The sequence below is a fragment of the Physeter macrocephalus genome, chromosome 11 (assembly GCF_002837175.3).
Source record: "Physeter macrocephalus isolate SW-GA chromosome 11, ASM283717v5, whole genome shotgun sequence".
Classification (NCBI taxonomy): Eukaryota; Metazoa; Chordata; class Mammalia; order Artiodactyla; family Physeteridae; genus Physeter; species Physeter macrocephalus.
This window is the reverse complement of record NC_041224.1, coordinates 175,841,228-175,913,316: the sequence shown is the minus strand read 5'-3', so window position 1 is coordinate 175,913,316 and position 72,089 is coordinate 175,841,228.

The window sequence follows — 72,089 nt, the reverse complement described above, 5'->3', positions numbered from 1 at the left end:
TATTTTTCTGGTTTAAATAATGGTTAGGGTCTGCTTATCATGAAAACTGTTCAAATTTCTTTCGGTATATTACCTATCCACATTCTCTCTCCAATAGTTATCTGCTGTGAGCTATACAATTGTCATGTCTGACTTTGCCATAAAATTTAGGTTGGTACAGTGAAATGAGGCTAGGCTTTGGAGTCAAATGATCTAGAATCCCTTCCCAGCTGTGCTACTCACCTGCTCTGGAGAGACTCTGTGGTCCTAGGTCCTGATCTACTTAATTGAGCAAACCTTATGGACTGAATGAGTGCAATTTGGAAGATTGCTTTAAAGATGGGAAGGCAAGTCTTGGAAAGATATTGAAATGATAGAAAATCCCAATTCAGATCAAGGATGGGGGCATCAAAGAGATAAATCAGATAAGGGAGGAAAGAAAAAGTTCCTGGGTCTTTTACTATAGGCTGGAGAATTTATATGCATGATCTTATTTAATCCCACCAGCAATCCTGTGAGATCAATATCGGTATCTCCACTTTACACAGGACAGAAAGATCTATTTCCGAAGCCATGATTTTTGTTTGTTTTTCTTTCAAATCACACAGATAAATAATAGATATATTCTCACTGTAAAAGGTTTAACTAGTATAGAGCAAATTAAAAGAGTTTCCCCTCACCCCCAGGCAAATACAGCACCCTCAAACAACCCTCTAAAATTCCAGACCATCTTCTATTCATTGAGATATATTTGTGTACACTCCATTTTCCATTTGTGTGTTTATGTGAATGGGAGCATTCATCTATTTCTGTGACCTTTTCTTTTCACCTAGCAGTGAGATGATTTCAAATCAGTTCATATGGCTGCCATACCCATAACTTTCTTTTTTTTTTCTTTGCCATAACTTATTTTTAATGGGTCTTTGATATTCCAGAGTTTGGGGATTTAGGATACTTTTTTTTTTTCATGTATTGATAGATTTCAGCATTAGTTTTGGTGCTGTTTTTGCTATGACAAGTAACGATGCAATAAACACATACTGGTGCGTGCATAACATTGGATAAACAGTGTGCAACTTTAAAATGTTTGAAAGTTAAATGACAAATTTCAACCCAAAAAGACCGTACCAATTTTTTAAAAATTGCTCTCAGCAGCTTTTAGGGAAAGTGCAGGCTCTCCTCAGTTTAGGATTATTGTCAATTTTATTTTTAAGAAAAATGTTACAGTGATTGCAATACTGTCTTATTGCTTTGATTTGCATTTTCCTGAGTAATAGTGGCTGACGGTATTTCTCTTGTGAATTGATATCTCATTCTTCTATTAATTTGCTAATTTTTCTATTAAATTGCTTTTGGAAAATAATATTAATATTTTTGTGTATTTGTGGGAAATATGTTCTCTCAATCAGTTGTCTTTTAACTTTTTATATAGCATCTTCTGACAAATAAAAGATTTATACTTTTATATACTCAAATATACCAATCTTTTTTTTTTTTTTTTTTGGCTTCTATTTCTTTGTTTTCTTTGGAAGATTTGATACACCCAAAGATTTACTCTATCTATGTTCCTATGTATCTATGTCTATCTATCATTTATCTTCTATATACATATATATGCATGTATACACACACACACCCCTTTCCTATCTTCAGTAACTTTTGTAGCTATGACTAAAGACTTCAACATGCAAATTTAATATCTCCCTTCTAAATTTAAAATACATTATTGTCGTCTACCTTCTTCCTCCTGAGAATAAAGTTTAAATCCAGTGGACTATTAGGCCTTTCATGACCTCCATCACTTCATTTCTTCCTGCTCAGTCTGCACCTGCTCTCAAGAAGAAAGGGCTTCATTTTATATCTCAAAGAGCCAGACTCATGTGCCTCTGGGCTTTTTCACATGCTGCCTGCAACTCTGTAGGATGCTAGGCTGCTCATTTTCTCAGTGTTCCTCTCCAATAAACAACCAGGAAGAAGATCCTGGTCCTTTCTTAACAGGTGAGGGAAGGAATGAAAGGAGGAGGGGAGTGAAGGAAGAAGAACACATGCCAAGAGTTTATGGTTTAGCAGGAAATCTTGCTAAAATCCTTATGAGTTAATGGGGGGAAAACAGGAGCCAGAGGTACAGCAGGAGGGAGGACTGGGCTGAGCTTCTCTGTGCTGACCACCCATACCTTGAGAGTCCTTTATTTCCTGGGGAAGTGGTTTCTGAAATTCCCTAATTTTGTGCGGGCAGATCTTTCTAGGGGCATCTGAGGACCAAACCATAGGAAACGGAAAGAAAGAAAGTGAGTCCTTCATGGTTGGAAGTATGTGTTGGTTGCCACCCCCTGCCTAAAATCCTCCCACACTGTTCCTAATCTCCAGGATACATTGAACACTTTATTGCAGTTGCAAGTATTTTCTTCCTGACCCTCAGCATCCCGTCTCTCCTTACCTCCTAACACCCTCGGCCTGCACGGGGTCCCCTGGGAAGTTCCCTACGTGGATCTTTCTGCTTCAACTCCTCAATTAGACAATCATGCTGTTCCCTCTGCAGGGAGCAATTCTGAATCTACTTGTAGGTGGACAAACTTGTACTGACTGTTCAAGAGTCAGAATGCATAACAACTCTCATGGAGACGTCTAGGTCCTCCCTCAACCTAGCCTTCCTTCCCCCCATCAAGCCCTACTCTGGAGCCTCACTTTACTCATTCTGCGTCTCAAACCTAACCTTACTCCCCATCGTTAACCCTAAACTTAACCTTATCCAATCTATCCATAAGCCTAAACCTAGGCTCACCCTGCCCACCGGAACTTTAAGCCTCACCTCATTTTTCTACCTCTAACTATAAATCTCACCTTATTCTACTTATTTGTAACCCCAAATCTAACCCTCACCCTGCGACGTGAAAGGTGAGCAGATGTATGTGTGGATGTATGTATATATGTATGCATGTGGGTCTGGATGGTTATATAGATGGGTGCATGCATGGATAACTGAATGTGTGACTGCATGGATCGATGGGTGGATGGATGGATGAGTATTTGGATGGAGGAATGTGTGTGTGTGTGTGTCTGTGTGTGTGTGTGTGTGTGTGTGTGTGCGTGTATATGTATGTACTGATAGATATATAGATGCATGGATGGACGGATGGATGAACAGATGGATGGATAAGTAATGGAGTGTATGCGTGTTTGTGGGTGTGGGTATGGACGTATTGACGATTCATGATGACAATGATGATGAAATGACTTACTGGATTCAGGGAGACCCATAAGAAAAATGTCACGTAAGAGGCCTGTACCAGGGCATGTGTGTCTGTGTGTGTGTGTGTGTGTGTGTGTGTGCGTGTATATGTATGTACTGATAGATATATAGATGCATGGATGGACGGATGGATGAACAGATGGATGGATAAGTAATGGAGTGTATGCGTGTTTGTGGGTGTGGGTATGGACGTATTGACGATTCATGATGACAATGATGATGAAATGACTTACTGGATTCAGGGAGACCCATAAGAAAAATGTCACGTAAGAGGCCTGTACCAGGGCAGTGGCAGAAGAAAAGAGAATGCAAACATAAATCGAAAGGTATCTTTTTTTGGAATTAGTGGTATCATCAGTGAAAAGACGGAGCTGTTAATGAAAAGAAATGATGCAGGACCGTGGGTCTCAGGAGCCTACGTCTCTTTGAGATTCACAGAAGCTAAAGGTATTTCTTCAGCACCTGCTGCATATGCCTCACAAAGAGTGGGGTACTTGGAGGACTGTGAACGCAGTGGGTGACACATGGTTAATAGCTTCGGGAGGATAATGCTGCGGCGGGTCCAAAGAGAATAGAGGACAGACTCTAGAAGGATGTCGTTTTGCTACATAACTCACTTCAGTGATTCCTAGCCTTCCCTGTGCATCAGAATCACCTGGGGGGATTTTTTAAGAACACACATACAGAATTGACAGGTTCTGATCAAGTGGTTTGAAGTGAGCCCAGGCATTGCCCAAGTAAGTCTAAAGTGTAGTCAGGGTAGAGAACTAATTCATTAACATATTAATTAGTAAGATTCAACCAGAAGAACTCCGACTTATCCAATGGGTATCGCCCATTTGGTGACACTCTTTGCTGACAGAGCCAGCTAACCACGTGCATCCGGACCCCATCACACCTGGTTTGTACCTTATTGACCTCACGCAGCAGCGTGAGGTGTGAGTATCTCAGGATCTGTCTTTCCTCCCCTCACTGCTGCCATAGCCAGACCTCAGCTGGCTGCAGAGGGCAGAAAGAAACCTGAGGCATATCAGGGAATTATCTTTTCTTGGAGACATATAGGATCTCACCCCCTGGAACAGCTATATTGTCCTCTCTGCAAGTTTTTCTGGGCACATGATTAATAAGACCACTAAACAACAAACAAACAAGCAAACAGTGGCTTCACCCCCCAAGTCCTTGTGGCTCAGTCTCTGGGTCTCCAGAAGAAACAATCTGATTGGCTGATCTTGGGCCAAGTCTCCCTCCCTAATCCAAGCAGCAAAAGCCAGGGAGATAACATTCTGTGCTACTTGAATTCACTCTTCCCTAGAAGGCTGTGAAAGACATTTCTCCAAAGGAGGGCTTTTAACTGGGGAGAAAGTGACCTCTACCTCATCCCATGCATGGCTCTAGGACAAGTAGAACCTCCAAGACAACCCAGTGCCTAGCCCAGGGCCTGGTGCATCATAGGTGTTCAGGAGAAATTTCTGAATGAATAAGCAGAACAAGTGGGTGTTGAGGTTTATTCATTTTGAATGAATAAACAGAACAAGTGTAGTTAATGACGAGGAATCGTTTTCCCCCAAGTTCCAGGAGCCGCAGAACTCTCTCTCAAAAATGGATTGAGAAGATTTCACAAATCTGAGTCACCCTAATTGCATACTTGGGAAAGACTCAATGGAGTTTCCCCTTGCTAAATATCCTATCTGCTTCCTTCCTAGATGAGCCATTTATGCTGCCTGATAGCTTCTAACTGGGTATATGGTGGGTTGAGTTGTGGAACTCCCCCCATCGCCCCACCCCCAAAATATATCCACCTGGCACTTGTGAATGTAATCCTATTTAGAAATAGGGTCTTTGGAAATGTAATTAAGTTAAGAATATTGAGATTATCCTGGATTTAGGGGAGGTCCTAAATCCAATAATGGCTCTCCTTATAAGAGAAAGACAGAAGAATATTTAAGACACACAGACACAGGGACAAGTCCACATGAAAACTGAAGCAAAGATTGGAGTGATGTTGTCAGAAGCCAAGGAATGCCTCAGAACAGCAGGATCTGGAAGAGACAAGGAAGCATCTACCCTAGGGCCTTCAGAGGGAGTGTGGGCCTGCTTTAGTCTTGGTTTTGGTCTTCTGGTCTCCAAAACTTTTAGAGAACAAATGTATTATTTTAAGCCACCCAGTTTGTGGTCATTTGTTATGGCAGCCCTAGGAAACTAATACGGATACCCAGAAGAGAGAAGCCTCATTCCTCTAGGGACAAGAAAACTATACTTTCCATCTCATTTGAGTTTCAATTTACTGATAAGCGTTTGTCCTGAATAATGGCAGCATAGGGTAGGGTTTTTTCTTAAATGTGTAATTCATACCTCATTACTTTAGGAGACCAAAAAAGGGGCACCAATTTAGTGTTTTGCCGTGTCAGTGGCTGTGTCATGCACTGTCTCACTTATGTTTCAAAAGCATGTGTTCATCTGAGATGTAAAGAAGGGGAGATAGACTCACCGTGACCTGCCCTGACTTGGAGATAGTCTCACCGTGACCTGCCCTGACTTGGAACCCCTCTCCTCAACAATACCAGATTTTACTGTTTCGTTTCCCAAGGACTACAGATCTATTAATGAAGTTCCCAAGAGCAGGCTGATTTTATATATGGTTCTGCTTGCTCTGTGCCTTCCTAGATAATCAAAATCTAGAGGATTTTAGTAGAAAAACATATCAATACATAAGATACTATTATTCTTCTCAGGCAATCACCTTTTCTTCATTAAAGTATTCTGGCTGCCCCTCCTAGTAATGGATATGTATTTTTCTCTCTCTTTCATTAAGGCTATGAGGAAGCAGTGTAACCACTCCAGCCCTCCAGAGCCTCATCTTCAATCAAATGATAAATGAATCTCTTGACTCTCTGTCTTCACACTTCTGTTTTCCAGCCCTGACCGTCCTCACCTCGCCTCCTCTGGTTTTTCATTTACAGGAAAGAAGCTTCTCCCTCTTTCCAGACATTATCTTTGGGGGAGAAAGAAGCAAATACAATGCCACTTCAAACTTATCATCATTATTGTTGTTATTTATCGTGATACTAATCGCTCTGGTCGTTATAGGCGTTGGGTTAGAGATCAGGGGAGGAAGGCTCTCTTTTTCACACCTCGGTGCAGCAAGCTGTGATTAAAATATAACTGGGTCGATGGTGCTTCGGAACACATTTTACTTGAGTTATTTCTCATCACCTTCCTCAGCCCCTCTCCTGCTGCTGCCACAGTGTTTGTTACTAGTTGAGGATCAATGAGGCACAGGCTATGAGAAGAAAATCAGGGTGAAAGTTTGTCATAACTAGCTGTGATGAAAACCAGACTTGTGGTTAAGGAAGAGTGGTTTTGGTGCATGGTGGCAAGGTAGTCATTAGACCTTTTCTACAAATATCACATCCTTCCCTTCCAAGCTTTAAAAATAACTGTAATCAAAATATGTTAATGGATGCATAGAATAAATGGAAGTACCGCAATTTCTCTTGACCAATGAGTTTGGACAGAAGTTTCGGGCAACACTTCCAGGCTGGAGTGTATGATTATCCAGGCAGATGCTTCAGACCTTTTTCTTTCTATGATGCCTGGCAATGCCTCAGTTAGTTAAGGCTCCTTGGTCCATCCAGATTTGTAGTGACGGCAACATTACAACAGGAAGGAGTCCCAGTGGTGCAGGATGACATTTTGCTGCTTTAATTCACTGAGATATGGGGGCTGTGTGTTACTGCAGCATAACCCAGATTATGTAGTGTCCTGTCAGAACACAGCAAAAGGAGGGAAGAAGGGATAGTTGGGACTCCACCTCTTTGTGACTAATGAATCATGGGCAAACCAATTTGTGTAGCCTCAGCATCTTTATAGCTAAAACGGAGATAGTAAGCTCTGATCCCCTGCAAACTTAAGATAAAGTAATAAATGTTAAACGACTTTAAGCAACATGCAAACTTTAAACGATATTACAATTAAGTTGCTCTTGAACCTTCGCTATCTAATGACTTTCTAAATATTCTTTTACCATTTATATTAGATTGTCGTCTCTCTCCTACCTATTCTCTTTTCAATTATAAAATATTCAATTATTTGAATTGAATATTGAAAATATTCAATTCAATTATAAAATATTTCAATTATAAAATATTTCTGATGAAATAAAAAAGATAAGTAATAACTGATAAACACAGACTGCACTGAAGTATTAATGGAATAATTACTTTTCAGCTTTTCTTAGGAGTAATGGTTAGCAAAAGTCATTACCTTCTCCCCACTCCCAGACAGATAGAATCTAAAGATTCAGAAAATGTTATTTTTATTTTTCACTCTTATCAAAGTAATCTATGTACATAATATGAGTCAAATAGTGTATAATGCTTGTCCCCAGTCCTGTGCATTTCCAAATCCAACTCCTCAGAGCCAACCGCTTGCATCTCATTCACATGTTTATTTCTTCATATATTTTAAAGTAATATTCTTATGATGCTCCTTTTTATTTTCCCCTTTTAAGTATTATTTATTGTCTTCCTTCTATGGAAAAAAGTCATGCTGGAGGGTTCGGTACTTTTCTGTGGTGACTGGGAGCCCCCGGGAGCAGGTTAAGTCATGAGTTCAATAAAGCATCCCAAAGACAGGTCAGCTCTGTGCCAGGCAGAAGATCACCAAGTGTAACAGGCCACCGGACGGGATCCCCTTTCCAACTGGCAAGGGCCCAGCTCTGTTGGAGGATGGAGGGAAGGCATCACAGAGCAGAGATATGATAGATAAGGGGTTCTTTCTTCTGACAGCGAGTACAGCATGAACCTGAAGAAGAAAGAAGTGGTAAAGCCATCCTTGGGACATGCTTAAGCTTCTAGGCCCACCCTGCATTGTTCTTTTCTCCATCTTCTTAGTAAACCAATCAACATTGGCTCCCGAGTCCACAAGAGACAGACCACTGCCGTGCTAGGTAGAGTATACAGTTTGGCTATATGGCCAAGACTGGGTCCCATCCACGTGGTCATGATAAAGAGTTTCCTCTAAGATTTTGTATTTCCACCTCCTTAGTTGGCTTTGTCTTGATAACAAAGAGGTAAAATATCCACTATCTGTGTTTGAGGACTTGTTAAAGGGACCAAGGGTGCTGCTGACAGATCCGTTTTGTTGAAATCCACAATTTTGTTCTGAGCCCTCTCATGCACTAGTGGAGCAAAGCAGAATCATGCATGAACTGATGAGCGCTGCGGTCCAAGGTACCCTAGAAGATGGGGAGATATGAGAAACAGAAAGGAAGAAAGGAGAAAGTCAGAGAAGAGAAACTGCTCTACAGTTGACAGATGCTTTTATCTTATCCCGTTTCATATGTATAATCCACTAGTGAGGTAGACAGAGCAAGTATTATAACCGCCAGGGTGCAGGTGAAGAAGCAGTCTAAGGAACTTTCCAGAAGATATCTTGGAATAGTGGAAGGTGTCCCAACTGGTCCATCTGCTAGATAAGGCAACGGATGTCAAAAACATTAACAATGTGTAAGATTGAAATATTTTTGTGGTTAAGCTGATCTTAGAACTTAGTTACCTGGGATTCTGGGAAAACTACTTAACTTCTCAGTACCTCCATGTCCTCAAGTATGTATGAGAGGTGATAACAACTGCTTCAAGGTTTTTGATGAGTATTTGAGGCAATGTTATCTGATATGCATTGTTTACAGGAGCCTGCATTATCAAAATGTTTTGTGCATATTAACTCAAGTGCAGCACGTTTGTAAGGTAGGTTCTACAATGACCATCCTCTCCATCTTACAGGTGAGGAGAGTGGTCCTCTTGTGAGACTGAGTGATGTGCCAAAGCTCACACGTCTATTAGGTGGAAGATCTGAGATTCAGCCCTGGTCAGTGTGATACAGGATCCTGAGCTCATAACCACTATGCTGTACTGATTCGCATTTCTAAAACGTGTATGGGGCCTGCATAGATAATAGATTCTCAGTAAATGCTGGCGTCTTTGAGCAACATTCCCAGGATCACATGGAAAAGGATGCTAGAAATCTCCAATCAATTAATATCCTGGGTTTCTCCTAATGTATCAGCCTTCTCATGTCTTCACTTTCCTCCTTACACAGCCTAGATTATTTCAATAATATTTTTGCCAATACCCTGAAATCCCTTACCTTCCGTCTTTCACAACCATCTGAGTGAAACCCAAACCCCAGATGAACTCAGTGATCCATTATCTTCACTCAAGAAGCAAGTGATGATGGAGCTTGTTCAGCAAGGCAGAATGCATTGATGATCAACTTCAAAAGCAGACTCACCAGTGCCAGGCAGCCCTCCTGTGTTTCATGAGCCCATCAAGGTCCTGTTTTCACAGCAAGTATTTCAAACTCTTACTACTTCTCTCTGCAATACACAGAAGAGGATAAAACCTCTTACTTCTCAAAGAAAATTGGAAGAATAGTATGAGAACTCCCTCAGTTTCACATGAATACTGAACCTTCAACTTACCTACATCCCGTCCTTCTATTCTGGTAACTTCAAGGAGACACCCTCTTCCATGGGAGGTCATTTCCATCCCTTTGTTCTGAGACAGCCTTCCGTGTTCTCAGAAAACTTAAAACGTCAATTATTCCTTGTCTCTCTCCAGTACATTTCGCTAAATTCTTCACATCCATACTCAATCATTCAATCCTGATCTTCCCATTTTTAGAGAACAGAAATACTTTATTGCCCTCAACCTCCTTTTAATCAATGCCCATCTCACTCCTTTTCACAGACATCTTAATGAAAGAGACTCTCCCCCTGCAATCCCTAACAATCATGTTTCCCTCATAATCATCTGCCCTCTATTCACGTCTGTCCTTCACATCCTCAGGTCATGGGGTGTTCAGTCCTCTTCATGGTCTTTCCCAAGCTTCCAGAACACATGATTTACACTTTTCCTCCTTCATAGATGAGTTCCTTCTTCTCCGCTACTACTGTCATTGCATGTTGGAGTTCCTTCATCTGGAACCCCATATTTTTATTCTGTACTTCCCTCCTAGACCAAATCAACTAAATCTCTGCTCTGGCAGTCATTTCTAGGCTGGTGACTCCCAACCTGATAGGTAAAGCCAAGCTTCTTCCTCTGTGTTGTAGACACATATATCTAGCCACCTACACATTACCTCCACTCTGAATGCTAAAAGCTTTATTAAACTAAAAACGTTTGAGACCAAATTCTATTTTGTTTTTTGGCTGCACCGCGCAGCATGCGCAATCTCAGTTCCCTGACCAGGAGTCAAACCCATGCCCCCTGCAGTGGAAGCACAGAGTCTTAACCACTGGACCACCAGGGAAGTCCAAGATCAAATTCTTGATCTTTTCCCTGCCCCATCTTAATAAGTAGCATCACCATCAATAAGCAACATGACTTGGCCCGTTAGGCGTCAAAGGGACCCCTCCCAGAGACTCACCCTCCTGGTCAAGCCATGGCCGACACAAGGTAATTTTATCCTCTGAAGATGTTTCTACTCTTTTCACTTCAACTAATGTCCACCACCACCTTGCTTGTTCATGATGCCATCATCTCTCACCTAGACACTTCAGTCATCTCTGATTCCAAACCCAATCCTGTCCCTTTTCAAACCATCACTGAAGCTCCTATAATCTTACAAAAAACAAATCTGGTTTTGTTTCTCCCAGATTAAAACCTCCCAATAAATTCCCATAGCTCTAGGAATAGTGAACAAAGTCCTCCAAATGGTCCTAAGGTCAGGCACAGTCTGGAGCAGGTTATCTCTCCATCTCATTTCACAGCATCCTTGGCCTCATTGGCTGTACTCTACCCACACTACTTGTTCCTGTTGTCCATTGCTGTGAAATAAATGATTCCACACTTAGAAGAGCCAACTAGATAACAAATTCTACGGGTGGGGAATTCAGGAAGAGCCCAGTGAGGATGTCTGAGACCAGGGGTTGGGTCTCAGAAGAGCTGGGACTGGAGGATCCCCTTCCAACATGACATCTTCATTGTGAGCCTGGAGTCTGGGCCCGGGGTGACTGAGGATAGGCAGCCAGAAACTGCATGGCCTTGCATGGTTTAGCCTTGGAAGTCACAAAGCATCTCTTCTGTCACATTCTCTTCCCCTATGTAGTCACAAAAGCCTACCCATTTTCAAAGGACATAAACCCCATCCCTTGATGAAAGAATATCAGATGATTAAGGGACCACGTTTTAAAAGTGCTGCACTCTTTCCTTCTGTTCTCCAAGAGCAATCAGTGCTCCTTCCAGGCTTGTGATAGGCTCTGTCCTTTCCTTCCCCACGGCCGATTGACCCTCACCGTTCTACAGATGCTGGTACCTTCTTTGCTTTCTCCAGGAATCTCTCCCTAAGACTCCAAGCCTGATCCCCTTTCCACACCTGCTTCTCCTACTATGCCCTTCTTTGTAGCACTCGACACCACTGCCCTTCTAACTTCAAGTTATTGATGGATGTCCCCCATTAGATAATGAGCTCCCCAAAGACAGAGACCCTAGGGAGTGAGTGAACAAATGAAATGAGACAGGGAGAGAGCTGCAACATGGTCTCTCCACAATGTGTACCGAGCTATTTGCATGGCATTTTGCTTTCTTTCTACTGAAAGGAGGAACATTCTGGCTTATGAGGCAGGAAAGTTCTGTCTTTAGAAAACTGTTTTGGGAGGTCCTCCAGGGGAGATACAGGAGAAGAACTTTTATGCTCTATTTTCCTAATTAGCCTAAATGAATGAACAAAACACTTTATAGCCTTCCCTGGTGGCCTCTGGCCTCTGCACATGGCAGAACATGAAAGTATGATCATGGCACTTACCCGAGACTATTCAGGTGTAGGCAGGGGGACGCAGGTTGGGAAGCAACAACAAGAAACAGAAGTTTCAGTTACACCTGGAAACTGAAAAAGAGGTGAAACCTCTTTTGAGCCCTGGGGGTGGGCACCTGGATACTTTCCAGAAAGGGAGCACCTGGGTCTCCCACAGCCTGGATGGTTGCCACACACCTTTCCTTCCTGCTGAAATATTGGGCAGAACAGTCAATACTGCGAGAATCACGCAGATCCCACATCTGAGGAGGGGTACAGTGAGGGTGGGATGGGAGTGGGTTCTGAATGAGTCACGCCACCATCCTGAACCCGTGTATTACAGCTTTTCCTGCTTCTTGGTAAGATGATTTTCTTCTCTGAGGCTACAGTTATCACACAGGAGTGACCCAAACCCCCAATTCCAGTAGGTGGGATTGGATGATTTGCTTAGTGAAATGTTCAGACAGCAAAGGACACTGAACCATGATGTAAGAGAAAAAGGATTTTTTTTTTTCTGTACTCTGATTCAATTGTTTACCAAGTCTAAAAACACAATATTGGAAAAAGATAAGGAAAAATGCTCAGCTTTAATTTGATATATACAGTATCAACTCCCTAGCAACCCAGTCTTGTTTTGTATTCACTTTTTAATTTCCTTCCTTTTCATTTTCTTTAGATTAAGTTCCTTATAGGAAACCTAGTTATATTATACTCAGCTATTAAAATCAATGTCATAATCATCAGTTATGAAAGGTAATAATAATAATGGTTCCTTCAATTTCAGACTATTTTATAGACCACTTGGAGACATATGACGTAGGATTAGATATGACCCTCGTAAGCTCCACAGGACACAGAACTGAGGCTCTGAGTATAGAAAAGACTTAACTGTGGTCATATGCTTATAATCTATTTTGCTAGTAAATAACCTCAGACAATTTAATTAAAAACATTATTACGAACTTATAAATCTGGGCTGCCTTTCCTAAAAGAAGAGGTGACTTGTTAGTATTTTGAAATGAATTAAATTCATCTCCTTTCAAAATAAACTTTTTGTGGTGGAGGGCAACAGAAAACATCATACTTCCTGTATTTATATCCTGTTCCTATCCCGCCCCCACCCAGGGATTTGGAGCTGTACTTTTATTTTAGAAATATGATCACTGTCCCTTTAAATGATAATAAAAACTTTCTCTCCATTCTCCCAATCCAATATCCAGCTTCAGAGAGACTGTGGATCTTTGTCTCCAATCAGTGCATATTCCACTCCGTGTACGTCACAGATGTTGATAGAAATAGCCATGGGGTGTGCCAAGCACCCATACCATGTGTCAGAAGAGTCAGGTCTCTGCAAGATGAAATGCCAAAGGAAGGCAGAGATCTCTATGTGAAGTGACCTTAAGAAAACCCCGACCTCGCCAAAGATGACCTTTTTCCAGCAAGAAACATTAAAATCGCAACCATATTCATGTTTCAGTTTCAAAAACAATATGTATTTCTCCTCCACATTTCTCTGACCTGGCATCCTACATATCTTAAATAAAGATATACCCGGGTCTTATTTCTACGCAACAGCACGGAGTTGATTTATTTCTTTCTGAACACACCCGCAGAAGGAAGCTGCTCTTTTTAATTCCTCAAGAGGCCCATCGGAGGTCCAGTTTATTGCTATTTTAGCTGAATGTTTTACTACTGTATCTGTATTTAATATTTCCAGTATGGCCTCATTTTTGGAAGTTTTCCCCCAAATCCCATCAGGCATCCTTGTTTTAAGTAAAATATATGTCTTCTCAATGCGGTAATCAAACTGAAAATTCCAAAGTCCTTAAAATGCTGCTATGGTAAAGCATCCACATCTGATCACATTCGAATCTTCAAGTGCCAAAGTGCAAACTGACAGATCAGGGGCAGAAATTTCTTTTATAGCAATGACAGGAGGAACAATTCTGACTCAAAAGCTACATTGAGAAGCAGGCTTTCAATGCCTGCTTTTTCATCTACCTGCTTTTCAGTGCCTTGTCTTGAAAATTAAATCCATTTTTTGATCAGCACTAATTCCATGGAATAAGGAAAGACTTTTCCCTCAATACCTAACTGCCAATGTGAAACGTAAGATTTCAAAGCGCCTGTCATTATCAGAAAGGGAAAATGGCTTTAGAGCCCTCCATGCTCTGTGTGTGTGTATGTGTGTGTGCGCATGTGTGTGTGTGTACGTGTGTGTGTGTGTGTGTGTGTGTTTTCCAGCTAATGGTGTTTAAGATAATGTGACACAAATGCTCGCCATCCCCAACATGATTGGTAAATTGCTAGAATTAGAATTCTATCCAAACCAGGGCACTAACTAGAGATACAACCTGTTCTGGGTTTAAGGCCGGGGCAAATACTGATGCAAGCAGCATGCGATGGGGTGTGTTGGAAAAAGGGTATCGTTGCTTTTGAGCTGGATCACCTTGGTCCATGCACTCCTCACCTTTAAGTTACAGCAGCAATGTCAAAGTCAGACATCGGTTGTGAAGAACAAATGGGATGATGTGAGAGAAACAGCTGAAGTGATACCTAGAGGAGGTTTAGGGCTAAAGTTTAGGGTCAGAGTATCATGAAAGACACAACAGAAAGGCTAGGCTGTCATGTCACCTCCACTATTATAAAACAGAAGATGACAGGAAGGCAGTGCACTGACAAGACCGAGCATCCTGGCCCTTGAGTACTTGGGAATCACATTGCCATTTTGTTGTCACTAGAGAAGGATGTTAGTTCTTTGTTTCAGATTAAGTTAGAAAAAATTTCCAAGAAGAATACTGACTGGTTTAGCTTCTGTCACATGACCAGTTTGTAATAAAATAAACTATTTGGGGAACTTCAATAGAACACTGTGATTTGAAAGAGCATTTCTCAGAAGGAGAGTCTTATTCCGACTTGACAAAATAATAAATATCCACTTCAATTCATTCTCGATATCACAGATATTTAAGCATCCTGTTCCCTGCCCAAATACCTCCAACAAGGCCTCATGCTTCCTCAGGAATCAAACCTGGACTATTCTGACAATATTCAAAGCAGTTCTTTCTTGGCTGACATTTTTATCTGACAACCTTATTTTCTACTCTTTCCTTAGAGCATATTCCACAAATGAGTCAGGGTTGCCTGTGTGCTTGTCTTCCTTGATTACAAGGATGACAAATCTTTCCATTTGTATCCTGCTTTTGGGACATAGGTAAGCAAACTGGAGATGTAGGTAAGTATCATAACTCATGGTTTATTGCCTTGCTTAAGGCAAGAGTCTTCACAAAGTCTCTAAGGAGTAGAGTCAGAACTCAGGCCATTGGTCTCAAAATCAAATTTTCTTTTAAAGACCTTGCCATCCATGTATGAACCATTTTTTCCCCTAGTTTGAAAGCATGGCTTTGTTGTTGATTAAACATAGTCTCTGGGTTTTTTTTAATCTTTTTTTTTTAAACATCTCCATTGGAGTATAATTGCTTTACAATGGTGTGTTAGTTTCTGCTGTATAACAAAGTGAATCAGCTATATGTATACATATGTCCCCATATCTCCTCCCTCTTGCATCTCCTTCCCTCCCACCCTCCCTTGCCCACCCCTCTAGGTGGACACAAAGCACCGAGCTGATCTCCCTGTGCTATGTGGCTGCTTCCCACTAGCTATCTATTTTACGTTTGGTAGTGTATATATGTCCATGCCACTCTCTCACTTCGTCCCAGCTTACCCTTCCCCCTCCCCATATCCTCAAGTCCATTCTCTACGTGTCTGCATCTTTATTCCTGTCCTGTCCCTAAGTTCTTCAGAACCATTTTTTTTTTTAGATTCCATATATATGTGTTAGCATATGGTATTTATTTTTCTCTTTCTGACTTACTTCACTCTGTATGGCAGACTCTAGGTCCATCCACCTCACTGCAAATAACTCAATTTCGTTTCTTTTTATGGCTGAGTTAAATTCCATTGTATATATGTGCCACGGCTTCTCTATCCATTCATCTGTCGATGGACACTTAGGTTGCTTCCATGTCCTGGCTATTGTGTCTGCGTCTTTATTCCTGTCCTGTCCCTAAGTTCTTCAGAACCATTTTTTTTTTTAGATTCCATATATATGTGTTAGCATATGGTATTTATTTTTCTCTTTCTGACTTACTTCACTCTGTATGGCAGACTCTAGGTCCATCCACCTCACTGCAAATAACTCAATTTCGTTTCTTTTTATGGCTGAGTTAAATTCCATTGTATATATGTGCCACGGCTTCTCTATCCATTCATCTGTCGATGGACACTTAGGTTGCTTCCATGTCCTGGCTATTGTAAATAGTGCTGCAATGAACATTGTGGTACATGCATAGCCTATGATTTAAAGGGGCCCCTGGATTGCTGAGACCCACACCCCCTCTAGGGAGGGCATGAGGACCTTTCATCCACAAGGGTTCTGCTTAGGACCCCCAAATATGCCAACAAATGCAGGCCCATGGATGCTCAACAGGCTTTTATAACTGAACACTCTCATCTTAATTCAGAATCTGTTCACTTTCTAGGTATTCAGAGACGGTACCATCAGAGAGTCATGCTTCCATGTTCCTGTCAAAAGCCTAGAACTTTTGGAGGTTCCTTTAAGGAATGTGCTGTGTGTTCATAACCCTGCTACTTCTGACATGCCCCTTACAGCCAGCTTAGTTCTTGGAAGACTACATTGCTGACCTACATATCCTAGTCCTTCCCAGAGCTTCTTAACTTTGACAAGGTTTAAATTTTATGTCATCAGCTTCAGTCTAATGCTACAAAGAAATGAGCATAAGCATTTACGATCTGGATGTTCAATAAATATTCACCAAGAGATCGTGTATGCAACTGAATGCCGTAATAATTTTGAAATATCTCACTACAAAGGTGTACTTGTCAGTTCTTCCCAGTAATTCTATCAGTTTTGCTTTATATATTTTGAAAATATGTTAAATGTTGAAATCAAGTCATAATAGATGTATCTTGATGAATTGCCACCTATTATTATATAGAGACTGTCACTCTGCATAATAATCATTTTTGTCTTAAAGTCCATTTTTCTAATTTCTATATGGTCAGTATTTGCCTGTTATATATTTTGCTACCTTTCTATGTTGTCATGTGTTAGGTAGGTATACTTTTGTAAACACCATATACTTAATTTTTTAACAAGTCTTATATTTAATAACTTTTTACTAATGGAATTCAATCAATTTATATTTATTGTGATTATTCATAGCATTGGGCTTTTTCCTAGCATCCTACTTTATAACCTTTATTTGATGCCTTTAATAATAATGCTGTATCTATGACTCTTTACTCAGTTTTCTATAATTTTATTTTCTGCGTAGGATAGTGTAGGGGAATTAATTGTGGAATTTTGTTGTTAGTTGAATTGTTTGGTTTTTTTTCTCCATTGGTTTGAAATTTATATATGTAACTTCTTTATTTTCAATAGCTACACCTGAAATTTTTGTCATCTATACTTAACAAGGTTTAAAGCTAATAAGTATCTTAAACTTCTGCAAAAAAGAAAGGATAAGGATCCCAGATATTTTTCCTTCTAAAATGTGTTTCTATATGCCTGAAGAATATCTTTTAAATTTACCTTATAGTGGTATGATGGCCATAATTTTGAGCTATCATAGAATAACATTATTTTACTTTTATTTTTAATGATAGTTTTTGTGGCTACACAATTCTTGGTTGAATGTTACAATCTCTCAAAACTTGAAGGATGTTACTGCACTGTCTCCTTGTTTCCATTATTTCCATTGAGAAGTCTGTTGTCAGGTGGTTTATATTTTTCTCTCTGCTTTGAGAATCTTATTTGATGTTCTGCAGTTTTACAGTGTATCTAAGTGTGAAGTTATTTTGTTTAATCTTGCTTGATATACACTGAACTTTATTTTCTATATTCTTAATTTCTGTATTCTATAACTGCTTTCACTATTTATTTATTTTCTTGCCTCTCTTTCAAACATTCTGGATATTTCTTCTGATTTACCATTGTGGTTCCCAAATCGTCAGTTCATTTGTGTCTTATTCAATATTTAACCCATTCATGGGGTTTTGAAATTCAATAATTTTATTTATAAATGTACTATTGGTTATTTTTTAATCAATTCTGCATAGACATGTTTGATAGACTTTTATCCTTTTCTAATTTTATTTTCTTAAATATTTCACAGACACTTATTTTATATCATATGTATAATTCTGTATATGTGTGTGTATGAGACCTACTTATGATCTCCAGAGAGGATTTTCATTTGCTTTTTCTTAGCGTCAGAGGATGTTACAGACTGGTACTATTTTTGGCTTCTTATAAGCTTCCTGGTCCAAAGTATAGCTCTCAGGTTGGGCTCCTCCATTGTACTGGAGTCTAGACTTAGATTCTTCAATGGAGACTTACTTATTGTTCAAGTTTCATGTTCAAGTTCAGCTTAGTCATGTTTTTTGTATGTTTGTCTGTTTTTAGTTCTTAGAGATGTCCCTTATATTCTATCAAGTCCAGAAAAACATTATAATTATGTTTATTTATGTTTCTGTTATTAACTTCTAGTTAAGCTCAGATCTGGTAGTATTTCAGCCAAGACATTCTTCTGATCATCTAACCTGCTCTACTACCAGAAGCCCATTTGCTAGAATTATGTTTAGGGGATATCGTCTACCTCATCATTCCGTGTTTTGGCCTTCCAAATAATGATAATAAAAATAGTAATAATAACAATTGTATACTGAGAATTTACAAGGCACCAGAGACCTTGCTAACCATAAATTCCTCTAGTCCTCTGCACATGGTGAGGAAGCTGTATTTCTGAGAATAAAAGTGAATGGTATTTAACTCTCATAAACCTAGTTTATAGAGGATTGGAACTGAAAGGAGACTGGCATAATATTAGGCTCATTTAATACTATGCTGTGATATGTCTCATTTCAAAATATAAAATTACATAAAACACTTAATTAAAAAATTACTTTTAGAATTCACAGCTATAAAATATATTAATTTACCCCAAGAGATTGGTGTTAACCCTCTTCACCAACAATGAAAGTTGAATGACTGATTGTACCTCCACTTCACTTGGAACACAAAAAAGCTCTAGAACAAATTGGAAAGGCGACTTAGTCATTCTAGGTTGGAATCATTATTATATTTCCCCCTCTAGTCAAAACATTCTAACTGTATGTATATTTAATTGTATATTCACTATATTATTTTTTATTGCAACCATTTCAAAAATGAACAAATCATTAAAGAAATGAAAAGTGAACATAGTAGATACATGGTTGCTTTATAGAAAGGGCTTAAGTTGCTCAGATCTTGTTTTCAGAACACATGCAAAATTCTAGCAGATCAAATATCCACATCACATACCATTTTAGCTTTCTTTTTGGAGGGTGAATCCTCTTCTAGTATACTAGGTGACAACAACAAAAACTTAATGACAACAAACGCAATCTTGTTAACATTAGAAACCTTACAAAACATTTTTCTCCAGTTTGTTCTTCACTCAAAACAATCTTCTGGATCCATTGGGTTCTATACATTGCAGGATTCAGAAAGCAGAAGCACTGAAGCTCTGTGCCTTGCCAATACCACAAGACTGGTTGGTGCATTAGTCAGGGTTCTCCAGAGAAATAGAACCAATTCATTACATAGAATTGACTCATATGTGATTGGAAGCTAAGTCCCTATGAGACCCAGAAAAGCTGACGGTAGAGTTCTGAGAACAAGGGGCCAGAGGTGTTAAGTCCCAGTTGAGGGCGGAAGAAGACTGGCATCCCTCTCAAACTGTCAGGCAGAGAAACCAAATCCCCTCTTCCTCCACATTCTACCCCAGCCCTCGACTCATCGAGATCATGCCCACCCACATCGTGAAGAAAATCTGCTTTACTCGGTCTACCAATTCAAATGCTGATCTCTTCTGGAAGCACCCTCACAAACAGAGCCAGAAAGGATGTTTAATTGGAGCACCCCATGTTCCCACTGAGTTGACATATAAAATTAACCATCACAACCAGTAAGTGGGAGAGGCAGGAAGGGCAGCCTCACTGACCCAGAACTCCTCTCTCCTTTTTGCCTCATATATATATATATTTGTTGTTGTTGTTGTTGTTTTGCGGTACGCGGGCCTCTCACTGTTGTGGCCTCTCCCGTTGCGGAGCGCAGGCTCCGGACGCGCAGGCTCGGCGGCCACGGCTCACGGGCCCAGCCGCTCCGCGGCACGTGGGATCTTCCCGGACCGGGGCACGAACCCGCGTCCCCTGCATCGGCAGGCGGACTCTCAACCACTGCGCCATCAGGGAAGCCCCTGCCTCCTATATTTTTGAAAGGAATACTGGTCATTGCTCCTTTCCCAATGCTCCAGGAAAAAGGAAGGAAGGAAGGAAGGAAGGGGGAAGGGAGGAAGGGGAAAGAGAGAGGTTAAAAGAGAGAGAAAGAAAGAGGAAGGAAGGAAGGCCCTTTCTTCTGCTTTCTTCTTGATACTCCTTCTCTACACTTTTATTCCATTTAGAGAAATCGTCTATTGCCCATTCTCCTTGAAATTTAATATTTCCTAACAGTCATTCTACTTTTTCCTGGGGCTCCAAGTACTGCTGAGAGGGTCTAGGTACTGAACTGAGTGGCCTCATAATCCATAGAGTTTTGCCTCACCTTCAATGTCAAATAATCGTAACAAGGGTTTCTTAATTTGCCTCCCTAGAAAGCTTCCTATCTACCATTAAAACAGGTCCCTTACCCTTGGAAGAGCCCTCTATTTCTCTACAAGATTTGTCCCAGTCAAATCAATTAACACCTCTTCTCTGTGAAATACTGTACTACACATAATGTTTTTATCCCAACATGTGAAGTAAAGTCCTGCATTTTTAAAATTAAAATTGATTGGCCTTTTAGGATTTCTTGTCTTTCTCATACATAAATGTTGAAACTCTCTAAATTCAGAAGGAACATTGGATAATTCAGTCTGAAGAAGGTCAGCTATTCCTTGGGAAGCTGAAATCTCGAGCTGCAAGGATACATACACGATTAGGTGGTTCAACCCTTTCCTTTTACATTTGAGGAACCTCAGAACCAGAGGTATCAAGTCACTTTCTCAAGAACACATAGGTAATTTTGACAAGAGTATCCAAGGGTTAATTGTTTTGTGCTTAAGTTTTCCAACTAATTAACAAGTTGACATAGTCACAGTAGATTACAAACACTAGAAGCCCAGTCATAATGTTTTTATCATTCTCATTTTATTTTGACTATTTCAATGATATACCGGGACCCTCAAAATGTGACTTCAATCTATCCAAGGATCGTAGCATTTGAGGACACTCAGAAACCTTATAACAGAATAGAAAGTTGTATGTCAAAAATAATGAAAGCTTATTTATCTGCTGGGGACTAGGCTATGTGCTTTTCAGTGCCTTAACTCATTTAATCCCCAAAAGAACTTGGTGAGATAGGTACAGCTACTATTTTGCAAATAAAGAAACTGAGGCTTAGAAAGATTAAATAAACTGCTTTGAATTACCTAGGCTGTTAGGGGCAGAACAAAGCATCAGATCGTGGTTTCTCCATCTCTGGAGCCCCAGTTTCTAGTTGGGGTTAGTTCTGCCTCTCAGCGGATATAAGCTGCACTGGAGACCACACTGGTTCACATGAGACCAGCCACCCTGGCTCTCAAGAGGCCCCTGGGATGAAGCGGGCTAGTAGAGGCCGCCTCAGATGGGAGGAAGTCCAGGCTGGCAGGTGGCAAAGGAGAAGGAGAGGGATGAAGGTCCTGCAAGGGGACAGCTGATGCTGAAGGACCAGGACTCGGTAACAGGCACCATTTTGGTTCAGAGACTATTGAATGAGGCCAGTAGGTGGGGGGCATTGAGAACGTGGAAGCTACCTAGTATGGCAAAATGGCACCAGACTCAGAATTCTATTTCTTGAGCTGTAGGCTCAAAACTGTGGTAAGTAAAGCAGGAATCTGGGTGCTTGAGTGCTGGGAAGGAGGTGGCTGCCATGGCAGATGAGGACTGACAGCTGGGGAGTCATGACACTAAATTGGATAGACAATTGGGTAGACAGGCAACAAAGGGTGGTGGGAGATCAGTGGGTTAAGAGTGAATCACTCCAGAATTCCAACATTTCTCTTCATGCACCTGCTGTGTGACCTTTGCTAAGCACTTAACCTCTCTGAGCATCAGTATCTCATCTGTAAAATGGAAATGACTTCATGGAGGTGTTTTGAAAAATAAATAATGTAATATTAAAAAATGTCCAGCATAGTGCTTGTCATACAGTAGGTTCTTTTTTATTATTTAATTTTATTTTTCCAGCTTTATTGACATAATTGACATACAAATTGTGTAAATTTAAGATGCACAATGTGTTGATTTGATACACTTACATATTGAAAAATGATTACCACCATAACATTAGCTAACACCTCTATCACATCACATAATTACTCATTTTTGTGTGTGGTGAGAATATTTAAGATCCACTCTCTTAGCAGCTTTCAAGTACAAAATGCAGTATTATTAACTATAATCACCATGCTGTACATTATATCTCTCTCCAGACCTTATTTGTCTTATAACTGGAAGTTTGTACTCTTTGACCATCTCTTCATTTCCCTTACCCCCTGGTAACTACCATTCTACTCTTTTTCTATGAGTTTTAACAGTTTTAGATTCCACATATAAGTGATATTATACAGTATTTGTCTTTTTCTGTCTGACTTATTTCACTTAGCATAATGAAAAAGCTTCTGCACAGAAGAAGAAGCAATCAGTACAATGAAAAGGCAACCTATGGAATGGGGGAAATATTTGCAAATGAAGTACCTCATACAGAGTTAATATTCAAAATATATAAATAACTCATACAACTCAATAGCAGAAAAACAAGCAATCTGGTTAAAAATGGGCAGAAAGCTGAATAGACATTTTGCAAAGAAGACATACAGCTGGCCAAGAAGTACATGAAACGGTGCTCAAAGTCACTAATCATCAGGGAAATGCAAATTAAAACCATAATGTATATCCCCTCACACTTGTTAGAATGGTTGTATTCAAAAAGACAAGAGATCAGTGCTGGTGAGCATGTGGAGAAAGGAAAGCCTTGTGCACTGTTGGAGCGGGTGTAAATTGGTGCAGACACTGTAGAAAACTGTATGGAGGTGCCTCAGAAGACTATAAATAGAACTACCATGTGATCCAGCAATTCCACTCCTGGGTTTATATCCAGAGGAAATTAAATCAGCATCGCAAAGGGATCTCTGCATTCCCATGTTCATTGCATCATTATTGACAATAGCCAAGATAGAAAAACAACCTGGCTGTCCTTCCATGGTTGAATGGATAAAGAAGAAGGGGTGCATACGTGCCTATGCAATGGAGGATTATTCAGCTTATGAGAAAGAGGGCAAGCCTGCCATTTGCAACAATACGGATGGATCTTGAGGGCAGTAGGTTCTGATTCTATGAACATATACGACTTCTTCTGAAACGTTCTCTACATTATTTTCCTATGGCTTCTGTAAAAAATTGCCTCACACTTATTGACTTAAAAACAACGCAAACTTATTATCTTAAAATTGTGGAGGTCAAAATTTCAATATGTGTCTTACTGACCAAAACGTAGATGTCAGCAGGGCTGTATTTGTTCTGGAGACTCTAGGGGACAATCTATTTCCTTGCCTTTCCAGTTTCTAGAGGCTGCCCACATTCTTTGGCTCATGGCCTCTTCCTCCTTCTCCAAAGCCAGCATCATAACGTCTTCAAATCTCTGGTTCTGCTCTCTTCTTCACATCTCCTCTGATTCTGACCCTCCTAGCCTTCCTTTTATAAGGTACGTGTGATGACATTGAACTCATCTGGCTAATGCAGGATAATCTCCCTATCTCAACATCCTTAATTTCATCACATCTGCAAAGTTCTTTATTCCATGTAAGGTAACATATCTACAGTTCAAGACGGTTATGACATAAACATTTTGGGGGTCATTTCTCTGTTGACTCCACCCTGTAAGAACCAAATGATCCCAGAGATTCATGTGGAGTCAAGTCTCCAGACAGAACTGGACCGGAATCCACTGCAGAGAGAGGTGACGGGGTGAAGGGTGATTCTGGCATCACGCTTTGTATGCAATAGAGAGCAGCTGTTACGTTCTACACCTGAGAAAACAGAGACCAGTAAGGCATAGAGTTTCCTCTAAGGGTACAGGGAATGAGTTTGGGGTGACTTTCTTCATATTTAACACAAACATGATAAAGCAGCAAATGTCCTTACTCCTTATTCATAAGCAAAGGTCACCTATGGCTCCTGCATAAAATTCTCCTGATCTCTTTTTTTCAGGGCCTCAAGGCTCAATTGCACATTATCTGTGTCTGTATTTATTTGTGTTTAATCTTAGCACTTGTCATTTTCTGAAATGATCTGGTTTTTATTTGTTTGCTTTCTAAATTGCCTGCATCCTTTCAAACATTGCCTAGTTCAACAAATATGTATTGGAAGGTTGATGGATGGACGGATGGATGGATGGATGGATGGATGGATGGATGGATGGATGGGTGGAAGGGCGGGTGGATGGATAGATGAGTGGATGTCTAGGTACTGTGTTTAACAGGATGCTAACTGAACATTTTACACACCATAACACGTGCAATCCCCACATCTCTGCAAGGTAAGTACTAGTATATCCCCACATTACAAATGAGGAAGGAGACTTTGAGAGACTCTGTGATGTGACCAAGGTCACAAACAAGTGCAGAAGTGGGATTAGAACCCAGGAAGTCTACTCTAGAGTCATGAAGAACTTCACCCATGGCAAAGTGCTGGGCAGATCCTGGATTCACAGCTGGTGTTTCCACAGGGCAATTAGTGTATGTGGTTACTTTCTGAGAGGGAGTATTCTTGAAATTTCCACTCTCCTGTCTGCTCTGCTTTCTTCACAGGCTTTTGATTTCAGTCGAATCCAATTTAGCAGTACAGGGAAGCTCTTGGGAAACCAGTTTATATGTGTAGATAGGCTCCATAGCCCAGAGCTTACCCACCTGCTGTTCATGACCACCTAGGAGATGATATGAAACCGAGGTTTGTGTGGATGGATGCTGGAGGAGGTAACAGGGCATGGTCCATGCATAGCTGAAACTGAGTCTAAGATTGACATACAGGAATAAAAAGGAAGTAAAAACACTCTGGATGTGAATTCACTATCAATGCTAACACACATTAAACATCTCCCTTTACACTGAGCTCTAGATTTACACATAAAAGTAGCTCTTAAACTCATCATCTCATTGAATTACTCTGAAATAATTTATGCATTAGAAGTTACTAACCCCACTTAACAGAAAATAAAACTGAGGCTCAGGAAACCAGAGTAACATGTCTGTGCCACAAAGCTAGTAATTGCCGTTCGGATTTGAACCCTGTTGTATCTTGGCACCAAGTACCTACTTACCCCATGTCATGGGCTGAGTGGTGGCCCCCATAAAATTATGCCCATGACCTAAAACCCAGAGCCCATATGTATTACCTTATAAGGCAAAACATATGATAAAGTTGGGCTATAGAGAGAAGAAGTTTATCCTGGATTATCAGGTGAACCCTAAGTGCCATCACATATATCCTTAGAAGAGAAAACGCAGAGGGAGTTTTAAGACAAAAAGGGGAGACTGTGTGACCTCAGAGGCAGAGATTGGAGAGATGCAGCCATAAGCCAAGGAATGCCAGGAGCCACCAAAAGCTGGAGGAGGCCAGGAATGCATCCCTTGGAGCCTACCAACACCTTGATTTCAGACTTCTGGCCTCCAGAACTGAGAGAAAATTAATTTCTATTGTTTTAAGCCTCCCAATTTGTAATAGCTTGTTACAGCAGCCAGAAGAAACTAATACACCCCAAGATTCCTCTGGCTTTAACTAACCTGGTTAATTTAGAATAGGTCTGGGCTTTTATAATTAGAAATGATATATTTTAACAAAGAAGTTTTCAAAGAGGCAATGCTTTTAAACATTTTTTAAAATCTTCATATAAAATACATATATAAGTACATATTTCCAAGGTCCATGCTTTTCATTCAAGTGAATTGCCAGTAAAGAGATTTCTGATGTGTTAGCCAAGTGTGTTCTTCAAGATGAGATCAATGACTTCTGTAAACGTCATCCTCAAGACTGACTTATCCCTGTCTCAGCCACATGTCCCACAAATTATTTAGGTTCAGAGTTACTTTGCAGTGAGGGAGGGGTGTTGCTATTTATTGAGAGGACCACATTACATCCCAGGGAACTTCAAGGTCTTTTATGGAGAAACACTTCCCAAAGGACCCCAGATAAAGACTCATCTCCCAAAACTGAAACACAAGTACGGGCTTAATCTCCAGGTAGGGAGCACGTGACTGCTCAGAATTTAATGCACCATCAAACTTAATATGATGAGGAGTCACAGGGTAGGTGGTAGATTCTGCAAGGAAATTAGGCAGCTACAGACATGGGAGTTAGAGCTCCCTTGAAGTTCTGCTCAGGGGAAATACCAAAACACATAAAACTCAAAGCCAACATCCAGCTTCTTTTATTCTACTAATTTGAAACAGTGGAGGGATAATTCAATTCACCCACAGAACTGAAGCCCTGCCTCCTAGCGGACTGGATAAAATTAATGATCCCCCCTGAATAAATAAAACTTAAACTGCTTTGGAAAGCCTGGTCAAAAAGGAATTTTGAAGAGCTCCTCAAATATTTGCCAAGTGCTAGAAGTCACAAGGAACTTAAAGAATGATGGCGACAGTGATGTAAAGGTAATGGTGGTGGTGGCGATGGAATGAAGATGTTGGAGACTATGGTGGTGCTGATGATGTAAAACGATGAAGATGATGGTGGTAGTAATGTAAAGATGATCGAGGTGACTATGGTTGTGATGTGAAGGTGCCGAAGACGAATTCTGAAAGTCTGTTGTTTGTGATGACAGGGTTTTATTAGGGTTTTGGTTCAACTGAGACAAACCTATCTTGAATTATGTCCAGCTTTTGAATTGATGATTTTACCCAATAAGTACTTACCAAGTGCCAGCAAAATTCTAGGTATTATCCTAAGACTCGAAGAGCAAATTTTAATAATCTATTGTGTCCAGGGATTCAGAGTCTGGGAGAAAAGACTCAAGAGTAGCATGGAATTATACCAGAGTTTAGGAAGGGCCCCGGTGCCCTGAGAGAGGGGTAGGACTTAGCAGAGAAGGGTGAAGCACACTTAAGTGAGCCTGGGTGTTGAAGGGAGTCTATAGGGAGGAGGTGCCATATGCCCTCTGCCATATGCCATATGCCCTCTGCACCATAGGGAGAGCTGCTCTTGCCATAGGGAAAAGCAGGTGAGACATGGAATGGAGAAAGATTATGCCCTGGTCTATCCGTGTGGGCAGTAGAATAGAGAAATAAGAATGAGAGGTGTGTGCATGTGTGTGTGTGTGTACACGTGTATGCCGGGCATGGGATAGAGGATGCTGAAAACCTAAAATAATTTAAATGGTTTATATATGGTTAAGTGGGATTCACAAGTCTGAGTTTTCTTAAACTTGGTTAATTGTTAGAATTATTAGAATGTTTAAGTGAACAATAAATGGAACAGTGAACGAGTTAGGAAATAGCAAGGGTTCATGACTTTTTACAGCTTGCCGGGCCTGGTGCTGAGCCTGATACATAGATAATCTCATTGGTCCCTCTCAGAACATCCTTATGAAGTTGACACTATTATTATCCCCATTTTAGAGATGAGGAAACTGAGGCACAGAGAATCACAGTGGCCCAGCCAGATTCAGTTCCAGGCATTAAGTCTTAAGCTGCAAGCCTCTTAACCACTAAGCCCTACAGTTCAAGGATGCCTTTGTGGATGCATGCATGTACAAATAAAGGCATCTGGGCCTGGGGGGTGCCCTGGACACACAAAAGCGTCTGAGTTAAATGTCTGGGTTTGTCTCTGCGCCAGAAGCAAAATTCATTTTGGTTGTTTGTTAGCTTTTTCTCAGCCATTGTGTGTTCATATTCCGCTGTCCTCTGGTGTTTAGTAGCACTCTTTTTGTACATATTGCCTGGGCTCAGGGGTGCAAGGTAACATGCTGGGGCTGGAAGTGGGGCTGTTTCTGGAGTCAGCAGGTGGAGACTGGAAGATGGCAGTACATTTCTTGCTTGCAAACTTGGGCTCCTCCCTGCATCTCTGACGTGGCTTCCTCCTTTACAATGTGCCTACTTCACAAGGATTAACGTACGTGAAATTCCTGGTGTCTTCCCCAGAGTATAGTAGGTGTTTAATAAGTAATGGTTGTTATTATTCCTATACAAAACGTCTACCTGATGGGGATTTAATTATTCTCTTTCTCTCAAATGGACTTTCTCTCTTCTTGGAGCTTCTAACACCCTTAGGGCTTTAAAGCATACTTTGCTGCTGGTCCATCCTTCTCCTGATAAATGGGCCACTTCTGTGAAGCCTGGCGTGCATCTCCATCTTGTGCTGCAATTCCAGAAAGTTCTCCTGCTTTCTTGCTGCCTATTGAGCTTATTTTGGACAATGGGGACCTGGACATATGGGCACATGTTCCCTGGACTCTGGCCACTTGGGTCTTCCTGCTGGAGAAGCAGCTCTCTGACCCACCCCACTGGCCTTCTAGCCCCTCTGCCATAGGGACAGCTATGACCTCTTTCCAGATAGTTCTGGCTGGTGTCCTTTCCTCCTCTGGTCTTTGCACAAATGTAGCCTCTCAATGAAGCATCCCCCCAGCCCCCACCTCACCCCATCCCATATCTGGCGCTTCCTACCGATAACACGCTTTATTTTTCTCCAAGGGGCTATCACCATCTAAAATGTGATGCATTATACTTTTGTAGTTTATTGCTGCTAGCTTACTTAGTTTACTATCTTATTTATGTATAAGAGGGCATTCAACACCACATTTCCAGCACCTACTACTGCAGCCATCACCTAGCAGGTACTAAAATAATATTCCTCGACTGAAGCCTCTCACCCAGGAGGCCAACCATGCAGGTGATTTCCATAATTAACAACCTGACTCCGACTGATAGAATATTGACCTGAGTTATTCCTGGGGCAGCTGCCCTCGACAGCCTGACATTTACCTACAAGGACATATTCTTGAGTATCTCTTTTCATCACCACAAAAGCACTATTCGCTGAGTACCAGTCCCTTCAGAGGGAGTGAACACTTTGCCTAGCATCGTCATGTGAGAACACAGTGGAGTCTGGGTTATCTCCTAAACCAAAATGCCTCCAAAGTCTGTGTTTAGCCCGCTGCTAGAGCAAGTTTCAAATTTATGCAACATCAACGTCTGATGCGATCCTTGTAATGAACAGAGACTCCCAGGACCCAGCTGCGGGAACGGGGGGTTCTGATGCCAGAGGTCTGAGGAGAGGCACGGAAGTCCTATCTTTCACAAGCATCCCCCAGCGGTTCCGAGGCATTTGGCCCAGAGGCGTGGCTTTGAGAAACGCAGGCTCCACCCTGCTGCCCATCTATTCAAGCAGCAGAAAAGAGGACAACTGGGGTCTCCATCCAATGCAGGTTGCCATTGGTGGTTTTCTATGTGTGTGAGAGAGAGGAGGGGAGGGCCCGAGGGAACAGGGAAGGCAGAATTGACCGGGGGGATTTTATTGTTTTATTCCTCCCCACCCCCCAGGTATTTATAGCTCCTATGATGCCCCAAAGAGACCTCTTGACTCGAAACTCATAAAATGCCTCCTTGGGAGTCAGGCTGTAATTTACTTTTCTAAAGAGGCCTCAATTACATCCAAGGAAAAGCCTGGTTACATTTTTAAAGCTTAGGAGCAGCAGCTGTTAAATTTATTCAAACTAATGAGCACGTATAAATTTGGCGAATGCTAATTCACGGGAGCTGGTGGTGGCAGAGCGGGAGAAACACAACACGAGCGTCACTGCCCGAGAACAAGGTGAGTGGGTGATGTGAGTGGCAGTAAAGGTTTCTTTTAACACCACTAAAAGGCGGCTGAAGTGACAGGTAAGAGGACGGATGCGGAATTCTGCAGCCCTCAGAGAATTTGTGTGCTATCAAGAAGGGACACGTTGACTTGATACCAACTTAATAAGTTCAGCAGAGGATAAGAGCAAGGGGTGGGGGGCTGCTCTGACGGCGAAAGGGCAGCCACTCCCGCTTCCTCGGGAGGCAGGGCACACGGATCACAGAGCCCGGGGGATGCGACTCACCCTTGACCTACAGGCCTCCGTCCTCCCCGCACCCCCGCTCTTGTAAATTTCACAGGCCGCAGGCACACGGTCTTCATCTGCTTCCATAGATCTCCAAAATGGACTTGGCATCCTCTGGAGAAGTTTCTACTTCGGATCATCTCGAAGGGAATGAAATCTTAAATCGAACCCCATCGGCGTACACCTGGAGTTCAAGAGAGTCATTCCCCAATCAAATCTGCAGGTTTCTGAAGTTGGAAGCCTCCAGCTCAGGGAGAAATCAGTGGGAGGCCAAGCTTTGAAACCTTAATAAGCATGGCTTTGTGACCTGCCATTGTGCTTTCCGGGGGCCGGGGGTGTCTGAATGGAGCACAAACGCTAAAGCAGCTCAAGCCTCCTCACTGATTTCTTTCTGCCAGAGGTGGGGCCCTTCTCTGACTTGTGTGCTGTTCATGGTTATGTGGACGCAGGGACCACCCTGCGCTGAGTGCATCCCTGCTTACCTCTCCAGCGTTTGACCCACCCTCTTTTGCCCGCATGCCTCCTGAGTGTCCGCTATGTGAACCTAGTCACCGTATGTTACGGGCTGAATTGCGTTCCTTTTAATTCATAGGTTGAAGCCCTAACCTCCAATATGACTGTATTTGGTGACAAGACCTTAAAAAAAAATGTAGGTGAGATGTTGTCGTAATGGTGGATCCCTGAACTGATGGGACCCGTGTCCTTATAAGAAGAGGAAGAGACACCAGAGTTCTCTCTCTCTGTGCAAAGACAGAGGAAGAAACTTGTGAAGACACAGGGAGAAGGAGGGCTGTCTGCAAGCCAGGAAGAGAGTTCTCACCGGAAACCAACCCCGCGGACCTCTTGATTGTGAACTTCCAGCTTCAAAAACGTGAGGAAATAAATGTTTGTTGTTTAAGGTACTCAGATTATGGTACTTTATTACAATAGCTCCAGCTGACTAATACACTATTCCCTGAAAGATCTGTGCTTTGAGCCCGATGTCTGTTCTCTCTCTCTGGAATGCCTTTCGCATATCACCCACTTGATGATTAAATGCTCCTCACCCCAAGTACCTGGCAGGTCCTCCTGGATTTTCCTAGATTGGAAAGGCTGTCCCTGTTCTATGCTTACTTAACATCCCATGCCCTTTCTCTTGTAACGTTGAGCACACAGCCTTGAAAATATGACTTTGCCTGATTTTCCTCACAACTGATCTCTAAATACCTGGAGACCATCGGCTTGGACTTACATCTTGGTGTTTGCAGAGCTTATCTCAGTATCTGTCTAGGATCTCTTCACTGCTTGCAGAGTAGATTGACGGACAGAAAGAGGAAATAGAGAGATAAACAGCTAGAGGGACAGATGGGCGGATCAATGGATGGATGGATGCATGGATGGAAGGATGGGTGACTGAGTGGCTGGCTCTCTGATTGGCTACATAGATGACAGTTTATTACCTTTCCTAATCAGGAGCTCCCCGCAGTGCAGAGGACAAGGTAAAGGTTGAGGTTGGGACACCAGAATGTAGCTTCTCAATGCACACCACTCTTTTCACCAAACCTTTGTATCTAAAATTCCCTTACTTGTTCCCTCACTCTTCATTCCACTGGCCGCTGAATCTCTGCAGTATTGGATGGATTTTCCTAAATCCTTGCCTACAAGTTGACTGGACTCTTTCTTTATATCGTACTTTGTCACATCCCACTGGGGAGCTGATTTCATTTCAAAGCAGAGTCTGCAGAATAATGTGGTGTAATAATAATTATGTACCAGACATTTTGACAGACTACCATCTCATTTAATCCTCACAAATAAATTCCTGAAAGTTGATATCATTAACATCATGTTATGGCTGAAAACTGAGAGGTTCAGCCAAATGAGGGCAAAGACAAGATTCAAAGTACATCTCTGTAGCATCAGTCCAAAACCACAAGATGAATGAGCAGCCCTGCTGCCTAGTGTCTTCTTGAAAGATGGACACCCAATGCTATCTGGAATTGCACCTGCGTTTTCTGCAAGAAGAATTGGGCTGGGAGACATATTTCTCTTTGAAATAATTTTACTGGGGGAAATTTCCTACTGTGCTGAAAGCTGACCTCTTGGACAAACACACTGTCATAAAAACGTGCTATTTGCTACGAGTGCATTGAGAGTTTTAAATCATCAAACTAAAGTACCCCAGGCTCCGATAGTAAAATTTTCATTCAAAGAAGGTCTCAGTTTCACAACATGATAAATTATATATGACGGGGATCTATAAAACATTTAAAGATATACAGAATTTCTCTGCATTTGTGTCCAGTGGAAGAGTTCAGCTCTTGAAGTACTTCTTTCTTTTTAATGTTTATTCATAAGAAGAAAAGACACTCATCTTTCCTCCCCCTTAAAATAAGCAGCAACAAAACAAGTGGCCTATCTCCTACATCTTAAAGTTGAGACTTTATGTTTTATTTTTGTTCTCTTTTTTTTTTTTTTTTTTTTTCAAGTGTGTGTTGGGATGAAGCCATGCCACGGTGGACACCAAGTCGTTAGAGAGACTGTAAGAAGAGTGTTGGGTGACCTCTGATGCCAGAATTATTAAAAATAAACAGCACAGGCACATACCAGGCAGACTGGAGGGAGCTATCCAAGACAGGTCAAGATGAAGTTTGAGAGATATTGGTAAAGAGTGGAGCTTATACAAATAAAAGCTGCAACTACTGGAACCACTTTTTTAAGGTACTGAGTTTAGAGAGATACCTAGTGAAATGATTGAAACAAGAAATTCCTAGATACAGTTTTACAAGCACAGTCCTGGCTCACGGTAGCTGCTTAATACGTGGTACATTTCTTTGCCTTTCTGAACTGAAAGATGATCTTCATGTAATGCTAAGACACAAGTGTGTATTAGTCAGCAATTGCTGCATTCATGCTGTATAACAAACTACCCCCAAATTCAGTAGCTTACAACTACACTCTCTCACTTATGGGTCCACAGGTCATCTGCAGTTTGGCTGAACTAGGCTGGCCTCAGGTGAGCAGCTCTGATTCCAGCTGCTGGTCAGCTGAACTTGCACCCAGACTGACCGTCAGAGTCAAGTCTGCACCGTGTGTTTCCTTCTTCTCTTTGGACTGGAGCTGTTTGAGGCATGCTCTGCTCACGGCGAATGGCAGGAATCCCAGAGTGTCAACAAAAACAGGCACTGTCTCTTGAGGCCTTGCTTTGGAACAGACTCACTCTCCTCCTGCCATATTCCATTGGCCCAAACAAGTCACATGGTTGAGTGGGATATCAGTGGGGCAGGGAAATACCACTTTGGTAGGTGGTTTTGAAAAGTCACGTGACCAAAGGCATGACTATATAATTTAAATACAGGAAGATCATGAAGAACTGCAAATAATCGTTTTCTCCACTTCTCCTGGGTTTGATCTCTGCCCTTGGTCTTAACCTGCTGTGACTCTTTGAGGAAATCATTTCTCTCTCCCAGTCCAGGGGCGACCAGAGCTCAGTCCCAGATCGACAGCAGCACCCTCACCTTGGAATCTGTTAGACATACAGACTCTCATGCCCCACCCAGACCTACTGAATCAGAAACCAAACCTCAGGTAGTGAAAGTAAGTCACCTAAGCACACAGAGCATTAAGGGATGGTCTTACTCCAAGGCCTCTTTACTTTCACCATATTTCCCTGTCAACCAGGAAGAACAGAGGGAGGAGAAACAGGTAAGTGGAATTGATTAGAAATGTTTTTTAAGTGAAAATGAGAGTTAAAAACACTTCCCAAGTATGCAGACAGATTCATTCATGTCCCTCTCACCTCCTGCCAAGCCCACCCACATTCCAGCAAAGGCATTTGGTTAATCACCCTTTGTGCAGAAACCTGATCCAAACCCTCAGGTTGCTTCACTGTGATTGAATCTACTTTTATTTTTTGAAATCCCATCAGTTTTACAGGTGACTTCCAGGCCTGCCCAGCCTTAGGAAGGGGATTGGGAGGTCTCCCCGCAGGTAAAAGCCCCTTGTCTTCACATAGAGCTTGAGCCTGAGGGACCACCCACAGCCAGAACACTCAAGGGTGACAGCCCCTGGGAACACTGGTGAGTGCCGAAAACATGTGGGGCACAGGCAGCCTTGTGAACTGGACAGAGATCCTCACGTAATTACATGGGAGCCCAGTGGATGGGGAGGGGCAGCGCTCACAGAGCTAGAGCCAGGTGGAGGGGCTCAAACTGAGGGCCAAGAGTCTGGTTCCGGTACAAACTCTGACCCTCGTGAGCTCTGTGATGCTAGACGATGTACCTGGCCTCCAGGGGGCTCATTTACCAATGTTGGTAATTTGTATATTATGTGGTATTGTATTATGTTATATTCTTTATTATATCACATTACATTATATGTTATCATGTTAATATAGAAATATAGTATATCATTAGTACAATTTGACGCAACATATATCACATGTATGCCATAGGTACACATCTTATCTGTTAATATAATAATATGTAATACTTTTATATAAGAAACAGAACTATATCATCTTATACCATAATATCTCAAATGACTATAATATACATATATATTTTATGTTATGGTAAATTATAAATATATTAATATAATATAACTATACTATATCATATACATTATGTATTTTAAATATGAATACCTACATTGTACATGATACGTGATAATGATGTATTAGAATATAGTATTGAGTAATTATATAGTTAATGTAATCTATATAATGACATATGTGATCTATAGTCTATGTTATTGTATTATATTATTATTGTTATCATCCTTATTAACACTATGATTGCCATATACTCAGTTTGTCTTAGAGCTGGCTTTCCCATTCGTGTTTCTCCAGCTGCAGAATATGTGAGCACTGATCCCGGGCAATCTCAGCTTCTGTGAATAAAGGGGCTTAAAACAAGATGTACGTCCATATCGGCAGCTGTATGAGGTAGGAGCAAAACGTCCAAGATACTGTAAGCTCTGGGGTCATGCAAATCCAAACTGGAATCTCAGCTCTGTCACTTAGCTCTGGGCCGGGCCCCTCCTAAAGCCTCAGTTTCCTCATCTATACATGGTGATCCTTCAGATAGCTCAGTAGATGCAGCGATGACTCACGTTCCCGCAGCCGGCATACACCTGGGACATAAACAAGCATCAAAACAGATGTGAGCATGTCTTAGGGGTGTGCAGGAGTGTCTGGGGTCAGACGCTGTTGCGTGTGGTGAGTTTCAGGTTCCAATTCAGCAGTTGGGAACCCTCAGGCAAGTCTCATAAACTGTTTGAGACTTTCCTAATCTGTATAAAGAGGATATTCACCCCCTGCCTCTTGGTGTTATTGGGAGGCTGACTGTGACAAAATTGAGAAGCACTTGACTCTTGGTGGGACTCCAGTACACGGGGATTTGTTTACGAGAGTGGCCCTGCTCTCCTTCTGGAACTAGGACAATTTACACTGGGGATGGCAGGGGAATGACCACACAGCCTTGATTTGACACTCAAAAATCAAGACTCATCCTCTTGTCCATTTCCTGGATTGTCCAGGCTAAATGTGCAGATCCTGGGAAGGTAGGGTGGGTGTCTGCTGAAGGTATTTTCTGCTGCAAGGTTCCAGGAAGGGCAAGCAGCTGCAGCATGTAAGCCTGTGGGCAGCTCTCCACACACCCTCACCGCTCTCACACCTCGGCATCCTCGGTCACCCAATGCCCCCCAACTGAAAGCCCAACCAGCAGGCTCCACCCATTGAAACCCTATGGATCCAGCAAGGCTTGTCTCCAGTGACTCTTCCCCTCTGCTCATTCATTTGACAAACATTTCTTGTTCACTGTCTCCTCACTGGCAGTCTCTCGATTTCCCAAACAGGACGGTGGTTTGCCTTTCGACCTTCTCATAGACTTGTCACACAACCTCACAAGGACGTTTTCTTTCTTCTTCTTTTTTTTTGCGGTACGCGGGCCTCTCACTGTTGTGGCTTCTCCCGTTGCGGAGCACAGGCTCCGGACGCGCAGGCTCAGCGGCCGTGGCTCACGGGCCCAGCCGCTCCGCGGCACGCGGGATCCTCCCGGACCGGGGCACGAACCCGTGTCCCCTGCATCGGCAGGCGGATTCTCAACCGCTGCGCCACCAGGGAAGCCCAAGGACGTTTTCTTGAGGCATTCAATTCTGCATGGCTAGTATATAGTGGGGGCCTGGCTAAAGAAACATTGCCAGACAGAAAAGATTTCTGCTGTCAACGGGCTTGAAATTTATTCTATACATGTGTAATTAGAAGCAAAATATAATAGTCACTAGCCACCTGTGGCTACTTAAATTCAAATTAGTTAAAATGAAATAAGATTAAAAATACAGATGCTCCGTCTCACTGGTCACATTTTAAGTTCTCAATGGCCACATATGGCTATTGGTTATTGTATCACAAGGTACGGACAACACATGTCTATCTTTGCAGAATATCGGAATATTCCATCGGGCAACAGTTCTCAAGATCCTCTGTCCCCCTTGAACCTCTGCTATTCCCTTTCCCTCTGTCCATTCCCTTTAAAAAACCTAACCAATTATTTGTACACTTATTTGTTTAATGGTGGTTCCCCGCAAATAGACTGGTAGCTCCTTAGGAGTAAGGATTATGTTTACTTCTTTCACCACTTCAACCCCGACCCTTAGAACAGGACTGGCACACGGGAGGCACTGAAAACATATTATCGAAATGAATGCCTAGAAGGTTGAGTGACTATATCCCATTGACTTGACTTTCAAGTCTTTGTATACATTGATCTTCTATTTGGTGGTACAAATCTGTTAGACTGTCATAGCTCTTCAAGGGCACCACCTACCATCTCTTCAGCTGTATCCTTCTCCACTGATACTCTGTTGACACCCCTGCTCTGGCCACATGGATCTAGCCAGGTCTTGCTTCTCTCTTCTTTGTCTTTGCACGTTTAGGGTCTCAGCCCCGCTGGGACTTCCTCCTAAATCCATGCCTGCATGGTTAAATCTGACCCAGACTTCAAGTCTTCTCCAGGAAGACTTCTGAATCTAATGCCTCCCTCATGTCTCCTCACCTTCTTCCTCCCAAAAGAAACTAGAAATGACCTCCTTCAGCTTTGAATTTTCTTGTTTTATAAACTCTGCGACTCTCAGGAAACTTCTCACCTGTTGCTTTGTCCATGCCTGCTTGTGTACTTTTTTGTTCACATTTCTTGCCCACTATTTGAGAACAGGATTTATGTCTAGTTTAAAACCATGTTCCGAGGCGCTGAGAAAAGTACTTAACACACAGTAGATGCTTAAAAGTATTATTTGAATGAACATGAGTAAATAAATGATTACTTTTTAAAGCTATGATTCTACAATTTTTCTATTTATAAATGATGGTTGCCACTAAAGAGTTTAATTCTCCTGTGGTTTACTTCATGACTTTTTTATTTTTCAAAAAATTCATGTTAACCTGTAAAGCATAAAGCTCTATAGCACATGTAATTTGTAAAATCAAATTCTAAAATTAAGACTTTATTACAGACAATGGTTCAAGGACCTAGGGCTCGATGAAGCAAATTTCCTAAACTGAAATATTTCTTGGGAATGAAGTCACATTCATTTTGATTTTGCAACAAAGCTACAAATAGAGGACTACCCCTCCACCCCCCATTACCCTTTTTAGACTATGACAAGATTTTTCTGTGCTTGAGGATGGAAAAGTCTGTGTATCCACCGTCACATGCAATGCTCACATCAGTCCTACAGTTGGGGACATTTATCCTGTTGCATGTTGGCTCCACAACCTGTTACACAACCTTTACAAGAAAATTCTAAAAGTCTACTGCTTACTGAAGTAATGGAGAACCTGGAAAGAGCTTAGACAGTGCTGGCAAGGTGGAAAGGCAAGGTTGGAATTGATTTAGGGTTACAAATCCTGGTTAAGCGGGTCTTCCAGTGCAGAGGCTTGGATGGTATTTGGTAAGGATCTGATACAACTGTCCAGAATAGATGGAAAAAGCAAAGTAAGGATTTTTGAAGCAAGAGATTAAAATGATATTAGAGGGTAAATTATCTGCTGCTGTTTTACCTTGAAGAAGAGTTGGTGGTTCTTCCAAGAAGCCACTGCAGGGAACAATCAAAGAATCAAGCCATTTTCCTGGAGAAGACTCTGCTGGAATAGCAAAATCATGCTAACCAAGCCTATGGAGGAGTAAAAGCATGCTAGTGTGGACTGTAAATTTGGTCAAGAGAGAGAGCTTCAGACCTCAGCGGTCTGATCCACCTGTGTGTGGATACATGTTTTCCAAAATCAAGCCTCAGGGGACAGAGGAGCAACGCGGCTTCTTGAAATAGGATACTGTTTCCTTTTTCCATATGGCTACATACTTTTAAAAGGAGTGCCTGCCTTGTTCTTGAACTCCAGAATGTGAATTAAAGACCCGTCCCCATCCACAGGGAGCCCACCCCCATGAGGAGAGGAGGGTTGCAGAGAGCTGGTTTTTTTCCTCCTGTCTTTAACAGTATATGCAAAATAAAACTTTAATTTGAGTGCTTTTTGAAAAACTCCAGTTGATTTCTGATCTACTAACGTGTTATATAAGTAGAGATATAAATACACATTGATCAATATTTTATTCAATTGTCTTTCCCCCTTTGAGCCACCTTCCAGGCAGGTGGCTATTGAGTGTTCAGAATTGTAAATGCAGCTAGTACTTAGTGACTTCATTTTATTCCGTTGAAATACTGAAGGCACGTGGAAAGGTGCTATTCTCTCTCTCGGGGAAGTAATCCGTGGGATGAATGCTAGATTGTGGATGAGGGCTAATGGAGCATGTTAATAACATAGCAGGTTAACAGGCCGGTTACTTGTAAGGAGGCTGCCAGAGCTGGGAAGGCAAAGCCCTGGTAGAAATGATCCCCTTCGTGTTCATACTTGGAAATGCTTTCCTCATTCCCCCAACACAACTGAAACATTGTGTTCTTGTCCGTCTCAATAACAACACAGCAGGCAACACACAACCTTGCCTTCTCCTGCTTTGCAGCTCCTGCCTTTTTACACGCTACATTCTTCTTGTTTGCAAGTTGTGTTAAACTCTTTCCTCCTTTCCCTACAAAGAACAAGATATTCTTCTATGAGTTTCGATCATAGCCCCTTTAGAAAAGCATGAGAAACAGAATTCTAAACTATGAATGTCAGCAAAGGACGGAGATAAAGTCCACCAGAGGAGATGTCCGGAGCGGAGGCAGGCCTGGGAGGCCCATCCAGCCTCAAGAGCTCTGCATGCCATAATGATGACAAGGTCTCTGTCTGAACAACACTTTCCTACCCCATGCTGTCCTAATGCTCTTGAGTGTGAATTAAAGACCCCTCCCTGTCTCTAGGAAGCCCACTCCCAGGAGGAAAGGACGGGTGTAGGAAGCTGTTTTCCCCTGTCTATACCAGTATGTATGGATTCCCCTGGATTTACATCCGCCTGGATACGACTGTAACACAACATGTTCTGGATAAATCTGGATTTGAAGAAATATCATATGATGTTTTTAGATATTTTCCTCTAATTTCTTGGTGCTTTGAGAAACCACTTGTATCTATATCCGAACCATATTCCTACCTATACCTGTACGTCTACCCATGTCTATCTATATAATGGGACAATTACGTAAATCCTGAAAATGAGCCTGGTGGATAAAATCATGAGCCCCATGAACTGGATTCAGAAGATGCGCCAGCTCTGCCACCAGCCGGCTGACTGACCTCAGGCAACATAGGCGCTCTCCCTTGGCCTCAGTCAGCTCACCTGAAGGATGAATCTAAACACTCCTGTCTAACAGGGGTGTTGTAGCCAATGTAGCATGTATGTTAAAAGACTTTGTAAATGGTAAAACTGAGAAGGCAGCATAATCAACATTACATACCAACAGTGGATGTATCTGAGTCATGGGATTATGTCTCATTTTAAGTTTATTCTTTACAGGTCATTTGGTCCTAGTGAACATGCTTTTCTCTCTTCAGGAACGAATGCCTTAAGAGGAGAAGTGTGTAAGTATGTGTTCAGGTATACGTGTGTGTATTATGTGTGCATGCCTCTGTGTGTATGTGTGAATATGTGTATATGCACGCATGCATGTGTGCACGTGTCTGTGCGCATTAAGTGTGCATGTCTTTGTGTGTGTGTGCCTGTGCATGTGTGTACATATGCGTATAAAGGAAAATTTAGTGATGGCACAATCCTTCCAACTACTTTATTTTACCCAAATCAAGTCTTTAATATTGATCACTAGATGGCATGTCTGTAGACCACACAACCCATAGGAGACAGCTGATCCTTGCCCACTGGAGGCACCATCCTCCCAGTAACATGCAGCCATGGAAGAGACCTGCACAGACAAGAAGCAGGCTTGGGGCTTTAGGCAAGGAATTCTGGGAATTAGGTAGATGGGCTCTGGATGGGCTGATCCCATTGACTCCAGGAAATCCTCACCTTGAGGGAATGGTTGAGGCTGGAGGAGGGCTCAGGAGGACCCTCTAATAAAGCACAGGGTCCAAAGCTGGGGCCTGACACTATCTGGGGGTGACCCTATCCTGGTGTCTACTATGTTCCCTGCCTGAGATGCACCCAATAAACTTTGGCTAAATAAATGAGGGGATAAAGTGGATCACCAGGTGGTCTTCATGGTTTTAAGAATAACTTAAAAACCAAAGGTGAAAACATCTGTAAGTGTCTCTATGCTTACTCTGGAATTAAGAAAACTGAAGTTTGGAGATGCTCTGGGATTTGCTAATGCCACACACCCCATTTTAAGTGGCACTGTTAGCTTTAGAAACCAGGTTTCCTGTCTTCTTTAAGGATGCCTTTCCTTTTGCATTAATTCTATATTCAGTTTTAATTCACTTGCCTTCCTTCAAACAAATATCAATCACGATATATGGATATATGGCCGTATTCAACAATCACTCTACAGTAAGAGGTGTGTGTGTGTTCTAATTTGAATTTAATCACATAGGAGTTGAGGTGGGGTGATAGGCAGAAATCTCAATGCTGAGAGATTTGGTAGAATTAAGGAGAAAAAATAACCCAAGACACCTTTGAATGCTTTTTCTTTGGCTTCATAAGTTATGAGGGACAAGTGGATCTTGGAAGGAAACAGTTTGTCACACTCAGCCTCGTAGGACAGATATTTATCAACTGATACACTGCAGCCTTGTAGAATGAAAGCAGGAGCCATAAACTGTGCAGAGAGGAGGGTGCAAACTGTTGCATTTTCTGAATCCATTGAAGATGACGTGAAAACGTTGTTTGGATGGTTTCTTATGTGTGGAAGGGTCGTAAAATCCAGGCTGAGCTACCAGGAGTAAAGTGCTGTCAGAGATAAGGGTGAGCGTGAAGAAGGTGATGCTGCAATTAAACTTGAAAACCTCTCTTTATAGACACATTAAAAATCATGCTCAAACCAATAGAATGAATAAGCAGCCTCACTGTATCACGATCCCGCAGCTATGAACACATATCCCCGGAAAATACGATCTGGAGTGTTTGCTCTCTCTCTCTCATTTATGGAGTCATGGTATGCCAAGTCAATTTAAATACTATGTAAATGTCAGGTAGACATTTATTTGTTCATTTGACAAATAATTATTAAGTGCCACTTATATGCCAAGCTTTGTACTAGGGGGTGGATATATAATGATGTGAAAGGCATGGTCGCCATTCTGGAGGAGCTGTAGAATGTGGGAGAACTAGGAGTGACCAGGATGGCAGAAGAACAGACAAAAGGGGTCCCTGACTTGATATTTTTAGTTTGGAGTGGGATAATCAGCTTGTCAGAAGTTCTATGCACACTTTCTCCTTAGAATTATTATTAGGGTCATACAAGCTTATGAAAGCAAGTTTTCAAAGTTCAGAAAAGTGAGAAGAAAAACAAAAACACCCTTACCACTCAGAAACAATAGATCATCTTGTATTTCTTTCTGATCTCTTATTTATACATATATTTGGACATTGTTGGTGTTTCTTGTTATACGGGCTTAATACAAGCCTTGTATGTGTTATATTAGTGGCTCAGTAACATTATATTTATGGTTTTAAACCATTCTATCATATTTGGGCTGCTGCATACCGAGATGAGGGGGAGGGACATGGGCAAAACTCAAGTGCCTGGGTACAACCCCCCAGCCCAACCAGTTTATTCAGAGTCTCTTGGATGGAATACAATTCTCAGTATTTTTTAGTTCTTTTGAGACCGATGTGCAACTGGTACTAAGAAACCATGAATAAATTGTTTTTTCTTTACTTGCCAATTGAATTTTCCCAAGTTTTTTTTTTTTTTAATGATAAATAATCCTGTAATGAACATCTTGGTGTTAAGGTGTCAGCATTCTGCACTATTTCCTCAGCATTGCATCTAAGCAATGGGATTAGTGCATCCAAAGATGCACCTGTCTTCATATATCACTATTCCTTCTCACTCCTCACAAGGAACCGCACAATTAGTAGGGGGTATAATCATTTAACAAATGGACAAGCTAAGCCTCAGAAGGTTTAAGTCATTGGCTCTATCCAGCTCCAAAGAACCTACCCTTTCCACCATCTCTGTGTTGACTTACTAGACAACCCTTCTAAAATTTTATATCTGTTTTATTCCTGGTGCAACTCTGGGCTTCTCAGGCCCATAGCCTCCAGAAGAAACACATGGGTAAGGGATCTGTATCTCAATGACTTTTACAATCTGGCAGGACTGAATGCGTTCAGAAAGATATGGAAGATTATGACCTGGTTTTGTCATCACAGACAGTGACTGACTGACAGACAACTATATCTATCATCCAGGTATCATCAGAAAGAAAAAGATAAGAATAAAAACGAAAATCCAGTTCATCACTTTATTATTACATCTAGTTGATAGATGAAAAAATTGCAGTTAAGAAATTAAAGTAACTTCTTTTTTTCCCCATGTTGATATGGCAAGATCTGACTCCCAAACCAGGAGTTGTTTTACTCTTCTTTGATCTGAAAAAAAAAAAAAAAAAAAAAAAAGTCTTGCGAAGATGGTTAAAAATGTCGAATGCACCAAAGATTCTGATTCCACAGCCCCAAAGTCCCAGGAATCTGTATTTTAAAATACATAACCCAGGGATTCTGATACAGAAGCTCTGTGGGCCTCCTTCACCAGGCTGCCTCTCCTTACGTTCCTCTGCTTTCAGATGTGTGGTCGCCATGCAAGGAGTTTCTCAAATCTCCTTTCAAGATAGAACCTTCCGCAAGGCTTGTAATTAGCTGCCATACTCCAGTTGCCACACCTTCTGGGTCCAGGATCCTGTGTGGTGCTCACGTCAAAGCAATCTCTCTCTCTCAGTCTCTTTCAGCCAAAGACCAGAAGTTCCACTGAGGACTTTAGAACTGGGGCATTTCAGCTTCTAACAGATCACCACTAATGGGAAATCTTTGCTCGAGGCTCCGCATCAGCCCGGGCAAGACTTTCTCAGCGCTGTACTGCATTCTGAGGAGTTTTCTCAGCCCACCCTCCTTCCTCCCTCTCTCCTTTTGCAGCAGTCTGACCTGCATCTCGGCCGGAAAGCTCTCCCCTCCCACTCCGGCTCTGGCTCCTTCTCCACTTCATCACTCACGGGCATTTCCCCTGATTCGTCTCTCACAGTTTAGATTCCATTTTGCTGCCCGCTTCCTGGAGGACTCTCCGACTAACACACGATGCTCCCAGGAAAGAGCAAGAAAGAAGTCCCAAACCAGTGGTGGGCTGGAGGCAACACACCCCTCAAATGGCAACACTTGAGAGCAACACTTACCAAATCTGTGTTCAGTGACACCCCACTGACAGCTTGAAACTGACCATGGTGGAAATGTTTACACTGCAGAAATCAGCAAATGCTGCAGATCAAGACTATTTTTTTTTTCCTCCAGGAGCCCCTGTTGTTCAAGGTTTCCTAGCACATGACTGTCCCCAATGTCTCAGCAGCTAGGATTCTTAGACATTCTGGTCCACAAGTGATACTTCCCTGCTTCCAGGGGGAAGCCATGCATACAGCCACAGCCTGTCCTCCTGTTACTAATCTCCCATTGACTTTTCTCCTGATAAAACCCCTGTGGCTTCGCATCCCAAGAGTTCATCATGTAAACACTTGGCTCCACCCGCTTGCTGGTAGTTTCTCTGTTCAAGCGCTTCTTGTCATCGCTACAAGCTCAAAATTCTCTAGTAGCCCAACAACACTCGATAATTTTGTAATCAATAAGAAATTGTACTGGCAAGAAGACAATAAGTCAAACTCAAAATTATATGCTCTGGATGTAATCCCCCCACCCCGTTTTTTTCCGTTCGGGCAAGCACATCTCAAAAGATTGGAAGAGACCGTTTGTATTCCTAATGAACAAAAATGCTCAGAAATCCATGGTCTAGTTACATCTTGGTGTGAGAGGAAAAGAATCAACAGCCAAAGGAGTGAGATTGGCCTACATAAATAAATAAATAAATGCACACATGGATTGCTTTCAATAAAGAACATTCCCTCTAGACATGGGGAGAGGAAGAAAAGTGTCCTCAGAGCTGTTGATATAAATGCAAACAAAAAATTATACCAGAGGATTTTAACTTGTGTTTTATTTGTGAAATGTAGGCATCGGTTTTCTTAACCGCCGACTAAGTTTCATACCATTATCAGAGTCCTGTTTGTGGGCTCAGTAACGTTATGTGTGTGTGCTTGTGTGTGTGATGTGTTTCCTATGTGTGTTTGCAGATGTGTGCGTATATGAGTATGTGTGTGCATTCCGTGTGTGTGTGTCATGTGTGTCTATCCGTGTGTCTGTGTGTGTGATGTGGGCATAGTACTAAGGCACCTAGTAAGTGTTCGATAAAAGCGAATCTATTTCCTCCTTCTTTTTTAGTTATTAGAGTCTATGGAGACAAAGGCACCCACATTGCTTTGCTGAATGCCTTCATTATTAAAGAAGAGAGATGGTTTTCTGGTGTTTCTGTAAGCGAACGCTAATGCATTAAATGTCGAAATAAATAAAACAGGCAGACAAAAAGACAAGGCAGAATTCATCGTGGACATAGCTCTATGAAACCTTGCACAACTGGAGGGCGGCCATGAGGGAAGTAAGGAGCAGGGAACTGTTTGGGAGTTGGGGAATCAATTACACTGGGAAATGCAAGATGACTCAGAGTGTGCAGGACACCTCCCAGGGCATCTGGGCAAGTGTGCCATTACGGAGAAACTAGTTTTATACACAGTAAAGATTTTCCAAGTACTCCCTCTGACTTAGTGCTACAGCATCCACATGAGCTGGGCCCAAACATTGAAGAAGATCAAAGTGGTACACAGCTTCCTGGATTTAGTGCCTTCCACCAAAATCGAGTGAGGACAGGGGAGTGAGGATGGGGGGTTTTCTTGACAAATTGCCTTGGATTTATTTTTCATCATTTATATTATATTACATAGGATTGGAACGCAACTCAGTGGACGGACAGCATAATAGTCTGCATGTTTAATACGATGTCTGCTACAGGCAAAATAGTACCAGATAAAGCATTCACATCTTAATGATAGGTAAATAATCCTTTAGTGTCACCGATGAACATGCAACTAGCAGGCATTCTCTATGTATGAAAACACCTTTATATCTGTACCCCATTACAGCAGAGATATTGCTACATTGGTAGCTATATTCCTACACTGATAGAATAAACAATTCACACACAAACACACACGCACACACAGACCAGCAAGATAATGGTGGTAGAGTCATACAATAATAGCTCCCTGCTAGAAGCTAGAGAATTTCCTTCTCATTTTTCTAATATAAAAGAAACTCTGCATACTAGAAAGAATTCTTGAGACCAGGATTCAAATCTCAGGTGCTCTCCTGACTAGCTGTGTGACCTGGAACATTGTCTTACAAACTATGATGGGCTCATGAATCACCCAGGGATCCTGTTAAAAGTCAGGTTCTGTTTCTGTACTCCTAGAGGGGAGGGTGCCTGAGACTCTGCATTTCTCACAAACTTGTACCTGTGCTCAGGATGGTGATCCTTGGACTCGACTTTGAATCTCAGTTTCTTCATCTGCAAAATGTAGATGCTCATGTTTAACACTGCAGTGAGGATTATACCAAACAATGCTTATAGAAGCCTCAGTCAAGAGTCCGGCATGCAGTGTGTTCCATCGGTGGATGTGGTTACAACTATTATGCATAACGTGCTCCCGGAACCAGTGCAGACATTAACCACCTGAAGGGAACAAGGCAACATCAATGAGATGCATGTGGTTCCATCACCTCCTTCATCCTACAGCTAATGGCAACGTTGCAGATTTACTTAGCCCTGTAAATTCTGACTGCAGTGCATTGTGCATTCCGCCATCTTCCTCAGAATAATAAGGACACTGGGAAAGAAATAAAAGGAGAAAATCTGTTTGCCTTAGAAGGTTTCCGCAGCTCAGCAGAGCCCTGCACGTATTGGATGGTAACTTCATTTCCCAGGGTCTGGTGGAGGCCGTAATCCATGAAAATGGAACACAAGTCCTTGCATGATGTACTTTGCAGTAGGCTGCTAAGATTCACTTGCAGCTCTGCGTGAGACCTCTGAGTTCTCTTTGATAAGTTGCCCGACCCGAGAAAGCTGAAAATGTGTCCATTGTTGTGAGGGCGGCTGAGAGGAGACAGTATTAGAAGCGTAGAGGGTGGTGGATCACGGACCCTGGGGTGCGAAGCCTGCTTCCTGACCTCGTCTGTTGCCCGAGGAGAGCCTGAGTTGGTTTTACAAAGTACTCAAAGCCCTGGTGAGGCAGGGTAAGACGGGATTTGGGTTGCCTTCTACCAAATGCACGTGGGTGAGGTGATCAGGGTGTTAAGAAGGGTTTTAGCACCTGTGGAAAGGCGGGAGCCGGCACCAGGCAACTCTGCCCCTCCCCTGCAGAGGAAAGAGCACCCTGGTGTTCAAATTGCAAAGTCAGGAAAGAATAATGTGCAGTGCAGACAAGGCCATGGCGGGCTAACCCTTTCATCCCCGGCTTGGGAGAGGATAAAGTGTTTCTGTTTCTCTGGAGGGCAATTTGGCATTCCTTTTCAAAACCTTTAAAACTGTGCATACCCTTAGACCCTGAAGACCTACAGTGGAAAAATTATACCAAGGAAACAACATAAATGTGTGGAATATTTTAGCTTTAGGGTTCCATGCGCGGAACTGGGATGCAGGATTTTTTTTTTTTTTTTTTTTTTTTTTGGTAATCTTGATGCGTAGGGAAAGCTGAAAACAAAAACAAACAAACAAACAAACAAAAAACACCAGCAACAAAAAACCAACCACAACAGCAATACAGAGACAAAGCAAAAAACAGTTATCTCTTTTCAAAGCCACAGGCAGTTTTCTCTCCCAGAGACCTGGAGCCTGGGGCTGGCCTTTGGTGGAGGCTGCTCTATTACTTGGAAGCAATCCCCTTACATGGGGAAGAATATTAAGCAAATACTCTCCCCAGTATCCCCAGGCAAATCTGAGAACGCAGGTGTGTTAGACTCAAAAGTTAAGTGCCCTGCCTCTTTCTGTAAATTGTTAAGTGCTGTTTTTACCCAGCACTGCATTTCTGCAGACCTGTATGCTCCTTTATATATAGCCCAGTTTCTTTACTAGATAAGGTTTCAAGCTGGTTGCATTTTGCCTAGAAAGGGGGGCGGGGGGCATTCAGCCACGCAGTATTCAGATGGTGGTAGGCAGACAGGGGCCGCATACATAGCCTGAGGACCTGCTTTCAATTCGCTTATATTCTAATGGGCTAAGACAGGTAATAAACACGCACATGAGTAAGTAAACAGATACAAGAATACTTAATAAAAATAAGTCCTATGTAGAGGAAACTACTATAACAATAGAAAGTATTGGGAAGGTCTCTGAGGGCCCTGATGAGGCGGTAAGGAGTGAATGAAGGAAGAGGGATGCAATGGCCGTCACACTAGAGAAAACTCTTAGGGGGAGGCATTGCTGTGAACACTTATACAAAAAGGCCGTGGCATTTGGAGGCATGGGAGATTTTATTTTGGATGGCTATCTGTTGGCAGATTTGGAGACTTATGAGAATGACGTAGTAGAGAGGGAGAAATTGATGATTCTGAACAGAACGAAAAAACCTGGAGTAACACAGTCCTTGAGAAAGCAAGGGGGCATGGAACAGGGATCATAAGCAAAGGAGTTGTCTTAGAGATGAGATGGGTGCTCATTCCATCACATGGGGGGAAGCCAGAGATTGTGAATACAGACACAGGCAGCCAGTCTCCCTGGAGAAATAAAGATGGAGAATTTATGTCTAATTGCATCCTTCTTCTTTGAGATGTAAGGTGAGGTCACCAGTAGAATATGGTGGTGCGGGGGGGTGATAATAGAGGAAGGATGGCTGTGAAACCAGCATCTCCAGAGCTGGAAAGGTAGATCTACCTGGAAAACGTAGCACTGTCTAGTTGGATTGAACGTCTATTTCAGATGTGTGGTCACTTACTGAAATGCATCCATTCAGCCCATTTTGCAACATTCTTCAGCCACAATCAGCTCCTTGGCAACACATGCAGAGAGAGAAGACAGTCAGTATAGCTAGGTGTGATGAATAATTTTATGTGTCAACTTGGCTATACCACAGTACCCAGATATTGGATCAAACATTATCCTTGATGTTTCTGTGAAAGTATTTTTAGATAAGATTAACATTTAAATCAGAAGACTTTGAGTAAAGCAGATTTCCCTCCGTAATGTGGGTGGACCTCATGCAATCAGCTGAAGACCTTTAGAGAAAAAAGAGTGACTTCCCTGGAAGAAGATGGAGTTTTGCCAGAAGACTGTCTTTGGACTCAAAATGCCACTCTTCCCTAGGTCTTCAGCCTTCTGGTCTACCCTGAAGATTTTTGAACTTGACAGCTTCCAAAATCACATGAGTCAATTCCCTAAAATGATTCTCTCTGTATACACATCCTATTGGTTCTGTTTCTCTGGAGAATGCTGACTAATCCAACAGGTTTCAGGGGGGAAGTGGGGTTACTTGGGTAGTCTGATGAGCAGAGAATGGGCAAGGGAATGAAGGCTGTTTGCAAGGGATGGCTATGGTCATAGGAGGGAAAAAAATTTGTACATGGTGGGAGGCTATACCCATCAGAAAAGTCTAGGTTACCCTGGAATAAAAAACAAGCCCCAAATCTCAATGGCCTATCACAGCAAACATTTATTTCTCAAGCAGGATGGATCCAGCCTTTGTTCATTGTGGTCACTCAGGGACCTGTGTTGATGAAGGCTCCAGCTCAACATTGGCTTCCACAATTGTTGCAATGGGAAGAAAAGAGGGTCAGGGAATCTCACTGGCAATTAAAATTCATATGTCACTTCTTCTCAGATTTCATTTGTGAAAGCAAATCACAAAGCTTCATCTAACTTCAAAAGGTGGTCAAGGAGCAGTTCTACCATGTTCTGGAAAGGAGAATAATCAGAAATTTGTGAAATGGCTTTAATAACTACCAGGGATGCCAGATAATAAAAAAAAAAAAGCAGTAGGATCGATGGACTAGGGGTCTCAGTGATGCTGCAGAATTTCTGGATTGGGGAGACTGGAGTGATCTGGAAGCTTGGAGGCTATAGTCAGAGTGTGTTGAAAGACTGAAGTTAAGCTTCAGAAATGGTGAAGCTAACGGAGATGACAATTTAAAGACAGGACCATGTGCAGAGCTACCTGAGATAGGGAGAAAGTTAAGTTCTTTACAGGTGTCATTCTCACAATTAGTGTGCAGGAGGGCTTCTTAAAATACAGGCTGTTGGGCCCCACCCCCAAGAATTTCTGATTCAGTAGGTCTGAGGTAGAGCCTGAAGATTTGCATCTCCAGCAGGTTCCCAGGTAATGCTGATGGCCTCCGCCTTGAAGGTATGGATATACAAGGAATAAGAGGCCTTGGTGTTAGATAGGTCAGCACTATGGATTTTGAGTTTTTTTAAGATTGTTGACAGCGTACACCCTGCATAATTCCTTTCACTTCAGTTTGAACAAGGTTTGTGATAGCGAGCTGTCACTCCATGGTGATTATATGACAGGAGAGATTATGCGAGTGTAATGAAATCCCTGATCACTTGACTTTGAGTTAAACAAATGGGAGATTATCCTGAGTGGGCCTGACCTCATCAGGTGAGCCTTTCCAAGAGTCTGAAGCCTTCCTGAAGGAAGAGGTTCAAAGTGGGGAGGGGCCTATGAAGGAGGCCCTGTAGTGAGGACCAGGGAGTGACCTCTAGGAGCTGAGAGCTGACCAGCACATGGCAAGACAATGGGGACCTCAGTCCTGCAACCACAGGATCTGAATTCTGCCAACAACCTGAGGGAACCTGGGGACAGACGTTTCCCCTAGTTGAACCTCCAGAGGAGGATGCACCCAGGTGACACCGTGATCTCAGCCTGTGATACCCTGAGTGGAGGACCTAGCCAAAATGTGCTGGACTTCTGGACCACAGAAACAGTAAGGTAATAAATGTGTATTGTTAAACCCCTTAGTGTGTGACAACTTGTTACACAGTTTATGAATCAGGGCTCTCCTCAGAAACAGAACCAATTATTAATTAATTTATTTAAAATAAGATATATAGATATAGATACATATCTATAGCTATCTTGATATACCTATCTATCTATCTATTTATTTATTTATTTATTTAAAGGAACTGTCTCATGTGATTCTTTTGGGCTGGCAAGTCCAAAATCCATAGAGCAGGCCAGAACGGAAACTCAGACAGGAGTTAATGCTGCCTTGAGGTTGAATTTCTTCTCCCCCAGGAAACCTTAGTTTTAACTTTTAAGATCTTTCAACTGCTTAGATCAGGCCCACCCACATTATTGAGAGTACTCTCTTTAACTTCAAGTCCACTGATTCTAGATGTTAACCAAGTCTATAAACACCTTCACAACAACACCTAGATGAGTGTTTGATTAAATAACTGGGTACTAGAGCTTAGTCAAGTTGACACATAGACTATCACACACAGAAATAGAAAACTAGGACAAATTAATTGATGTTGAAGGGACAACATTAAAATAGTCTAAATAAAACTTCAAGTGAAGGGCAAAGCACACAGCATACTCAGTAAGTTTCTGCTTTTAATTGAGATCATCTTTCCAAAAATTTAATTTTTTAAAATAATATATATTCCCCATATCCAAAATGTGACATGATAAGATGGAATAATCATTGTACATAGAATAGGGAAAATCGAAAAGTGTCTTTATTCCAGAATTTTCCAGCTCATTTATTTTGGTCAAGTCCCTTAACTTCCTTTGTCTCATGATCTGCAAAATGATCTTACCTTACAGCAAGATAAGGTTAATTGATTTGAAAGTTCTTCCTAATTTTCCAGATCTCCTCAAGAATGATTCAGAAGGGCTTACAATAAAATGTGCTTTAAGGCAGTGAAAACAGAACCAGAAATTTAAAATCTATTTAGAAGAATAGGAGAACACATTTATTTTGAGGGCTAATAAAATGATTGTGATTGAGCGATGAATTTAGCCCACAGCTCTGCAGCAGCAAAGGCAAAAAGAGAAAGATGTTGAGATGCATTTACTATTTCAACAACGACCACAAACCCTATTATGTAATGGGAGTAAATACACGTTTATTAGGTCAGAGAAATGTTTCTTCGAAATACTTGATTATGCCGTGACTCATCAAAAGGGACACTGATGTGTGTTCTCCAAAACAACGGATGTGAGTCACACTGGCCTGAGTGCCAGTCCCAGCTCTGCCAGTTTCTAGATACCACTCTGAACCTGGGTGAGATATTTAATGTCTCTGAGCCTCCATTTCCTCATCCCAATATTGGGAAGATGCGTTGTATCTTCTTTATTGAGTAGCTGTGATGTATTTAATGGAGTAGTTATATCTAAAGGGCTTCACTCAGTGCATGATTTAGAATAAATTCAGTAGACATTATCTAGTTAATTAGAATTTTGATTGTCATTGTTATGGCACATACTCAAAGTTCTTCACATGGTCTTTAGTCTTACAAACCCGTGATAGAAGTCACCCCACCTCCAGAACGAATATTCATTCATTCCCTCTATACATATCTTCTGAGTTCACTGTTCCAGGGGCTATTTAGAGACTGTATAACCATTATGAGTCTTAATTTTATTATCCATAAAAGTCCAAGATTGGGGGAAGTAAGGATACCTACCTTGCCAGGTAGTGAAATCAAGCTAGAAAACATTACAGATGAGAATCAAGCCTAGAGCTTCTGGAGCATTCCAACCCTCATTTAGTTTTTCAGACTCTGGCCCCATTCCACCCTACCTACTGATTCAAGATTATCTTGATCTGGGAAAAAGGATGGTCCTCTCCAAGACAACGTGCATATATATGAACTTCACATCTCAGAAAACGTGTCTGACAGGAAATTGATGTCAGGGCATGCTGTACTTCAGCAACTGAATAGCACAAAATTAACTTCTGCCCAAGTAAACCCTTCCCCAATGCAGTGATGGACACTCATAAGTTGAGAGCTTATTTTTGTGAGACTTGCATAAGCTCTAAAATGGGAGCTCTTCTTCTGAATACAAGACTGTTATACACCAGTAAGTGTGATTATCCCAAGGGAAGGTTGTTTTGTTGATTTATTTTTCCTTAGGATATCAGACCAGCTAGTCTACATTTCCATGGGTCCATAATCTTTCAGTTAGATACTCACTTGAATATGAATTATTTTGCCAGTGATCCTTGCAGAGGAATGTTTGGGAAAAAAGAGAGAGAGAAAAGCTTTGCAAACAAGAAGTCTCATCAACTCAATATTACACTTTGTCATTAATGACAGTGACTGTTTCATTCATTATTTAGCCCAACTTAACAGTAATTTGTGCCTGAGAGCAGGAGAGAAAGGGGGAAAATGAGAGCTGAAGAGAAAGTGTTTATATTAGAAATAATTTTAAAATAGTATCTCTAACGCATAGTGAGAATGAATATTATTTTCACCATTAAAATTCAATTATATGCTCAGCAGTTTTGCCTCTCTCTTAAATGGTAAAATGGTACTGTAGAGCCTTCAGTGTGGTGATAGTTGGTGTATGCATTTCCTTCCTTATTTTTTTTGCACTGCATCCTATATGTACTGTACTTTTCATTTCCAAATTAATGATCCTTCTGTGAAAAGCTTTGTAAGGTGAAAGAGGTGCTCTTTAAAGACATATTTCAAGATACAAAGAGCATAGATGTTAAGATCTCAGGTTGCATTGGTTCATCCCTCCCACAAGTATGTGTTATGAGTCCAATCAGCCTCAGGCATGGTGTTAGACACAGAATTAACCAGGAAGTAAGGATGGACCACTGCCCAAGGAGGACAGATTCCCAAAGGGAGCTGGCCTTGGAGCATGCAATCACAAAGAGGTTATGAGAAACGGCAGAGCAGGCATGTCTTTTAATCTGAGACACTGGTGGGTCATAATGACATGAAAAAGACACTTTGGGATCCAGGGTACATCCACACAAATAATATGCTATCCTTAGGACCCATAAGAAGATCAAGGTTGCTGGAGGGTAAAATGCGGGGAAGAAGTCGTTGATGGGAAGAAAGACGAATGGCTGTTGGTCTCCACTTCCTGATGTCCAAAGGACGCTAAGCAAGTGAATGCGTGTAAATGGGTAAAATCTGAAAAAACTCTGTAGTTTAGTTAATAGTACCAATGCCAATTTCCTGGTAATCGATGGGGGAAGCTCAGTGGAAGGTACACAGGAACTCTCTGTGCTATTTTTGCAATTTCTTGTGATTTTAATATTATTTCAAAATAAAAGTCTTTAACATATTTTTTAAAGTACATGCATTGTAAAAAGGATACTAAGCCATGAAGGTAAGCAGGGGGGGGCAGCACAGACTTCTGTGCAGAGATGTGTTTCCTAACGAGGTTAGACTTGGAAGGAACTTCAAAGATTTTCAAAACACACCCCTTCTTCTTTATGCAGGAAATGAAAAAGAATTCCAGACAGAACTAACAGGATCACACAATACATTAGTGATGGAGCTGGAATGACATGACAGTCTTGTTCAATGATTGCCTGGCAGTTTCAGTTTTTGCATTTATTTAGTCATAGATGCTGAAATGTATTTGAAAGAGTGTACTCTCTTAAGACAGACAACTCTGTGTTTTATCCTCATCTTGACCACTGCAGACCTTTCTGGTTGTGACCTGAAGTAGTTTAAGGCACACTCTGGAGTCAACTGCCCAACTCTGAATCAACCTGCATTGGAATGGGACTGGGGGTCAAGTGTATTTCATGTTCCCCATCTGTAGGATCCAGGAATTTATGGTACCTACTGCGTAGGTCTGTAGCAAGGACTAACCTGACCCACGTGTGGATGGTTCTCAGCGTTTGTTGTGGCACATGAGTGTTCAGTAGTATTTTACCTATTGTTACTATTTGAGCTGACTGACTCTGGACACATTATTTAATGTTGATAACTTCCACATTCACATCTATAAAATGGGGATAATCATAGGTATTTAGCAAGGCCATGAGTAGACTGGGTGAGATAACGTATGTCATAGGTCTGGGACAGAGTAGACATTGATACCTACTAGAGTCTCTTCTTCCTGCCTCTTGATTCTCTTCCATGCTGGCCAGCTCCTTTGTGCCCCATCCACCAACAATACATGACTGACCCCAACAGATAGTCTGCCCTGTCCCAGGGCCCTGGCCCACATCTCTCCTCTTGTAATATATTCTAATTTTTAAAAATAGATATTTATTACAGAAAAAATAAAAAAGAGAAAAGATTTACCCTCAAATTTTATGTCTAGGGTCATGCATCATGCATATTTTGGCATGATTTCTTCTAGGTTCATTTTACATATTTTTACACAAGTGAGTTTATTCAGAGAGAGAACAGTTTTGTGTCTTATCATTTGTTGGGGAGGAGGGTAATGGGGTTTAAAAGTATTTTTCCTTGTCATAAATATTTTTAACAATTTTTAATGGCTGAATAATAGTCCTTTGTGGGAGGGGTATATGTATGTATTCAGTGATTCTTATATGAAAATGTATTTATATAAATTTTTCCAATATGAATGAACAACAGTGTGATAAACAGATCTTCATGCATATAACCTGGACTTACTGATGGACTTGTCTAATATTGAATTTTTATCTCTCTTCTGGGTTTCTGAAGCTTATTTGCTACATCCCTGTGTTTCACTCCTTTGGTTTTTCTGAAGTTCATCATTGCTGGGTAGGAGCTTCTTGTTTGGCCTACTACTTAGTTCTTTGCCTCTTTGGGTACCATGTTCTTCTTCCCAAAGATTGGGTCTCTCACTCTAGAGGCAGGTCTGGTCTGGGCTCCTGTCCCATCTCTGCTTGCCTGACTTATTAGAGTTAATATTACTAGTCTCAATTTGTCAAAAACAGAAACAAAACCCCACAACTAACCCTTTCCATTCTATCAGGATGCCTTTTGAAGACATTGTACTCCTCATATTTTCTTTGTTTTGATTTTGAATGGGCAATATCAAGTACTCCAAGAGGTGTACAATGCAATGGAGAAAGTATGATTTGTAGGTGGATTGACCACGGAAGAGATGTTCAAAATAACAAATCTAGTTCACACAAGCATGAGCTTTGACCTACAGCAGAAATGAGTTCCAGTCTCAACAATTCCAATAAAGTTATTGAACCCGTTTGAGCTTTAATTCCCTGTCTGAAAATGAAGGATGACAACAGCTATTGAACGAGTTGCCATGAGGACTTTTGATCACTGGGTTTGTGCTGGTCACTAGGCAATCTGGTGACTAATCCAGCCTCAGGGACAATTGATATGTCGACAATCAGTGCAAGGACATCATTAAGATCAGTGTGAACTGAGACATGAAAATTACCCACCCCCCCATAAGCCTCAGTTTCTCTCTCTGAAAAGAATTAGAGAAACACATACTTATTCTTTAGGGCTGTTCTATTGAAAGAGATAATGCATTTAAAGTGCCTGACATATGCCAGGAACTCAATAAATATTCATTTCTTCTCACTCTCCTTCTCCTCCCTAATGCCATCTTGGATTTCACCACAAGGCATTTGACCAGGCGAAGATGGTCACATTGGAGACACGGGCAGTGAGGAACCGCACTCCTCCAGACTTTTTAGAAAATGATTGAAAGTTAAACTGGGCCAGGAGTCTGGTGACGTTTGGGTGAGAGACAGAGTTAAATTAAGGTTTAATCTTAGCCCCTTCCATGTGTTAACCAGGCTGTGCAGAGCCAAGAGCTTGAAAGAGATTCAATGCTGAATTTTCTCACTAATCTGATGAGAAGAGAGAGGCATGGAAAGAAAGAAAACGAGAGAGAGGGAGAAACAGAGTTCAGATGGCTAATTTTCTAGCCAGCAGCTACTGGAATGTTTCCATGGAGATATGAAAAGAGACAAAAAGAAATAATAACTGAAAATGGGCTTTATTGGCCGGAAAAAGTTATCATCCTGCTGGGGTGGAGGTCAGTTGGCAAGAGGATGGATGGAAACAGGTACTCAGGGGACATATTTCATTTTAATATAGTCACTTTGGTACCCCTCTATCTGCACATTCAATTAGCATCGGAGGGAAAAATAAAAGTTCCTCGCATGTCAGCCTGCTTTCCAAGCTCGGGGGACGAAGTTGTGTAAATGCAGTGACCTTACATTGCTCTCCTCAGAGAGCACTCTTCATCTCTGTGTTGGTCTCCGATGTTAAAGAAAACGGATAGTTCATTCTTTTCCTTTTCAGTTTCCTTCAGGAAAGAAAAGGTTTAAGTGTCGTTTTAAATGAAAGCAGTTGAGTAATTGTCTGTTTTGTAGATTCTCTTACATCCCCCGGAGTCATAAGAACCAACCCTCTATGCCTGTTCCTCTTCTCCCATCTTCAAGTGCATTTTTCTGATTCACTGATGGTTGACCTGAAATATGGCCCATGTGTCCCTCCACCATCTCCAAGGCATGTTGATGGCAAGGTGAGCTTTGCATGCAGCTTCCAAGGCCACAATCATCAGCAGTGAGAGTTTTTCAGGATTTTCTCCCTCCCGTATTTTTTTACACATGATTCCAGCTCTCCTGTCAAATCAGCTTAACTTGTTTGGACCTGTGCTGCCCTGAATCATTCCTTTAGACCGTAAGTTTCCAAGAGACCCTTCACCCCTGACTTACAAAATTCTACTAAGTCTTCAACATACCAATCAGATTCTATTCCCTAGGTTTCCCTGCCCCAACTCTCCCCAAAAAACTGTGTTTCAATCTCCCCGCCTCTGCACAAACTTGAGTGAGTCGGATCTCAGAAGCATTCATTCATTCATTTATTCATTTATTCATATGTGTTATATTTGTGGAGGATTTCCTAAAAATGGCTACAGTATTTCAAGTTCTGATTGCTCTTCCAAAACCTTGTCCCTCCTCAACAAGAGGTGGAGTCTTTGTCCCTTCTCCTTGAACCTTGGCGGCATCTGCAACTGCTGCCTTGACTAATGGAGAGTGGAGGTGACAGTGAATGACGTCTGATGATGGTGAGTAAAGGGGGTACTGTCCTCACCTGGATCACTTTCTTGAGATGTCACCCTTAAAACCTCCATGTTGTTAGGAAGCCCAGGCCACATGAAGAGGCAGCATGTAGGTGTTCCCATCATTGACAGCCTATAGTCAATACCAAGTGCAAGGCACATGAATGAAAGAGCCTTCAGGAGCTTCTAGCCACTGAGTCACTCCTCACTCAAGTATTCCAGCTGAGGTCTCAGACATACTGGAGCAGAGACAACTACAGTAAGTCCCCTACATACGGACCCTCAAGTTGCGAACCTTCAAAGATGCGAACGGGCGTGCCATCCACGTCAGGCGTGAGTGACACTGCAGCTCGCCCTCCGTCTCCTGTTGCTGACGATCCTTCAGCTCTACCATCTCCCACCTCCTCTCCCTCCTCCAGCCAGTACCTCTTCTTGCCTGTGCACTCGATGCCAGCCCCTGTGTGCCAGCTGTTGTGCTGGACTACTGTACTTTTCAGGGTACTGTACTGTAAGATTAAAAACGTTTTCTTTAATTTTTGTGTTTGTTTTTTATGTATTATGTGTGTGAAAAGTATTATAAAACTATTATAATACAGTACTATATAGCCAATTGTGTTAGTTGGGTACCTAGGTTAACTTTGTTGGACTTATGAACAAATTGGACTTACGAATGTGCTCTCGGATCGGAACTCATTCGTATGTAGGGGACTTACTGTACTCACTTTGCCTAGTTCATACAGCTGATCTCCAAGATCTGTGAGCCTAACGCTGGTCATAGCAATTAAAACTCGAGCACCGTTCATTCATTCATCCATCTCTTCATCCATCACCTAAGTCACGTTCACTGATGTCCACTGTGTGTCATAGACTATAGGCATGTGTAGGGGGCCTACCCTGAGGAGCTCACAGACATGCCAATTATTCTCCTATTGATCCCTGAATCCCAAACAACCATAGAGCAGCCCTCCTAATATTGCATTTCAGACTTTCACAGCCAATCAATTATGAAAGCGTTTCTGCAATTTCATTCCAACTCATCTCCTTTAAAATAAGGGGCTGACTCTATATTTCCCATGGTACATAGCACAGTTTTATAAACTTAATAGATGTTCGATAATGATTTGTTAATTAAAAACTTCAGTTTATCACTGGTATTAGGTTTTTCAGGCCCCAAACAAATAAACTAAGTACATTTTGGAAAAAGACTTGAATAAATGAAACCATTCTGCAAATAGGAGAGAAGGAAGACATCAACAGTTTTTTGATCTTTACTATATGACAGGCAACTGCTGTTTCATTTAATCCACATAGCAATCCTATAAAAAACATGATAACACTCAAATTACAGATTTGAGACTTCAGTCCAGACTGGCAAAGTTGTATGGCTACTGAGGGTGGTGCTAGGAGTCTAGCCAATGCAGAGAAACCCTTCCCAGCCACAGGGGTGGCTTCCACACATGAAGACAAAACACAGATGACATTTGCTTTCAAGACCTTTGAATAGGCTGCTTTGAGAAGGATGCTCTTCCATGTGTAACTTTATGTCTCGTGTGCCACTGGTAAGTGGGGACTTGATAGCTTATGTACATTCTGGATGCCTCCTCTTTCAATGGTTTCCAAGCCTCACGGAAAAATGTTACCAACTAATACTCCTATTGTATAAGTGGGAAGAAACAAGGCACAAGACGTAAGGAAAAACCAAGTTTCATAACCTCAAGAAGCCTTAAAAGTTGAAAACAAAATATGTTCATCACAAAAGCTCTATGTTAGCTTTGCTTTTATATGTTGTATGAACAGGAATGTCATGAAACGTTGCTAAATATACTTCAGTGAACACAGGGATGAAGCTGAGAGGTATGGAGCATCTCCTGTAGAAACTGGAAGCACATCTTGCCCTGCTGCTCTGCTCTATGACCAGAAGGAAGGAGACTGCGAGACAGAAGCCTCCAACCTAATGTAAATATACCTTATTACTCTGGGTGACCTTGACGTCCAAAGACTTCATTTTAACCAACAACCCATTTGTTTCGAGGCTGTAGTTGGTAGTGTCTAGAAGGATGATGTAACTGCTTATTAAAAGAAACTGCGGTGTTGGGAATTATTCTTTAGATAGTGGGACTTCTTACAAGAAATTTCAAAAGACCCCAGAAACTTCTGGATAGCATATGGATGAAGAAATACCCTTCTGATGAAGTGCCTCTACTCTGCCTCTAGAGAACTGTGTAATTGGAATCAGAAATCTGGATGTGATCATCTTGACTCCATTAACCCATACTGTTTTAAAAATGAGGAAATTGGAGGCTGCTGGAGGTGGGGGGTCACTTTCCCCAGGTCATCCCGTGGTTAAGAACAGTTGTGAGCAGCTCTGAATGGTCCTGTGAGCTAGCACACCCTCGCTCCACACATCTTGCCTGGTCTGACCACCGTATCCACATTCTATTCTGTTCTCTACTTTCCTGACTTCTGACCTCACTGCGAGTCTCATTACAGCCCAGACCTCACTCCTTCTATAGGGTTTGGCCACTGTCCCTCTTTTTAGCAACATCTTCCCCTAGAAGAGGACCCATACATAAACACATTAATATGCCAGGTAAAAATCCTATAAGGACTGGACAGTCATAAAATAGGAGAGAATCATTCAAATTCAAATATATAGACCATTCTGGCTAAAACAACAGGTCTGCTGGTTGGAACTGGCTGCATGAAGCTCATGTGAAAATCAACATGGACCACAAATGAGGTCAGATGTCTTGATTGACAGGCTGGTCTAGATGACCATTGAGATACCTTCATCTCCTAGAACATTCTTTCTTCTGTAACTCAGTCCAAAGTTGCTATCACATAAAATTATTCTTCACCCCAGCCCTTTCCCCAAGATAGAACTATCTTTTTATCCTTTGTGTATCCCCATTGGTATATTGCCATGAAAACATTAAGAAGAGCAAATATATTAATATTCATAATAATAGCAATAACAGCAGTAAAGCCATTGTTGAATGCATACATGACAGGTAAAGTACTAAGTGTGCTATTTCATTTAATAGCCAAAATTACTTTCAGGAATGGAAATCTTCTCTATTCTATCTTACAGATTAGGAAATTGAGGCACAGAGGAGTTAAATAACTTTCTCAAAGTCTAAAAAGTGAGGTAGCCAAGGCTCAGTTACATGCACTTCTTATTCTAGAGCTCAGCTTTTCTTCCAGCAGATATTTTTCTCTATCAGCCATCCGCTACTCTGTGAAGACCTCCGGAACTCCTCTGGCTTTTGTTTAACATTTTTCTCTCTGCTTGACTATGAGCTTCTGAAGGACAAAGACAGAGGGCTTCACACATAGTAGGAAATCATTTTCTCTCTATTAAAGGAACAATGATGCCCTTGAAAACTTTGACTTAGAATTGTATGTTGGCATCATCATGTATCATGGAACAAATACAGAGCCTTGCATGAAGGGTACACATGGCGGAGCCATTTTCTTTACTTTTGTCTGTCTTTTAAATTCACAACTGGCCCTTTAAATTATAACTGTGCTGTTACTAAGTTTTTCTGTGTAAAAAGCATTTCCTAAAATGGGACACTTCATTCTGATTGGTTCCAATTACATCCTCACTTGACTTTGGTGCCCAACACCCCCATGATCCTACTTCAGTAAAAACCCATCAATGGGTGACTAAATATGACCAAGAAGGAAAAGGGATTGTCAAGTGTCCCCTTCAATGCCCACAGAGGGCTCCAGAGTCATCCCGAGCTTGTCAGGAGAGCCCAGAAGGTCGGCAGGAGGAAAAAGTTAATGAGAATCAGGGTTGACTGCCAGAGATCTGGTGAGGGAGAGGGGAACCCGTGATCTAGATCATCTGACACCTCATCAATAACCAGGGACACTTGAGATCATCACATGCAGTTTTCCTCAAAGTTATTTCTTAAAAACTAATTTGCATGTGATGTTCTGAAATGAAAGGAATCTATAATCAAATAATTATGGGACACATCTCATACAGGAAGTGTCACAATGTACATTTGCATACAAAAATCTCTGAAATGTACAGAAAAGAAATCTACTCAGCTGTAATCCAGTATATTGCACACTTCCTTAGCCATTATGGCAGAGACAGTTTGTTTCCATTGAATGTCCATTCTCTTCAATTTCCTTGGTAATGGAACTCTGATTTTATTCACATTGGCAACACCCTTGACTTAAAATACTACACTTCACAGCATCTCTTGCAACTGGGTATGGTCATGTGACTACATATTCTGGCCCATGAGGTAAAAACAAAGCGTCACAAGGGACTTCAGGAAAATCTATTTAGAGGAAACTGATTTAGCTAAGAGAAAACCATCCTGTCTGCCACGCTTTATACTTCTTCATTTCTGTTACTTGGAATGCAGATGTAATGGCGAGCTCTGGCAACCATCTTGAACTGCATGGCGACTGAAGATGGAAGTCATTGCTAAGGACTGTGGAGAAGGAAGATAGAAGGATCTGCCAGGACTGCTTACCTCTGGACCTATTTCACTTGAAAGAAAAATAAATGTCCATCTTGTTTTCATTGTAACTTTTTATTTTATATTGGAGTATAGTTGATTAACAATGCTGTGTTAGTTTCAGGTATACAACAAAGTGATAACAATGTTGTGTTAGTTTCAGGTATATAACAAAGTGATTCAGTTATACATATACATGTATCTATTCTTTATAAATCCTTTTCCTATTTAGGTTGTTACATAATATCGAGCAGTTTCCCTGTGCTATACATAGGTCCTTGTTGGTTACCCATTTTAAATATAGCAGCGTGTACATGTCTTTTTTAATAGCACTGGAACACAACTTCTGGTTAAATTAATCATTGAAATAATTTTGCATATAACTTACTATTGATATCTTTTTTTTTTTTTTTTTTTTTTTTGCGGTACGCGGGCCTCTCACCGTTGTGGCCTCTCCCGTTGCGGAGCACAGGCTCCGGACGCACAGGCTCAGCGGCCATGGCTCACAGGCCCAGCCGCTCCGCGGCATGTGGGATCTTCCCGGACCGGGGCACGAACCCACGTACCCCGCATCGGCAGGCGGACTCTCAACCACTGCGCCACCAGGGAAGCCCACTATTGATATCTTTTAGAACACATTTTGGAAAGCATGGATTTGACTCTATCCTCAATACCTATATCTGCCGAAGAAAACCAAAGCCCAGGGAAGGGAGGTGATTTGTCAGTGGTCACAGCTGTTTTGTCTGTAGATCTGAACTTTGGCCCAAGTAACCTGAAAATTGACCCTTTGCTCTCACATTTCTTAGGCATATTTTCTATAATTTGGAAAATAATTTCCAATTTTGAAATCATTTTAGATCCACAGCATAAATGACCCAGTGCATAAATTACAGATCTTCAAGTGCCTCGGAGAGAAACTTAGAGTGCCTTAGAGAGAAAGTAAGCCATTTCAGGTGACCTTGTCCTGGAATGTTCACCACTGGGCATTTGGGGTGACTTTAAATCCCTCTTCACTTAGGCACAAGAAGTCTCTCTGAGAGAAGGCAATGGGGTAGCCAGCCAGAATTATATTTTGTCCTCTCTCCTTTCAAATGCAAATAAATCAGGAAGGCCTTCACATCTGCCTTTTAAGGATGCCGCACTGAATGGTTCCGGATGGTCTATCAACTTGTCTCACAGCTAACAGGCCAATTAAAACACCCTGAGGAACCTGCAAGTTGCTACAGAGGCAAAAATGTGGCCCCTGTTTGATGGGGCTCCCAAGTAAATAAATCCACGGTTAAACCTACAGAGACAAGCTCCTCCTGTTCCTGCCTCTGATTGCTCTGAGTGAGTGCACACACACACACACACACACACACACCACACACACAAACACCACACACAAACACCACATTACATACATACTACACATATACACACACATACCGTACTTTCCACACACACCCCACACCACACCTACACTCTGAATTTTGCTAGGCTGAAATGGAAACAGGAAAAGGGAACACGGTATCATTAATTACTCCCCCATTGTTAGAAAAAAAAATTAAATTATGATATTGTTACCTGAGGGCTTGCTGACAGACTTCTTCAGTTTCTCCTCCACCTGGCGCAAATCCAAGGCTTCTTTTCTCCCTTCTTTCTTTTGAATTCTGGAATGCAGACAGCAGAATTTTCCTTCAGTAAACGAATGTGTCTAAACCCCAATTATCATGCCGTCTCAGGAGAAGGGGCCCTTAGCCGTCATTTCACTCCATTTCTAAGCAATGAAATACTGAATCCTTGGGGTATTCATAGGTTGCATCTCCCCAGAAGTTTCTAGCAGTTTGGGGGCTTTTTTCCCCTATAAATTCCCAGTCACACTGATTTTTAAGGAATTATTTAAAACCTGTGGTGGGATTTCACATCTTACATCCTATAGAGTCTCACATTTTCAGAGGAACATGGGGAGATTTTACAGCCTTTTTTCCTTCCTCTCCCATATGCCAAAGTTAACTAGTATAACAAACAAATCCCAGGTCTCAGAAGTTTAACAAGTAAAAATTAACATCTTGTATCTCTTGTCCAGTGAGGTCAGCAGACGGGAGTGCTTTGCTCTGGGCCAGGGCCTGGTAAACTACAGTCAGCCTGACACCTCTTTTCAGAAATAAAGTTTTATTGGAACACAGCCATGCCCATTCATTGGTATGGTGTCTGAAAATCAGCGGACCCTTGTTCTAGGCAGGTATTCAGGGATGCTGTCTCCTTCTGTCTTGTGTCTCCCTCCTCTGAGTTCTGTAAGTCTCTCCATTTTGCAGGCAGCTGGTAAGAGAGTGGAGGTCACCCGTGGGAGGTGTTTTTTTAACAGGTTAGGCATAGAGGTCCCGTACAGGGCTTCCACTCATATTCTATTGGCCAAAACTCAGTCCCACGGCCACACTGATCTCTCAAGGATGCTAGAAAAGGGTATTATCTTTGTGTCCAGTTAGAAGGAGAATCACTATCTGTGAGCACCCACGGTTTCTGCTCCCTTGTCTCTCTTGATTTCAACATCTATATGTAGAGATCAGGACTCCCATAGTTTCTATCACTGTAGTACCTCCCAGACCCTTCCTATATCACTCACCATGTTGCCACTACCCAGGTTCAGGTCTGTGTGTGTTTCACTTCTGTTTTCGGAACTGCATTCTCTCTGCATTCACACCTCCAGTCTCCATCTCTCTTTTTCCTGCTAGGTCAAGTCTGTCATCTCATGCCTTTTTTTCTGAAACAACTTCAGAGTCTCCTATGTGTCTATCACACATTGGCCAGGACTTTGGGAGAGGCAGGCAAGTTCCTCCAAAGCCTGACCGAAAGCCCTGATTCAGTCTGACATCCTTTCCTGCATGATCCCAGAGCTTTCTTCTCCACCGAATGGACTGCCTTCTTTTCACTATATTCTGCCTGTAGCCACTTTGTGTCTTGTGTCCACATTGTTCCGTCTGCCTGGAAAACACTCATCTCCCCACATCCCAGCCATCTGACCCATTTCATCATATCCAGATATAACCCACGCTTCTGACCCACCAAACTCTGGACACCACAGGAAGCAGGAGCTGGGTCGTTTTTATTCATGCATTCTATCCATAGAGCTAGCACATTTCCTAACACATGGTAAATGACAAACATTGTTTTAAATGAATGAATGAATAAATCAATACCCAGGGGATTACGTATGCACTTGCATAACCAATGAGCTGGGGTCTTTTCTTCCTCTGAGCTCTCTTAAGTGTACGTTTTTGGGGTAACTTAGCACTCATATTTATCAAGAGCTACATGCATGCATCTGGTATCGCCTTTCCTAGGCTGCACGGTTCTCATGGATAAGAGAATCACCATCAGCATCAGTGTCTAGCACGTGGTAGGTGCTCAATGAATGGGAGATAAATAAATAAATAGATGGATGAAGGGAGCTGAGTTCTTTCTTGGAGATTCTGACCCATACACATTCTCTAAGCCTCATATTACTTCCTTCAGGTGGGAATGGAATGTGAGGATATTACTATTAGAATGAGAAATGTCTTTCTCTCTTAAAAAAGGTTTGAAAGGCTTTAAATCAAGAGCCAAGAAGACTCAAGGTTAAGTAACAGCTTAAATCCTTGAGCAGTGAAACTCTTCCTGCCCTTTTATGCGGACACAGGAATTAAGAGCCTAAAACCAGGATGAATAACTTTGGACTTAGGTGTAATATGAAGAGACAAGAAAAAAAAAGTGGGGGACTGGACTCTGAATAGGAAATGGTTGGAATGTTATATGAAGTATCACACTAACTGTATTTAATTTAGTGGAAGTGACTAGCCCTGAATCATTTTTCCTATCCGTACAATGGGTAGCACTTCATTAATCAAAGCTCAGCATTAGTGTAAAGAGGGTGGGTGTGATCACAAAGCCTCATTATGTGGTCAGTTCAGCTACGCAATGCTAAGAAGCAATTCATTGAAAACCACAGGCTTTTAAACTCTGGAAACTTAGAAATAGATTATAAATAATAGGCAGGCATCTCTTCCTATGCTTTAAAAAAAATTTTTATTTTATATTGGAGTATAGTTGATTAACAATGTTGTGTTAGATTCAGGTGTACAGCAAATTGATTCAGTTTTATATATATATATGTATATATATATGTATATACACATACATGTATCTATTCTTTTTCAAATTCTTTTCCCATTCAGCTTATTACAGAATATTGAGCAGAGTTCCCTGTGCTACACAGTAGGTCCTTGTTGGTTGTCTATTTTAAAGATAGCAGTGTATACACGGCAATCCCAAACTCTCAATCTATCCCCCCCTTCCCCCCTGGTAACCATGTTTGTTCTCTAAGTCTGTGAGTTCCTGTTTTGCAGAGTTCATTTGTATCATTTTTTTAGAGACGTCATATAAGCAATATCATATGGTATTTGTCTTTCTTTGTCTGACTTACTTCACTTAGTATGATAATCTCTAGGTCCATCCACGTTGCTGCAAGTGGCATTATTTCATTCTTTTTTATGGCTGAGTAATATTCCATTGTGTAAATGTACCACATCTTCTTTATCCATTCATCTGTCCTTGGACATTTAGGTGGCTTCCATGTCTTGGCTACTGTAAATAGTGCTGCAATGAACATTGGGGTGCATATATCCTTTTGAACCATGTTTGTCTCTGAATATATGCCCAGGAGTGGCATTGCTGAATCATATGATAGCTCTAATTTTAGTTTTTTAAGGAACCTCCATACTCTTCTCCATAGTAGCTGTACCAATTTACATTCCCACCAACGGTGTAGGAGGGTTCCCTTTTCTCCATGCCCCCTCTATCATTTATTGTTGTAGATTTTTTGTTGATGGTCATTCTGACTTGTATGAGGTGATATCTCATTGTAGTTTTGATTTGCACTTTTCTAATAATTAGCGATGTTCACAGGTGAATTCTATCAAACATTTACAGAGAATTAACACCTATCTTTCTGAAACTATTCCAAAAAATCGCTGAGGAAGGAGTACTCGTCCTATGCTTTTGAGTAGGAACACTTTATTGCACAGGTAGGTTGTTACAGAGACAATGGATCTCAAATATCCCATGTGCCCCTCTGTATTTCCTGTCCCCTTTGTAGTTGGAGGGTTTTGTGATGTGGATTCTCCCAGAAGTAGACACCAAGACAAGGATTAATAGACTATCTTCAGATAAGTGGAAGGAAGTGAAGACAACATAGAGTGTGGTATTGAGCCAGCTTCCATGGTGGTCACCTGGAGCTTAATGCTACTGAAGAACTCTGGAAATCAGTGTAGAAGGAGCCTCAGAATGACTCAGACAGAGGAGTGAGGAAGCTGGGGTATTTATCTACCACTTCTCTTTCTATCAGTGGCTGGGGCTGTTCTCAAGGGTCTGCTTTCATGACAGAGCAGAGGTTGGTACAGCAAGCTGCACTGAGAGAGTAGAGATGAATGCCAAGGAGAGAGAGAGGGAGGACACCAATATGGGGAACGAGGGGCCACGTTCTGCCCAAATGACCATGAGAGAAGTGACGTGGCCTGCTTTCATCACCTCTTCTCTCCCTTTACGATGGTGCCCACCCAGCCACGTGTTTCAGATGGATCGACCATGTGATGATGAATTTACCAGCCTGGATAACTGAATGACTGTGCAACAATCTCCTCCATCTCCAATCTCCCTCAATTGCTGTTGAACTTGTAGTGTGAATGGGAATAAAAACCTTGGTATTAAGCCACTGAGATTTCAGGGCCCTTCTGTTGTGGCAACTGGCATTACTTACCCTGGTGAATATGCTAGATATTATAGATTCAGTCCACAATTCATTCATATTCAGTCATCATTAAGTTTCTATTAAATGTGGGACATGATTCTAGGGGCTTTCATAAGCATTGACTCATTTGATCCTTACAACAACTTTATCAAGTGGGTCTTATTCCATTTTTAAAGGTGAGGAGACTGAGCCTGAGAAATATTAAGTTACCCATGTCTCATAGCTAGTATGCAGAGGGCTCAGGCACTATATATAAGGTCATTAAGGTAATCAGATTGGACCACCGTGAGAGGCCAATTTAATCTATTCTGTGCCTCAGCTAGGCCATCAAAGCAAACCCCACCTTGAACACATTCATCTACGTGATCGATCAAAGGCAAAATCCTCCAGGCTCCCGTGGTTCAGGGAAGCCCTTGTCTGTGGGATCCAGAACAGAGACGCTTCCATGGACATTTTAACTCTCACATATGAGAAGTGACCATCACAGCAAATGGCATAGTTGATTCACATAATAAGACCCCTCCTTCTGGGCTTTCCCTTCCTCCCCTTCCTTCTTTTCTTTGTGAAAACTGCCAAATGTTTATCAGGGAAACTGGACAGTGCCAATTCTGGAAGACGAGAAGGAAAGGTATTTTCCATGTGTTTCACTTAACTCAATACTTCACTGATTAAAGGCAATATATTTTACTCACTTGCTTCTCAAACTTGAGAGTTCATAAAAAGATGCTGGAGGGGTTGTTAGAACGAAGACTTCTGAGCCGCTTATCCACAGATTCTGCTTCTGTAGACCTAAGATGGGCATTGAGAATTCACATTTCCAACAAGTTCTCAGCATCAAGATGCTGCTCCTGTTGGTCCCGAGTCCACTTTGAGCAGGTGATACATGGGTTTATTGATTCCTTTTATGATAACTCTTAAACTTTACTGAATCACATAGTCTCACCTTCACTTCTTTTTTCTTTTCTGTTTATGTAATTTTGATCTTTATGACAACTTTGATTATCAGTCACTTAGAATCTTCTCATTTATTTTCCGTAACAAACATTTATGGACTGCCTACTCCGTGCCAGGCACTGTTAGGTGCTGGGATTTCAAACACAACTAAAATACTATCATTACCCTCAAGGAGTTCATGGTCAAATGGATGGAAGGAGATTGGGAGATATAGATCAGGGCACAGTGGCAGCAGTGTACCCTGGCAATAGTTTGGGTATCATGCCAGAGGTAGGGCCACTTAAGGAAGGTTTTTAAAGTTTCTGTTGTTTCCCTTCTTGCTTCTTTCCTCATCCTCTCCTTCTCTTGTCCTCTGCCTTCATCTTCAGACTTGATTTGAAGAGCTCTGCGTATATCCACCCTTGAGTCTGGGATGGAGGGATGCATCTCAAATCCTCCAGGCTCCCAAATAAATCCAAAGCATCCACATCCATTAGCAAGTGCACCATGCGCACCTCCCACCTAAAAAACTAGCTCTTTAATCAGTGGAATCCAATACAGTGCACAAATCACTGTACACATATATTATGGAGATGCCCTCAAGGCGCAGGAAGGTTTCTCTCACTGTCCAGGAAATCTGAGATGTTCTCCAAGTCTACAGGAGAAAACAAGTAGAGAGGGAGTCTTGATGTCTTTTTAAGCATAGGAAGGATCCAGGGATCTGGGACTTTTGCTGTCCCCAAAAGAAAAACTACCTGGGTTCTGCCATTTGCCTGGAGTGTTAATTTATTAAACTTATTAAAAGAAAAATAGCCAGATACAAATAGGGTTAATTTTTATAATTGAAAATTTTTAAAATTTTTAAAATTCTCACCAGCAATAATTTCTAGGTTTTTTGGCTCCAGCTCAAAGTTTCAAAGTTTGAAGCCATAGCTGTGTTTTTCACCAAAAAGCTAAATGAAATGGCCCCCTTACTTCCAGTTAGAATGTGCTGACTGAACAATAAATCATCTATGAAGGCACAGAAACTGGGCTAGAAAAAGCCCAGTTCTCTAGGTCCTTTCCGCAACCCTCTTCTCCTCCAAGTCTAAAGAAAAGTCTCAAGTCAACTGTTTCTTTAGCACATCACTGCTGAATAGGCAGAGTGGTGGTGAATAGAGCCCTGGGGGAATAAATTATTTTCTAAAATGGTAAAGCAAGAAGAGTGGGGGAAATTACTTCTTTTTAATAAGAACATGCTGTTATTGGTAACTCTTTCTAGTAGTTTTGTGGAGTAAAGACATTTGCCCTCTGAAAACACCTGAAATCTGAAAAGTAGAGATGGATGTCAAGTAAAACAAACATACTTTCAGCCATTTTTCATTTGCTGATAGAGCTCTAGAACTTGTCAGACAACCAAGTCACTTCCTAAAGCAGGCAAAAGTCTTCTAGTTTATCACCCCTTGCCTTGTTCTATCTCTGGACTTTGGAAATATCTTTGGGGATGAATCCTTTTAAGATACTGTAACCTGGAACTTCCCTGGTGGTGCAGTGGTTAAGGATCCTCCTGTCAGTGCAGGGGACACGGGTTCGATCCCTGGTCCGGGAAGATCCCACATGCCATGGAGAAACAAAGCCCGTGCGCCACAACTACTGAGCCCACATTTTACAACTACTAAAGCCCGCGCGCCTAGAGCCCATGCTTCTCAACAAGAGAAGCCACCGCAATGAGAAGCCCGCGCACCGCAACGAAGAGTAGCCCCCGCTCGCCGCAACTAGAGAAAGCCCGCTCGCAGCAACGAAGACCCAACACAGCCAAAAAAATAAATAAAATAAAATATTAAAAAATAAAATAAATTTGTTTTTTTAAAAAAGATACTCTAATATGGCTGTCTACTTGCATGTTTCCTTTAATGAGCTGTGGGATCCCTATAGCAAATGAACTGTGCTTAGTTAATCCTATTAATGTGCTTGCATATAACTGATGCTCAGTAAGCATTTAGTAAATGAAATGAAAGGAAAGGAAATGAAATGAATGGATGGATGGATGGATGGATGGATGGATGGATGGATGGATGGATGGATAAATGGAAACATGCATAGACATAACAGTGAATGATTGGACAGACAGAAAGATGGAAAGTTCAACGGATGAGATGCTGGTTTAATGGATAAATAATAAAATAAATGATTACTAAATGAATGAGCTTAGGATTTTCAGCTTATCACTCCTGGGCTCTTCATCTCCACAGAGTATCTCGTTGGTGAAAAAGCAAAGTTACTACATATTTAATTTAGTTGTAGAAAGCAGATAACGCAGCAATTAACCAAAAAGAGAAGGCTTACAGAACTTCAACCACTTTTAGAAGATAGAGAAATTGTTTGGAAATCTGTCTCCCTTTGAACCATAAGCCCACAGATATTTTATTAACAAAATTCAGAGACATTTGTCAAAATATTGGAGACCAAAGCTGCACAAAAGGACTTAACTTGAAAAATACACCTCTCTCTCTCTCTCTCTCTCTCTGTCTCTTTCTCAATCTCCATCTCAATCAGTCCCTCTCCACACTATTTTTTTTTTTTACCATTTTTACTAGAGTCACCTTTTTACAACTTAACTCTGATAGGAACATTCTCGTTCTCTTTTATCTACCCTTTAGCGGTCCCTCAGCCCCTGTAGGACAAAGTCAGCAGCTGACGTGAGTTTTGAGGCAATTCCTGGCCTGGCCCCTCGGTCCACCCAACCTCCATCTCTCTTCCACTCTCACTGGACACCAGCTGCCCCAGACCACCTGCCATTCTAATCACGAGAAACTGATCAGGAGTAAAGACCAAACTATCTGGTCCATAGCCCAGACCTGCCATCTGCGGTCTGTTTCTTTGTGTGTGGAAACAGTACCTACCTCAATAAATGTTAACTCATTTTAAGGTGGAATACTCTTTCCTCCTGCCTTTTGGGGAAAGGCTCATTTTGCTGAATGTGAAGCCTTCTTTAAGGCTCTAAAGTCTTTTGGCGGGGATGACTTCTGTGGCCTCACATTCCCATGCCTCTGCCCCAATGCTCCCTTATCACGCTATAATGTAATTACGCCCCCCTACAATTTTCTTGGTCCTCAGCAAAGAACAGTGAGAGCTAATATTTAATGAGTACCTAGTATGTGCCAGTTTTAGGAGCTTAAGTTTATTAGCTTATTTAACGTTCACAACAGCCTATGATACAA